The sequence below is a fragment of the Cataglyphis hispanica genome, chromosome 1 (assembly GCF_021464435.1).
Source record: "Cataglyphis hispanica isolate Lineage 1 chromosome 1, ULB_Chis1_1.0, whole genome shotgun sequence".
NCBI lineage: Eukaryota > Metazoa > Arthropoda > Insecta > Hymenoptera > Formicidae > Cataglyphis > Cataglyphis hispanica.
Window position 1 is genome coordinate 41063 of NC_065954.1, and position 72089 is coordinate 113151.

General features: G+C 34.4%; 3 protein-coding genes and 1 pseudogene across 3 annotated transcripts; 2 read left to right on the forward strand and 2 right to left on the reverse strand.

The window, feature by feature from the left end:
• Positions 1 to 22284: 22284 nt before the first annotated feature.
• LOC126852547 (uncharacterized) lies at positions 22285 to 29736 on the forward strand (annotated as a pseudogene).
• Positions 29737 to 31047: 1311 nt separating this feature from the next.
• LOC126854660 (uncharacterized) lies at positions 31048 to 49044 on the forward strand. Its single transcript, XM_050601599.1, has 2 exons — positions 31048 to 31344; positions 48634 to 49044. Exons 1-2 carry the CDS (start codon positions 31048 to 31050, stop codon positions 49042 to 49044), a joined length of 708 nt encoding a protein of 235 aa, XP_050457556.1.
• A 5566-nt stretch (positions 49045 to 54610) lies between these two features.
• On the reverse strand, positions 54611 to 55279 carry LOC126852561 (uncharacterized protein F54H12.2-like). Its single transcript, XM_050597487.1, has one exon. The coding sequence runs from the start codon at positions 55277 to 55279 to the stop codon at positions 54611 to 54613; it is 669 nt and encodes a 222-aa protein (XP_050453444.1).
• Positions 55280 to 56972: 1693 nt separating this feature from the next.
• LOC126852566 (uncharacterized) lies at positions 56973 to 58074 on the reverse strand. The gene is made up of 2 exons (XM_050597501.1): positions 57666 to 58074; positions 56973 to 57490 (listed from the first exon to the last, which is right to left on the reverse strand). The coding sequence occupies exons 1-2, from the start codon at positions 58072 to 58074 to the stop codon at positions 56973 to 56975; spliced, it is 927 nt and encodes a 308-aa protein (XP_050453458.1).
• Between the last annotated feature and the right edge of the window lie 14015 nt (positions 58075 to 72089).

Below are 72089 nucleotides of genomic sequence, written 5' to 3' on the forward strand. Positions count from 1 at the left end.
ACGTGTAGACATCGAACGACTTGTACAATCACCTCCGTTGCGGATTCGAGATTTAATAATCGAAGCGATTAAAATATCTGATTCGGATATTATAAAAATGACAATGTATGATAATCCTTTATACATGAAACTGCAAACTGTATTATATTTATTTGATTTTGAAAAATCTATTGATCATATGTATTACTGGTTGTGTGAAAATACACATATAATTAACAAAAAATTTCAACAATTTGTTAATGTTTTGCAACGTAATAATGTTACTAATATGTGTGATGCTGCAAAAGAGATTCTTGAAAATGATATATTTGACAGCGAATCACTTATTGATTGTGAATTATTAGCATGCGCTGTAAATAACATTCTTTGTGATGCTTGTAATAAATAAGTTATTTTATTATTTATTTACCTAATTTTAATTATTTCTTCCATCCTTTATAACATAACAAAGTCAACAAACTTAAATCTTTTTCTCAACACGTTCTGCTAAAGATGTAAAAAATGATGTATATGAGACATGATATTCTAGTTAGAAGGAGACAAAGATATAGAATTAAAATATATATAATCGAGAGAAGTGTGTAACATTATCCATTCAATTCTCTTACGATGTTCTTGTCAAATCGTGTACGTTTTTTTATAACGATTTTGCGTGCTATGGATGAACATGAAGTTATTGTGATTGATGATGATGACGACGATGAAGTGATGTTCATTGAAGAAAATAATTTGGACAATAACGAAGCAAATGGGAACGATCAATTAATGGACAATAATAATTTTTCGGATGAAGACCGCATACTGTCTAAAGATTCGGACTACGATAGTGACGGTGATGATATCGCAGACATTAAAGAACAAATTATAAACAAAGTGGAAATAAACGGTTTAGGTGGAACTAAAATGTATTGTATATATTTATATTACAGAAGAACATGTTAAATTCTGCACATCATGTTTTTTAAACATTACGGACTTTTTTCCAGCATTCATGTTGTGCGAGAACATCAAAGCACACTCTGCGAATTGATATTGGACGAATATTGCACACAGTGCGGGAGGCCATTGCCGTCAAATATTGCCGTGCAACATGTGCCCCATTTGTACAAATTAAATTAATTGTATTGCGAAGGGTGATACATCACATGAGCCACATATTTTCCTTTATCAGTGTGTATTCGTGACAAAGGAAGATAGCGTGCCTATGTGCCAAATGGTTTCAGCTGATCAAAGGTCTCTCATTGTTGCTAATTTTTGCGTCTAATTCTCATTACAAACGCACCAATCCCACCAAACGTTACTGATTTTGATTCATCATTGTTGATTGTGCTAAGAAGAAATATTTGTCAGACGCTCAAGCTTTAATGATTATTTGCAAAAGTATTATAATGCAATTGCAAACAAATCGACTTCATTGCCATCGACTTTTATGCGATTAGATATATGTGATCTCTCAGCAATGATTATGCGATGGCCAAGTTTGAAAGGAAAATATAAGTGCTTAGTTTCGGCGATTTTATATATAAACGATGCATCAGAAAAGCTAATCAAATTTCAAATTTAGATTTATCGTATTTTATAGAATCGATTCTCGTTCCCCTCAGCAAATATATTGGATTCAATGTAAATGCCTCTGCCATCTGTTGAACGATTGAAGTTTTAAACGATAAAATAAGAGGAGTACAATTAAGAAATGATGAGACTGATGCTAAAACTGATGAAAAAAGAGAATTTGATGCAAGAGAAAATGAAATCGTGAAAGTAGGCTGGATCTTCTGGAATGATCAGTTATATAACGCAGCACTGGACATTGTTGAACAGTCGACTGGGTGCAATGTGATCAATACGTGCTATAATGTAGACTTCCCAAAAATCTGTGAATGTATTTATTTCCATATGTGCCATTATGGACCAGCATTATGGTGTCGATCTTTCGGAGAAGTTCGGCAACTGCTACAACTGCAATAGAATCAGAATTTTCCGGAATTTAAAAAATCATGCGGATACATAGATTGAGTGGCACCCGTTTGAAAACGTTAATATTGACCACGGTCCCGATTGACCACGTTGCGAATATTCATTTTGATATTGACCACGTTGCAATTAAACTCGATCCCGATTGACCACTGTTCCGATTGGCCACTGTCCAGATTGACAGCGATAACGATTGACCATGTTACAATTGAACACGTTAATTTTGACCACCGTTCCGATTGACCACATTGATATTGACCACGATCGTGATTGACCACCGTCCCGATTAACTACGATCCTTATTGACCACGTTGATATTAACCACGGTCCCGATTGTCCACGGTCCTGATTGACCACAATCCCGATTTACACACGACACGCATTGAAATTTGAAATTGAGATTGTCCCGTTTGCGCACATTACGGACCGGACACGGTACAATTTCCAGATCGGACACAGATCCAATCGGACACAAACCCGATCGGACACCGGCTCGATCAGACACCGTCCTGATCGGAAACAGATGCTATACCAAAAGTACGTTCATGGACAGGAAGCACCCAGCGCGCGCGCACACACACACACACATACACACGGGAGGTGCAAGGGGGATCTTCGGCCTCCCTCCCGCACCCACCCCGCCGGTAGGCTGGGTGGACCTCGCTTTACAACTTACAAAGTACATGCTACAGTGTCCGATCGGGCCTGTGACCGATCGGGTTTGTGTTTGATTGGGAAATTTTGTCGTGTCTGATCCGTAATGTGCGTAAACGAAACAATCACAATTTTAACGCATGTCGTGTGTAATGTATCGGGACTGTGGTCAATCAGGACCGTGGTCAATTGTAACGTGGTCAATCGGGACCATGGTCAATTGTAATGTGGTCAATATCAATGTGGTCAATCGGGACCATGGTCAATATCAACGTGGCTATTTGCAACGTGGTCAATTTCAACGTGGTCAATCGGGACCGTGGTCGATATTAACATCGTCAAACAGGACGCTTCTCATAGATTTGTATTACAACATCTATAGCGTATCGATGATAAATTAAAAGAACGCTGCTGGCTATCGGACGCTCTACCAAATGTTGTACATGAAGTATCGGATTAGCATAATATCACCTATGTTTATGAATTCCAAAAAGTTGAACGTAATTCTGAAGCAATAGAGCTGCAAGATATCTTAAATGACGTTCAGCACGCAACTACTAAAAATATAATTAACGATGAAATCTCGATTGATATAAATCTATAAAATATCTGTAGTACTCCAAAGGAGAATACGAAAGATATATCAAACAGTTTTATATTAGAAGAAACCTTAGCGAAATTCTTATCGTCAATAACAGAGGAAAAAATCAAAGACTCTTGATGTACTTTACAGATGTACCTTACTCTTTGGACGATGCTCAAAGCCAAACTACAGACACTACAGATAAGACTAGATAAGCGACAGTAATTATGTTCCCGATTCATTAAAGGAAATTAATAATGTAACTTATGAAAAAATCTGTAACGGACGAAAACATCCCAGCTGACAACAAATGAAATATTTAAGAAGAATGGAAGGGTCTAAATAAGAACATAAAACGTGATAATCGAAGCAATGATCTGGCGAAACAAAAACGTGCCAATTCAACATGTTTAGATCACTATCCTGAGTGGGACTATAGAGATACTTAAAAATTCAAAGCCTAATCAAATCTCAGTTATCTTAAACGGAAATATATCGGGACCAGTGCGTATAAACGATTATTATTAAATGTAACGTAAACCTGTGCTTTCGATTTGATTTTTCAGGTCGTTGACAATGGGCTTTTATCAAATAAAATTTATCAAGAAAATCTACATTCATCTGATTGTCCAATTATAAATCTTGCTCAGAATGTTAGTAATAAAAAAGTTAACAAGAGAAGATTATGTTCAAAGAGCCAAGATATTATTAATGACTGCCATTTTTTAAAATACTATCACTACCTACACTAGTGATATAACACTAGGGACCTACATTAGGAACATAATACGTCTTGTTGCTGAATACAATGCTACTCATCTAGCTCAATTTCTTTTCGAAAAAGAATCAAGTTATACTTATCGAATTGAATGTTCTTGCGGATACGTTAAAGGCAGAAAATCTGAAACAGTAATAGAATTACGAGAGTTCTAATTCTGGTCCTCTGAGGGGATGAGGAGCGTTGGGAAACCGCGCGGGGAATATGGCGCGTGGGGTATGACGTCACGCGGGGAAATATCATCACGTAGGGTAAAGCGGGAACACACTTTTCCATAAGCGCACAACCGATAAGTATAAGGAAATTGATTGGTTCATTTCGTTAGGCATATGTTTGTGGACCAATTAATTTCCTTATACTTATGGTTATGCGCTTATGCAAAAGTGTGTGTTCCCCGCTTAATTCGTGGCGTGACCGGTAGGTGAGGGGTCCGCGGGGAAGAGAGGGATCCGCGGCGCGACCGTAGGCGAGGGGTCCGAGGGAAAGAGAGGATCCTCGACGCAATCGGTTGATGAGGGGTCCGCGAGGAAGAAAGGGATAGCGCGCACGAGGAATTGCGTGCATCTGAGAGAAGGATAGCGCTAATGAGATGAGTGGAAGAGCGATAGTGCGAGGAGTCCGCGTGAGAGAAGGATAGCGCTAGGCGTTCGCGTGAGAGGAGAGAGATAGCGTGAGGCGTTGCATGGACGTGGGAGAGGTATAGCGCGAGATATAGCGTACAGGAAAAGGAAGCGCAGAAATAATTAACACTTCTTATATATAATAATATTTATTTAAAATAAAATATGTGTGTGTATAAAATACATATAAAGTGCGTGTATGTGTGTGTGTGTAAAATATAAAAATTTTTAAATAAAAATAATAAAATATAAAAATAATAAGCCCCATCTAAAACAGATAACAACAGATTTTATTAGTTAAATTTATTTGTTAATATTATAAATATTTTTTAATAAAATTTGGAATAACTATTTACGTTTTATAAAGCACGAACCACAAGCTCTTCCTCTCATTTCCCCAATTTTCATCCTCCTCCCAATTTTCATCCTTCTCCTACCAATTCCCCTCTTCCTCCTCCTCCCAATTTTCTTCTTCTTCATACGACTCCAGGTCGAAAAGATGTCTCAAAAAGAACATATCGTAAAATTGATACGGGTGAACGCATGCACATTCGCGGGCTTCGCGAGTGTTGCCCCACAAATGCGCATGCGACCATCGTATACTGCCTCGCCAACACCGCATGTATTGGCAGTGGATGACATCAATTTGCATAAACTGAAATATATTATTAATTAATAAATATTACACATAATGTCACATACGAAAATACTGGATACTACTTTACCAGATTGTGGCGAAACATTTTGACACACTAAATGTTACGCACAGTCGAACACTTTGTGACGGACACAACGGGATAGACACGGTCGCGGAAAACATTTTTAGAGCAGGAGATGTATCACTTACAAAGAACGCTTATCTTCTACACGCGATAATAAAACGAAAGCTAGCTGTTTCCACAGTCAACTTTCTACAGTTAAAGTATTTTAAATAATATATTATGTTATAAATGTAAAGCACTATGGAACAGCTTTGAACAATTATTGAATGGCTTTAAACAGCTATCGAATGACTAGCGAACCACTTTGAACCACTATCGAACCACTTTGAACGACAATCGAATGACTATCAAACCATCGAAACACTAAATATTTATTGAACAACGTTGAACCACTATTGAACCACTTTGAACGACAATCGAATGACTATCAAACCATCGAAACACTAAATATTTATTGAACAACGTTGAACCACTATTGAACCACATGGAATGACTATCGAACCACTTTGAACGATTATTGAACCACTATCGAACCACTTTAAGGGACTATCGAACGACTATTGAACCACGTTGAACGACTATCGAACCACTTTGAACGAATATTGAATCACTATTAAACCACTTTGAATGACTATCGAACTAATATTGAACGACTATTGAATTACTTTGAATGACTATTGAACTACTTTAAATGGCTATTGAATGATTATCGTACCATTTTAAATGGCTATTGAATGACTAATAATCCACAATCACCTAAACGTAAGAATAATCAAACGATAAATTATTTATACAACATTCAAATAAATATTTAAAGTCTACACCCATAAAATGTAACATCCATATTCTGGTACAGCTGACGCTGTTGTCACGTACTAAAATTTAATGCTCGCATACTGAGATACGAAAGAGGAAAGGGAGAGAATGAAAGAGAGAATATATTTTAACAATAGTTTATTCTAAATAATGTTTATGTGAATCTTTATGATGATTCGTCCACCAATTGAATACTTTAAATACATTTTGTAAAGCGCAATTTTTAAATGTTTTTCAACGCATAGTATTGGTAACATTTAATTTATTTAATGAAACGATATCTTCATAATCAGCATCCAAAGTCTCAATAATAACATCGTTTCTCGCATCATCGCCAAGTATATCGGCCAGCCATTCTCGTTTCTCGCATCCTTTGACATATACAATTGAGGAATCTTCCTCTTCCGTCGCACCCATCACAGCCATCGTAATTAAACGTTTAGCCACACTGTATGGAACGTTTCCATCTTCCCATTGAAGTCCATGATGATGTCCAATTAGCCATGAAGCTTGAGATCTCTCAGATTTCGTGAGCACATGCCATGGTACGGGACTTGCAAAAATGTAGTGTGAGAGAACATGTCCATTTCTTAGTATACTTCCTACTTCTTAGTATACTAGCTACTTCCTTCACGATAAAGTTTCTTCCGATAATAAATCGTTGCAGATCCAAAAACATCGGCGCGACCATGATGAAAATATTACTGTACGATTGCAAGAATGATGTACGATTGCTATCAATCGTCAAGAATCTCAATCTTCATATATATTTTTAACAGTGAAGGGGATATTTGCTGATCTAAGTAATTTTATGGACTACGTTGGTTAATGGGCAATATTCAACAACGCGATCGAGCAGAATGAGACAATAGGCTGTAGTATATGTCTGATATATCTTCCTTGCACTCAAACCCTATTCTCACGTCCACGATGGAATTTTTAACTGATTCGTTTTGTCGCGAGCAATCAATAACCGCGAGAGGACCGTAATGTAGAAATTTTATGGCGGATAATAACACATCATCAACATCGCATTCATAATAAGATTTGCGAAAACGCGAATACATATCGAACAAGAGGGCGAATCTATTTTTATCAAAATACAAATTTAAATCATCGTAAGGATAAAATTCCGAGTTTAGATAGTTGGCCAATTTGCAGTCATCGAATGTGATAATATCTTTTGACACAGCATTTTTTCTGCCAGTCTGCAGCGCAAACATCACGTATCGCGGCTTCTCTAATTGTGATGCGGCTTTTACGATCCACGAATGTTTAGTTGTGTAATGCAGCAAAAGAAATTCGTATAGATCCCATGAGCGAAAACTCATCTTCAAGTATCGGCCGCTTTCCAACGCTCGTAACAAGGACAATTTATTGACTTCGTTCAATATTACATGGGGCATATGCCATTTTGAATAATTCAATCTCAGCTTCCGTTGAAGCAGGTCCAATTATGCAATTGTTATCGTTGCGCGAACGTATCAAAATTAATTCGTGACGCGCATTAATCACAATTTGCTTATAATATTCGCAAAATCCCAATTGTATGTTTAGTGGCACGAAAAAGTTAAAGTTAGCTCCGACAGCATTATGTGACAAATTCCACGCTGCATTTTCCAAAATTTTACCGCTCTTGGTTGTTGGAGAGACATAATTTTTAATCGTGGAAGTTATTCCAATGTTTCTATTGCGGTCAATCTCTACACCATCCAGTTCATATCGAAGTTCATCAAACATAAAGGAGACGCAATTGTTTCCCATTACCACTCTTGCCCCTTCATCCATTTTACGTATGGTTAACTTTCCCTCAACATATAGAAAACTTTCACATGGTAACGTGTAAAAATCTTGATGTTGTATCGGTATCCGTATCTTGTCACTATATTCAAGCGTTGCGTTGGCGTATGATACGTATGAGTTTCAATCTTGACAATGCGATCGTCAAAGATCGGCTCGCTTCCGATATTCAATATGTCAATCATTTTATTATTAAGTATTTCATACAACGAATCTCAATAATTTTAAAGATTCGCGATTCAACGCGCTGAGCTTCTTTTAGCGGATATCAGATTATTGTCACCTGATATCATAGTCACCCGCCTTCTCGCAAAAATATTGTCCCTCGTAAAGATATTGCCCCTCGCCTGCTCCGTGCTTTCAACACGAGCATTTCATTTATCATGCGTTATTATTTCTGTCTTCGCCGTATATGCAATCCTATGGTAATTTCCTCTCCTCGAAAATCGAGTAATCGTCCTTCTTGATCAACAATACGTATCATTAAATCAGTAATGCTCTGATCGATCAGCAGTGCGACGATCGGTAGATAAATGATCTGTAGTTTATATCCTGGTGGCACGCTCGATAAAAATTCATGTATCGTGTGTACGCGTTTGTCGTTGCTGTACGCGCCCGCGGTCACGTTATACTCTATGCAGATAATGTTTACATTGATGATATTAATCGGTATGTCCGATTGGTACTACTGTCTCGGCTGCAGTATAAGGTTAGAGAATCCCAGTAGCGATCCAATGTTGTTGTGTTTGTTAAAGTTTATTCTATAGATACATTTGATTTCGCTCTTTATCGTATTATGATAAGCGCGAAGCATGATTGGATATTCACCATGCACTTCGATATCATCTTTATTTTGCAAAATTTCTGCGTCATTAATAACATTGTTGGAACCAACTATGTGTCGATATTGTAAAATTTCACGTAAGAGATATTCATTTATAGCGTGTAATTCGTACGATCCTTTGGGAATTGTAATTTCTTTGTCAAAGTAAAATTTATTATAAATTTATTATAAGACTTCACGTTCGGTATCGTATAATAAGTTTCAAAGTCCGTTAAACCAAGCTCATAATCATCATCGTTTAAATCTACAGCCGGAAAATAGCTTACAGCAAGAAGCTTACGCTACTCTTGCCAGTCAATGTAAGTGTCAGTGACATGTCGGACGAATACTGAGCCGCGGCGGTGAATTGCCAAGCTTTAAATTCAAATCTATTGTTTGAAGAAATCATAGACACAATTGTCCACAAATACTTTGATTATAATTTTGATAGGACGTATGATTGTATTCTATATTCGCCACATTCTGTTCAAAATATCGCACTAATTCTATGGGCGGTCGAAAATTTCCAAAACTATAGAAATTTATAGCGCGATTCCTCATCTTTGCGTACACTATGAGTACCGGGACCATCGACATCATCCAAATTGACAATACCGCTCTCGTTTCATTGTACACCTTTTATCGATAAATTATTGCGCACGAAAACGCCTCTAAAGAACGGTACGCATACGTCTTGCAAGTTGCTGCAATTGCACATTGGTTGTTACACCGGCAAGCATTTATTTTTGACATTTTTTTCCTTAACCTTGGTTGTTGAGAGCCCTCGTCCACGCTTGTATGGAGCGAGATAAAGTCCATGACCTTCCATAGCGCGATTATGATGTTACATTTCTTCGAGCTGATATTGCACCGCCTTGCTATCATTTACCGCCTTTGCGATTCCCTGCTTCGCCAACCAAAGAACCAAGAACTCCCAAATTATTGGGGTATCTTGCCAATTTTATCATTAGGTAAAATTTTACCATTAGGTAAAATTGGCAAGATACCACCGCGCTTCGCTACAGAAAGTATTCGTTTTTCAGTCGTTTCCTTCATCGATGATTTTTTGTTTTCATTCCCATATCGAATTTTGTCTTTGCTTTCATAGCCGCCCAAACAGCCGTAGCGGCTGCTCTTTTGCCAAGAATCGAATCTCTTGCGGTAATACACGTTCGCGCTTTCTCAGCAAATATATTATCCGCAACGTGTCGTTCGCCGAGATCGTTGCTTCGAGAATAAGCTATATCGTGATCGCGACACGCGGCATCCAATGGATTGAGACCTCGATCGCCTCTATCCAATCGTGTTTCTAAATGAGTTCGCCGTCCGCAAAACTAATAGCCGGGAATATATAATTCGATAGGAAGTGCATTTATCGCACGATTTAATAGGCCGCTACCTCTTACAGTTTTCGCTGGCATTCGCCACAATCTTTTATCAACGGTGCTAGACCGTCGATATGCGTTTGCTGCCACGGTTGATTACAATTGTCGCATGCATCTACGATATCGTCGAATCTCTGCATCAGCCCTTATGTTCGGGAAGCTTATTCCACAATTGTTCCACGTAGCTACCAAAGTCTCGCAATAAAACAATCTTGGGAATAAATTGTAACTGCTCGGCGGTAAGATCAAAAATATCGCTGTTAACCGGCAGATAAAGAAACATTTTCGATACTGAGCGGCTTCGACTCGATGCACCTCTATAAATAGGGCCCCCATGGCTCATTTTACAGAATTGGCACTTTGTGAGAGCAAACATGCGGTTCGTGCGACAAGCGACGATAATCAAAGTGACAAATTTTGACGATAAAACACGACTAATGTCCGCAAGAGAAATACGCAAGCATGGAAACTGCTGCCGATTACTATACGCGGTATCATTTGCGATCCTTCGAACTGCGATAAGACTAACGTCTTGATAAATCTGATAGAAAGTTCACACGGTGTACGTTTCGAGAACGCGTACGTATACTCGAAATCGCTTCAACAATCGAAATATCAATACTTGGAAAATTTGTTATCACCGATTGATGAAATTGGCTATTTTACATTCTCTAATAATAGCGATGTCATTCCGCCGAATGAGACGCTTCCGAATTCCATTTTTATTTTTGATAACGTGGCGTGCGACAAGCAAGATACGATAAGAGAGTACTTTGCAATGAGTCGACACTCGAGCGTTGACTGTTTCTATCTTTGTCAAACGTATGTCAAGATACCCAAGCATCTTATATGCGACAATGCAAATTTATTAATTTTATTTAAACAAGATGGTACAAACTTGAAGCATGTTTACAACGATTACGTAAATACTGACATGTCTTACGATGATTTTCGCACTTTTTGTCACAAATGTTGGCAACACAAGTGTGGATTCGTAATGATTGACAAATACAGCTTACAGACTAATGGACGTTATAGAAAAGGATTTAACGATTTGGCAATACCGTAAAGCGGTTAGTCGCTATTGACACATCGATCGAGTAACGTCTAAAAATTTTCAACATGACAAGTGACGATCGCGAGAAGATTGCGAAAGAGATTGCGAAAACGAGCGAATCAATCCGCAAAAAATATCATTCTTTGAAAACTGGTCAAATAGAGGAAGACGTCGCATTGGAGAGTTTAAACCAATTACCGAATTAACCTCTAAAACAGCTTGTTGAAAATACAATCAATATAGAATTTAATGAAGCTAAAATTGAGCCAATGAGTATGTCCGAAGAAAAATATGAGAAAAAAGAGTCAAAGTACGGAACAAAGCCATCACGATCAAATATATCATTGAGCGATTTGCTAATAACTTGTACTCCGAATCAATTGAAGCGTAAGCGAATGAAACAATTATTGAATGTTGTTACGTCTACTTCAATAAAAGATGTAGTCCAACCAAGTCAAATATTGCACGAAAGACCGTCTCCATCTGCGGATGAAATTTTTGAAATCATACCTGAAACGTTTGTCACATCGGTTCCAACATCTATTACAAATGTCCGAGGGTCAAATTACATTGCGCGATCATTTGTTCCACTTGGGCAAAAATATGTGAGAGCTGTTTTAAGTCAAGATAAAAAAAACCAAAATGGATTATATATACGGTGTTAAATTTTGCAACGAAGGAATGATGATTGGTAATAAATTTTTGATGTGGATAAAGATGACAATATAATTATCAGTGGAATAAAATATGTGGGACCACCAGATCTCTACGAGTTGATTTTTATGAGAATGCCCGACGATGCCGTATACACTGAAGCTGATATGTATAAATACAAAAGTATATTATTGGCGACAAATGCGCATAAACGCGATGGTAATAAATATATGCCTGTATTAGGTAACAAAAGATACAAGTAAATAAATATAAATTTATAATTGCGCCATTAATCTCCGGAAAAAAAGCTGGAAGAGGTATAAACATACCGCGCGCTACGACGCTAAAGGCTAATAAAATCGATTATTAGATTCTAAAATTATAAAATCGTGCATTAGAATGATCCCAACGAATTGGTAGATCGTCTGCGATTGCTGGAAGCTTCACGTCAAGCCGGCAACAATGCTCATGACAATGAAATATTGTCAATTATCGAAGAACTTCGCGAAGCTGGTCTTATTATAAATTAAACAATGTATCGGTGAAACGAGTCAGTCTGTCGTTATAGTTGGTATCGAAATGTCGATTAATAAATTTGGATTATCGGTGGGAACACCGAACAATTCATACTATCAATGGAACGCATTGCTAAGAAATTACGTGCGCGATAACGCTCTGTGTCAGATAACGTCCGGGTTTTACGCAAGGTCGCGCAAGATACGACGCGTAGCGCAACAGGAAGATGATACTGATGCCGCAAACAAACAATACGTGGAAGTGAGTATCAGGTTTTGAAAGATCGCCTGGAAGAATTTGAGAAAAACATAATCATGCTCGAGACGAATGCAGACGCTACGAGTAGGTTAAATGCAGAAAATGCTTCAGTATGCAGTACGTGCAAAGATTACATCTGATTTGACGAAAGATACATAAGTATATAAATAAATAACTATTCGTAATGAAATCAGTATTATTACGAATTATGCCTCGATCAAATATGTCACGGAAGACCTCTGAGAAACAGCTACTCGTGGAAAAATTGCATGCTCTTGAGAGAAAAATTTTCCACGAAGACGTGTAGTATGCAGATACAACGATCTATGGCAGGCCGACATAATCAAGATGCGTCCATATGCACGATTCAACAAAGGCTACAGTTATATACTCACAGTTATCGATGTGTTGAGCAAGTATGCGTGGGCTGTACCGCTTAAGAGTAAGAGTGGAAACGAAATGTCGGAAACGATCGCAAAGATAATTCGAGATGACGGAAGATGTCCAAAAATTTTTCAAACCGACAGAGGAAAAGAATTTTACAATGTAAATGTGCAAAAGTTATGAAGAAACATAATATTAATTATTATTCGACGTATTCTGTTATGAAAGCCTCAGTCGTGAAACGATTCAACCGAACGTTAAAAACAATATGTGGAAAATGTTTGCGCTTAATGTAAATTACAAATGGATCGATGCGTTATCACAGCTCGTTGGAGAGTACGATGCGTGAAAACGTCGCACTATCAATATGAAACCTATCGATGTAACTTCCGCGATCGCCGATAAACTTTTAAATAGGGTATACAATGTAAAGATTGCTGCACCTGCAAGATTTAAAGTAGGCAATTCACTACGCGTGAGTAAATTCAAGACTGTCTTTGACAAAGATTACACACCAAATTGGACCACCGAAATGTTTGAGATTGTCAAAGTACAGAAAACTAATCCCATGACTTATTCTCGAAGATTCGCGCGGAAATCCCGTCGCCGGAGGATTTTGCGAATACGAGTTACATCTCGTTGCTAATCCCGTGCATCTCGTGGAAAAGGTGATATGCAAAAAGCGATGAGGTTTATTTGAAATGGTTGGGATTTGATGCAACACACAACTATTGGATACATAAAAATAATATATTATAAAAATGTTAACAATAATATTATAAATATTGTGCGCGAATTTGATGTGGACGCGCGTGCGAGCGTGCCGCGAAAAGTTGAGCGCGAAGTGAGACGGACGACGGACAGACACATCCGCGAGTATCGAAATGCGATTAATCCTAGAACGATTATAATATGTATACTTGTCATAAGACAGATTACGCGTGTCGCACGACTATAATCGTAATTCGCACGCGGCGGATGAACAACGATAAATCGTTTGTCTCGGAATAACTCCGGTAGTCACACAACGGCACTGAAATATATAAATATTTCTCCACGTAACCGAATTTCTGTAATCACTAGAATAGTGTACACGCGTCGATTGTTCTTAGCGGAGTGCCCCGAGTACGGCCGTCGGTTCGCTTTTATAAAGTCGCCTCTTTCTCGAAGGATTCAGATGGCTCTCGAAATTCGCTCATTTCCGCCGACCGTTTTTATTTTCGCGAACTTGTTTGTTACGATTTTGTCTCTGGATCCTTTGTGAAGGGCAGCGACGTTTATTTTGTATCGTGCCTTTTCGCTCGGTCGCAAATAACATGATTTCGAACAGATATATTTTATACAAATAATATTAGGTAAAAGGGACTTCCGTTTCCGGTGTCAGGTAGTGTGCTTCGAGATGGTTGATGTGTGTATCTTGCTGGCTGCAGAGAGTTAAAGTGAGGAGGAGTAGAGGAGTGTGTTGGTGTGGAAGCGTGAGTGAGAGAGAGCGTGGGGAGGTGAAAGGTGAAAGTGGAGGCAAGGCGTAAGGACGAATATAAAGCGGGGAGCACACACTTTTGCATAAGAGCATAGCCATAAGTATAAGGAAATTGATTGGTTCATTTTGTTAGGCATATGTTTGTGGACCAATCAATTTCTTTATGCTTATGACTATGCGCTTATGCAAAGTGTGTTCCCCGCTTAAAGCGGGGAGTGTGTGCTCTCCGCTTAAGAGTGTAAAGGGAGGTGTGGGGCAGTGACCGTTAGTCCATAGAGTATAGGTAGCGAAGAGCGTAGAGAGCGGGTTAGTGGATGGTGACGGGAATCTTCATAGAGGGCGCGGGAAAACAAGATGGCGCAGTTCGCCATGAGAGAAGGAAAGGAAAGGACCAAGAATGCATCAGAAATCTGGAGGTATCGAAAGGTCGAGCCGATCGCTAGGGATGTCGAAGTCAGATAGAGATCGAAAATCAGATGCAAAACCTCGTCCGGATCATAAAAGATCCATCGAGAATCAAAACAAAGTCGATCATAAAAAGTCCATCAGAAGGATCAGAAAATCGCGGGAACAAATCCGTAAATCCAGAGGTCAAATCGGCACGCTCCGTCATCGAAAAATCCGCAGGTAAATCCGGCATCAGGAACAGATCATCAAAATCCGAGAATCCGAGTCCAGATCGGCATCAAATCAGCGCATCATCAAAGATCAGTCATCACCGGCAATCTCAGTGAAATTCATCATCCAGAGATCCAGCGTCAGCATCGCATCAGAAGAATCTCGGGAACAACTCATCACATCGCATCAAGAGGTTCATCAGGCGCTTTCATCGGCATCGTCAGATCGTTATCGGCGCGTCGGATCAGATTAAATAGCGCGGTCAGATCGTCGCTCGGCACTCGAATCATCCATCGTCGAAGAGTCGGATCAAAGGCGTCTCCGGATCATCGAACTCCACGTCGCGAGAGGCAAATCGATCTCGTTCGTTCGCAAAGGATCAGAAAATCGAAGTCGTGCATCATAAAGTGTCGGCTCACTGTCAGTCGATCACATCAAGGATCACCAAAGAGTAAATGTGGCGTCGTCGGAAAATCAAATGTCGAAATCATCGTCGGAATCAGGTCATCAGAAATCACTCCGAGATCGATCATCATCATCTCCGTCGAAGGATCACGATCAATCGGAAATCTCAAGGTTCCTCGGCATCGCGTCGTCGATCGATCGGCAGCATAGTCGAGACGGGACAATGTAAAGAAGATAAATCATCCGGAAAATCCGGGCGCGAGATCAGTTCAAAATCACCGCGCTGAATGGTCGATCCATAAGTCGTCATATTTCACGGATCCGGAAAATGTCGAAATTTCATCGTCTAGAACAGTAAATATCAGACATACTACGAGGATAAAATCCGAGATCAATCGCTCGAGGATCGTCGAGGATAATGCAGGTCAATCATTATCGTCGGTAAGAGGCGTCGGAGAGGACAAATCATCGGTCGTGAACCGTGCGGTCAAAGATCACGTCCGGGAGCGAATAAAGTCGGCATAAAGGATCCGATGAAGGTAAGTGTCGGTCGTCTATCCATCCGGCGAGATCGTCGGATCTCGAAAGTCAGTCGACAGCAAAGGAGATCCGGGAATCGATCAAATCGAACTCAGCGTCGACAAAATCGGAAATCGAAAAAACAGATTCGAGAAGATCGTCGTCAAAGGCCGGTCGAAAATCACTCGCGTCGCATCGGATCAGAATCGAAGATCGGATCGGAATCGAGATCATCCGATAATCATCGGATGGATAAACAGAATACGTTGCATCAGGATAAAGACGAAAATAGTCAGAAATCTCATTAGGGATGGATGGAATCCCGACGGAGGTGTGGAAGTACAGAAGAGAAAACTTGGAGGATTGGATGTGAAGAATATGTAATAGGGTTTGGAAGGGGGAGGGATGGATAGATGAATGGAATGAGAGGGTGAGTGTGTCGATATTAAAGAAGGGGGAGAAGATGGAAGAGTATAAGGGGGTTTCGCTAACATCGACGCTTTATAAGGTGTATGCTTCAGTGCTGACAAGTAGATTAAGCGATGAGGTGGAGAAAAAGAGATTGGTACCAGAATCAGACGGGATTCAGGAAGGGATTAGGGACAATGGACAACATATTTGCATTAAATTATTTAGTGAACAAACAGTTGGGTAAAAAGAAAGGAAAATTAGTGGCGTTCTTTATAGATATAAAAGCTGCGTTTGATCTGGTAGATAGGAGAAATTGGTGGAACATGAGAGAGAAGGGGGTCGGTGAAAGGCTAAGGAGTCAGGATAGAGAGACTAGAAAGAGTAGATTGAGGAGAGGATTAGTGGACAGGAAGGTCGGATCCGGCTCAGGTCGAGAAAGATCCGGAATCGAGAAAGGCTGAAGGCAATCGGAGGGATTCAGGAGAGTCGGGAGAAATTGAGAGATGAGGAATAAGAAGAAAAGAATCATCGCAGTGGCAAGAGAAAGATGCGGATTGTTGAGGAAAGAGGTATGGGCGTGATGGAGATAGAGGCGAAAAGATCGGAAGGAGTGCTAGACTTCGGTTATTTTGTAAAAATGGACATAGAGATGGATGAAAAGAAAAGATGGGAAAGAATAGAAGGGTCAAGGTACAAGGTAGCGTGTCGGTGGTTTTGGGTACGATATACCGCTTGTCATCGTATGGACTTAGAGCAATTTTGTCTCACGAATAGTGTAAACTTCGTGTAATTTAGATCTTATACAAGACTGCTGACGCGTCATTTCAATCTCTTCGTTCAAACACCGCGTGTAATCGTCGAATGTTATCGTTCTCGCGACGACGTTACTCTTGATGCCTTTTACCTTTTTCGTGTCCTTCTTGCCATCTACTAGCAACGCGTATATTTTTGTCCAAAGCCCGACGAATTCGGTCATGATGGCTCCATTATTTTCATCCTTCATTAAACCCGATACCTTTTCATTCACAAGCGATATACAGTACGCATAACATTGTCCACTGCATAATCGCTCGTATCAAATTTGTCGTATCAAATTTCTTGCGCTTTATATTCTCATATACATCTTCACACTCTATGTGATATACTGTCGATATCGGCGTACATGACTTTACATTTCTCTCGATAAAATGGTATCTTGTAATCGTGGTAAAACTCGTACAAACATGTCTTGGATATATCGAGGATACACATTACGACGTAAATTGGTTTATTGAATTTCACCTCGAGATTGCGCAATTCAACGGCGATCAAATTTTTCGAAAACACGCTTCTACTGTGAAAATTTGGTTTCACGATCATTGCTTCCGCACCATATCTTCCGTCCAGGTAGTTTGTCGCGTGTCGGGCAAAACGGTAAGTCAGTGTGCACCTCGTGAACATTGCGGATACTCGAGATCGTCTTCGAGGATATAGCCTATAGGCGAATCGAGCGCGATCGATGATGTATCAAAATTGAATATGTTGTCAACCCATCGAAATCTGCATAAGGCAAAGGTTGACATATTGCCCATCCGTATAAATTATTTACATCAAAGTACATTAGATGCGATGAAGGTTTCGATAGATCATACGATTGCATGTACTTGTTATTAGCATGCGTGTATCTGTTGGAACATTAACGCAAACCGAAACGTATTCCCCGTTCGATAAATAAAACCATGTCGATATCTGTAAGTAATCGAATGTAATATTTGTATGTTTCAACATGGCGTCCCACATGTATCCGGGAAGAGTATAGTAATACCCGGAGTGAAGCCCATAACATTTAAAAACTTTCGCGGAAATTTTCAAAAATGTCTACTAATAACAAGACATCCGTTTTTAAATACAGATCGCGGTATTCGTCTAGCGTTCGAATGGAGAACCGCCTCCAGACGTTCTCGGCGTGCTCATAATCGCTCTCGGATACTGTGTCACCAAGGAACTGTAAAATAAATCGCGCGATGGTAAACATATCTCTTACAACTTGTCGACGGAGTCAATATATTCGTACAGAAAAACGCCTTTCCGTGTTAATAAATTGAAATCATGATTGGATAATGCTGCAAATTTGGAACGTGAAATTTTGAGTTTGTCTTTATTCAAAAAGATGCCAATTTGTCGAGACTGATTGAAGATAAGAAATATATACAAATCGATAAAACACAATTTAATAAGATTTTTCTCTTCTGCAAGTTTAACATTTTTTGTAAATGATATATATTTTTCCTTTGTTGTTGGAAGTATTTCAGTTTCCCCTTCGAACGCTGTAACTATTTCCTTGAAAGTTGATAGTGAGTCCTAACCGGGTAAATTATGAAAAACTATTGGAATGCAAAAAGAGATCTTATAATTTAAATTGCAATTTGATTTGCAATGTACGGGACCTCTATACTGACCGGACAGATGGCAATGATCGCGTACGCATGTATCGTCATGCACGAATGGTTTTTCGCATATGTGGCAATGCGTCGCACTATTAAATTTTTCCCATTCTTCACGCATTAAATTTACCATGGGGACATTAGTGGTTAAAATAGTCTTTACACGCAATGCTAAATTTTTAAGTTCTTCGACGAACCACGCGATACAATCGGTACTGCGACGAGAATGATACGCGGATAACGAATCGTCGTATCCACAATGTACATAATAAGCGATACTAAATACTTGATGATGCTGGTAATTTTTTCTTCCTCCGTATTCTCCAAAACGAACTCTAAGTCGGCGTACACGACGAAAGGAAATCGCTCTTTCCTGATGTAATTGTTGAACGTGAGCCAATTGTTCCTTTCGCTTGGTAATCTGATAGCACAGTCATTCATCTCTTGACAGTCCACCGTATGTGATTGCAATTTTTCCTCCGATCCAAAGTACTACAAATATCTGTAAAGGAAATAATTAATTTTTCTTTCGTATATATTTAATAAAAAATGTAATATATAAAATATACGTATCGATCGCAAATGTATTTTTGGCCATTATGTTTGCTCAATTGCGAGCTCACGATTCTGAATATATTATTGATCCACGCGAAATGTCCAATGTTATTGTCTTCCACGTACAGCAAATTGATTTGTTTATCTCTCTTTAGGTCATTGAGACGTAGCGGGACAATGTTATTTTTCTTCCTAGTATATACATTTATGGAGTTATCGTTAGCAAGCTCAATTTTTTAATTTGATTCACTGGAAACTCAATGTCCTGGAGATTCAGTACTGTCGTATGATGTGGTTACGACGATTCCCGTTCTGCATTTCTTTCAGCTGGATGTAGAGCGGCGACCATTGACCACGCGAAACACGCACTGTCTTTAGATTGCACGTTTATCACCGCTCTCTTCATCATTATCTCCCGCGGTAATTTTACATCCCGCGCGCATAGGATTATACTTGTTTATATTTCAGTTAAATCGAGTATTCGTGACAATACCCACCCACTGTCGCGTTGAAATTCTTCGAGCGATGCTAGAGTGGGCTCGATAACGCGCCGCTCGTACCACTCGTGCAAATCAGATGTGCGAAATAATTTATAGTTTCTCGTATTGATATTCTTATTTGCGCGCTTATCACCTGTGACAAATTCATCGTTGCACGCTGCATTAATTTTCACACTAAAGTGTTTTTTCATCACTTTTGCACATGTTCGAGCACAATGTCTTTGGCATCCTTGAAAAATTGACGAGGCTCCATGTGATTATGGTTTATAATCGCGCCAGTCAATATGCGTCTCTCGAACGCCGTAGCAATTTCTCGCCAAATCAATCCATTTTGTTACGTTCTGCATCTTACACTCCCATGTACAAAACTTTTGCGTAACGAGTTCTTCAATTCCTCGAGTCGTGCGATTCGGGCAATCAGTGACGGTCAAATCCCGATCGATAATCGTAGACGCTTGATACGACTTTGCTCTTCCAATGATTCGAAATATTTATCGCATCGTTGCTCTTACGCAATGTATTCCTCTATGAAATTCAGCCATGCAGATTGCTCACGTAGATTTTGTTCCACACTGTTTTCCGCCATAGTTTATTAACGGCTGTTGTCTCGGAACATTTGACAAAAATATTGACAGGCTGTGTCTCTTTACCATGACTATATTTTATCTTAATGTCTCTTTCCATAATGTGTATCATATTTCAACTAAATCTGTATTTCGCGATTTGTCACGTACAATTTAAATAGTGTTGATTATTGCATTTTTAACCTTCGACGAGTATTCTTACGATTCGTACATTTTGACAAATATTGGATTTTCTACAGATGATGTTAAATCCCGGGTGCATGCAACTGTCCTATTATATTAGCCTTTTATTAAATAATTTCGCGGTTTCTCACGTACATTTTGAATATCTATGAATGATCATTATAAAGCAGTCGCACATCGGTGCTTGAAAGATGTATATTCACCTAAATCTCACGCATGGGGAGTGATGCCATCCCTGGTGCAAAAATTACTTGTATGTTAACACGATTTAAACTTGATGATTGTTCTTATATTTCACGATTTTGACACGATCATGCAAGATCTAGGGTGACATCATAGCGAAGCAGCCGCACATCGGCGTTTGAAAATTTTATATTACATTGCATTTTTTGTGCATTTAGCTATATCTCACATCTGGCGGGGGTGATGTCATCGCGAATAGCAGCCGAACATCGGCGCTTGATAAATTGAAAAATATCGCGTTGGCAATAATCCCCACCACAGTGCAATTTTGTAACGCTAATACATATTTTAAATATGTTCAATACGTTCTTGTATTGCATCGACCGCTTGTGTGAAAAGTTCATAATGTATCCCGCTGGAGGAAACCGCATGAATTATTATATTCCAATTCAAGACGCTCCACCGTATAAGAAGAAGAAATGTAGCAAGTAAGTTTTGATTAACTTAAAACATTTCATATTTTTCCTTAAATAAACATTTATTAAAAGATTCTTTTTATATCGTTTTATTCGAGTCTCGTCGCGCAGTTCGCATCCTTGGCAGAAGATACGCCCTAACCCCGACATCATACAAATATTTGGAATAAGCGTTGTGGCCGTGTCTTGCGTGCAATTGGTTCTTGGTCATAACCGAGGCAATCAAATAGTATTACCTTTTGAAACGTGGAATGCGTTGATGCAGAAACGTGTAGACATCGAACGACTTGTACAATCACCTCCGTTGCGGATTCGAGATTTAATAATCGAAGCGATTAAAATATCTGATTCGGATATTATAAAAATGACAATGTATGATAATCCTTTATACATGAAACTGCAAACTGTATTATATTTATTTGATTTTGAAAAATCTATTGATCATATGTATTACTGGTTGTGTGAAAATACACATATAATTAACAAAAATTTCAACAATTTGTTAATGTTTTGCAACGTAATAATGTTACTAATATGTGTGATGCTGCAAAAGAGATTCTTGAAAATGATATATTTGACAGCGAATCACTTATTGATTGTGAATTATTAGCATGCGCTGTAAATAACATTCTTTGTGATGCTTGTAATAAATAAGTTATTTTATTATTTATTTACCTAATTTTAATTATTTCTTCCATCCTTTATAACATAACAAAGTCAACAAACTTAAATCTTTTTCTCAACACGTTCTGCTAAAGATGTAAAAAATGATGTATATGAGACATGATATTCTAGTTAGAAGGAGACAAAGATATAGAATTAAAATATATATAATCGAGAGAAGTGTGTAACATTATCCATTCAATTCTCTTACGATGTTCTTGTCAAATCGTGTACGTTTTTTTATAACGATTTTGCGTGCTATGGATGAACATGAAGTTATTGTGATTGATGATGATGACGACGATGAAGTGATGTTCATTGAAGAAAATAATTTGGACAATAACGAAGCAAATGGGAACGATCAATTAATGGACAATAATAATTTTTCGGATGAAGACCGCATACTGTCTAAAGATTCGGACTACGATAGTGACGGTGATGATATCGCAGACATTAAAGAACAAATTATAAACAAAGTGGAAATAAACGGTTTAGGTGGAACTAAAATGTATTGTATATATTTATATTACAGAAGAACATGTTAAATTCTGCACATCATGTTTTTAAATATTACGGACTTTTTCCAGCATTCATGTTGTGCGAGAACATCAAAGCACACTCTGCGAATTGATATTGGACGAATATTGCACACAGTGCGGGAGGCCATTGCCGTCAAATATTGCCGTGCAACATGTGCCCCATTTGTACAAATTAAATTAATTGTATGTATTTTTCCAATTTTATAACACAATATTATTATTATTTAACTAATAAAATCTGTTGTTATCTGTTTCAAATAACGCGTATTATTTATATTATTATTATTATTATTATTATTATTATTGTTATTATATTTTTGTATTATAATTTTTATATTTTATACACACACACACTTTATATATATTTTACATACACACACACACACACAAATATTTGATTTTAAATAAATATTATTATATATAAACAGCTCGTTCTCACTTCTCTCTCTCCATGCTCGCTATCTCACTATCTCTCTTTCCATCCAGTGCACTATCCTCACGCTATCACCTATCCTTCCACGTCCATGCAACTATCTCCCTTATACCCACCGTCGAACGTCATATCTCGCGTGCATGCCTCGTGCTATCTTTCTCTCTTTTCCACGTTAATGTAGATGCTATCCTTTTCCTAAACGCCTCGTGCTATCCCTCTCCCACGTCCATGCAACGCCTCACGCTATCTCCCTCATATCCACCGTCGTACGAACGTATCTTGGGTGCATGCTTCGCGCTATCTCTCTCTCTCTCTCTCACGCGAACGCCTAGCGCTATCCTTCTCTTACGCGGATCCCTCGCGCTATCCCTCTCCCACACATCTCTTTAGCGCTATCCTCTCACATGCATGCAGTCTCTCGTGCGCTCTCCCTCTCTTCCTGGCGGACCCCTCACCAACCGGTCGCGCCACGGATCCTTCTCTTTTCCGCGGACCTCTCGCCTATCGATCGCGCCGCGGATCGCTCTCTTCCCCGCGGATCCTTCTTTTCCCTATGGACCCCTTACCTACCGGTTGCGCTGCGAATTACCCTGCGTGATATCTTCCTCCGCGTGGCGTCATATTCCCGGTGACATCATATCCCGCGTCATATCCGCCTCCCTGCGTGACGTCATACCCTCCGTGCCACCCCCGCGCGGTTTCCCCACACCTCTTACCCCCTTCCCGCCACCCCTCAAAGGACCAGAGTTAGAACTCTCATAGCTCTACTACTATAAACATAAACGTTGACATGATTGTTTGCGGTTGCGATTCTTTGCGTTGGTCTATATTTATTACAAAAGCAATCCATGCTTAACAGCTAAAAGGACTTGCTTTAATTGCAAAAAGAAAATTGCTAACTTATGGGCAAAATATGGGCCGCACCTCATAATCGACACTTCTGTTATGACTGATACTGGTTACCCGAACAGAGATAACATCATTGCCCACAAATTAAGTTCGCTTACAAAAATTGTGAAAGTCGATAGAAAAACATACATCTTAATCGGTGTGATCGATTATAATATGGAAAAGAAGCACTAATTCGTGTACGCATTAACAGGTGAATTTTTGATATAAATATGATTACTTAATTAAATAACATCAAACTGTAAATTCAAAAACGATTATATGTCCACATCTAATTGCATACGTGATATGCGATAAGACAAACCAATAAACGTTTATACATAACATAAAGTCATTAAAAAAATAATTAACAAAAGTAAATTTTAAAATCAAAAAATAAAAAATAAAAATAATAAAAAAATTTTTTAAATAAAAAATCAGTTAAAAATATAATAAAATAAAAAAAGTCAGTTCTCCACACGTTCATGTCGTTGGCTTTGGGTAATGCAGAGATTGAGAATACATAAAAATATCTTGCCAATATATTACAATCGTATAATAGAGAGATAACAATTATAAAATTATTTAAAATTGCTAGAACTTAGAATTGTTCTGAAATACATAGAGGAGTATTAGAACTATAACGTAAGACTTGACACGAGTTCAGAACTTGCACTAGTATAATAGCATATCATCATTATGGGCCGGTTGTTCCAAATTGTTGGTAAATTTATCCATTAGACACATTAAGTAAATTTCAATAACTGTTGTTCCATTTATTGATAAAGTTCACCTATGAGTAAAATTGTTGTTAGCAAAAGGTAATTTTACTTAATAGTCTAACTAGTAAAGTCTCTGTTTAACAAGTAAAGTAAACATTGGTTATGTTTTACGTATATTATTGAGAATATTGTGACATTTTAAGTTCTGTTTTACTTATAGACATGGTTTTAAATGTATATGCGGAATTTTTTCAACATGAGGACGAAGAAGATTATGATATATTAGTTGTGATTCGCAAACCACTGTCCGACCACGGCTAAATCTTTTAAATACGTATGATGAAAATGAATTTGTTGCTCGATGTAGATTGTGTAAAGAAACAATTCTTAGAATAGTTGACCTTAAGCCCACCGCACACAGTGCTTGTTTCCTTGTTTCCAATGTGTTCTAATTGGCTCTTCTTACGAGCCAGCAGAGAAATCTGCTAGAAAAATAGCACGGATTCAATCACCAAATTCCAGCAGGCTAGCCAGCGCGGCCATCAGTGACGTCACTTTTTATCATCGCTCCCAGCACAGCTGCCAGTTCCAAGCAAACGATCCAGCAAGGAAACAAGCACCGTGTGCGACAGGTTTTATACATGATAAAATAAAAACAAAAACAATGAGGTAAGTATAATTAATAAAACAAAGTAATAGAATATTTATTATTATAATTTTATTATAATACAATTAATGTGTAATTAATTATAATGTAATAAACTTATATATCTTCTTTATTTTTTAAAAACAATGCTACAACATCATTTTATCAGTTATTATTAACGTTGCATTTTTATGCAACTGGAACTTTTCAAATTACTATAACTGTTTCTGCAGGAATTCAAAAATCTACCACATGCAGAATTATAAAAAAGTAACAATAGCTCTGGCTTCTGAATGTCATCGTTATATACGTTTTCCAGAAAACATAGAAAAAAACATGTCAAAAGTTTTACAATATTGCAAAATTTCCACGTGTCATTGGTGCAATAGATTGTAATCATGTTAAAATTCAATCATTAAGTCAATCATATAATCTAAATACATGTTGTTTAAATTTACCTCTAAAAAAATATATTAATATTAATCTTTTTTTACTTCTATTAGTATTTTAATTTTAATTATTAATATTTTATTTCTAAAGAAATTATTGAACATGTTTTTATAATTTGTTTAGGCGGAGAAGAGGTAGAAGTTTTTCGAAACACAAAAAGTTTCTTCAGCATTAATGTGCAAGCAGTATGTAACAATAAACTACAATTTCAAAACATAGCTTGATGGCCTGATTCAACTCACGATGCTACCATTTTAGAGTATAATAATCGCTGGAGCGATTACGATAACTACGGCCCTTTATTTAAAAGATTGTTTCGTCCTAAAGGTACCGAGTGGCAACTAATAAATGATTTAAAAGTACAAAAGTGCAGTTGGCCTCGAAATGCTAAAAACGCATATATATTCTTTGCAAAAAAAAATATAAATTTTTACAAAAAGCAATGAGATCACAGTAAAAAAACTCACAAAGGTGAAAAAAAGTATGCCAAGTACATAAAAAATATTCCTTGTACACAACAGAAAGTTGAAAAGATACTTATCTCTGAAAAATAACTAATAAAAAATTTTTCTCTAAAAAATAAAAAACTAAATGAAATTAATAATTAACTGGCCAAGTATTTACAAGTAATTCAGTTTGTAAAGATTTGTAATTTGAAATAGTAGATGTTATAAAATCAATTTTTATAGAAGTGTTTTAGACAGATTTTCTTCTTAAAATTAAAACACATTTAATTTTTATTAACAGAATGATTTCCAAAATAAATTCAATTTTGAATAGTATATCACAAATTACATTACTTTAGAGTTTATTAAAGATGTTATATACTACAATATCAAATCATATTGTTAATGTTAAGTGCAATTAGAATTCTTTTGATTTACAAAGTATATCTTACAGGATGTATAATTTCAAAAAAAATTTTTTGTAAACTCTAAGTCAGGACGCGCGTATAAAACAAATTTACAAAGCAAAATATAAAAACGTGGCGTGCCCGTCGTAAACATGGAACTAGATTTGTGTTGTCTATATAATATTGCATGTGATATGAAAATTATTTGCATATTATATCATATATTCATTTATATAATTATATATATTTTATAAAATGTATTTTGCAAATCAAAGAAATCCTAATATAATTATATATATTTTATTAGATATATTTTGCAAATCAAAGGAATCCTTATTGCACTAATAATGATAAATGATGCAAGTAATTTTTACATAATATGAAATATTGTACAACACGAATTAATTGTATATGTTTATGACCCGAGCACGCCAAGTTTTTATATTTTGCTTTGTAAATTTGTTTTATACGCGCGTCCCGACTTAGAGTTTACGAAAAATTTTCTTTCAAATTATACATCCTGTAAGATATACTTTGTAAATCAAAAGAATTCTAATTGCACTTAACATTAACAATATGATTTGATATTATAATATATAATACTTTTAATAAACTCTAAAGTAATGTAATTTGTGATATACTATTCAAAATAGAACTTATTTCGGAAATCATTCTATTAATAAAAATTAAATGTATTTTAATTTTAAGGAGAAAATCTGTCTAAAACACTTCTATAAAAATTTATTTTATGATATCTACTATTTCAAATTACAAATATTTACAAAACTGAATTACTTGTAAATACTTGGCCAGTTAATTATTGATTTCATTTAGTTTATTTATTTTTTAGAGAAAAATTTTTTTATTAGTTATTTTTCAGAGATAAGTATTTTTTCAACTTTCTGTTGTATACAAGGAATATTTTTTATGTACTTGGCATACTTTTTTTTACCTTTGTGAGGTTTTTTTATTGTGATCTCATTGCTTTTTGTAAAAATTTATGTTTTTTCTGCAAAGAATATATATGCGTTTTTAGCATTTCGTGGCCAACTGCACTTTTGTACTTTTAAATCATTCATTAATTTCCACTCGATACCTTTAGCACGTATTATTCTTGCATAATGTCCATCAGTTACACTTTTATCTTGATGAAAAATTCCACTAATGACTTTATATATATTCGCACCAATACTTATCTTTTCCATAGGTACAGCTTTAATTTTTAAATCTGTTACTTTAATAATTTTTGGATCATTAATTTTAAATAACAATAACTGTAAGATGATAATACTTCCTGTTATTATTATATCAGTTTTTTCAAGTACTGAGACAGCATCACAATTGATACATATTTTTTGAACATTATTCCAATGTTGAAAAATTATATTGTATTAATTCTTGTAAAGTATATGATTTTTTTAAATTTATAAATGAACATATATTAATAAATTAAAATTTTAGTAGACCAGTTAATTATTATTATATCTTTTTTGACGTTTTTATATAAAACTTTATAAAATTTTGTATAAAATATAAATTTTTAATATAATAATACTTTTATTATATAACATAATATTATATAACATAACAACAATTTTCATATAACGTGGAATATTGTATGGACAAGTCTGGATCCATATACACTACTAAAAAAAATAGGGAACATTTTTTATATTTTAAAAATTGGATTATTTTCAAACCTAAATTATACATTACTAAAAAAAATAGGAAACATTTTTCATACCAAAAATTGGACTATTTTCAAACAAAGTTGAAACTCAACGAAAAATCATTGTACACAAAATTAAAAAAACCATTTCAAATCTTGCAGTTTTAACTTTAACGCACTATCAGTAATTTTTAATATCTTTTTATCTTGTTTGTTTTGTACTTTAAAAAAGAACACATTGTTTTGTAATTTAAAATTACACATTTTTGACACTCTGCAGCTCGGTAAAAAAACTCTTGAAAAATTCAACTTAAGTTTCATACTACAATATTTTGTCTACAAAACATTTTTTTTTAATTTTTCTACGATTCTTTTTGACCGAGTTACATGAGTTTGAAATGTCTGTATTTTTTAAAAATGAAAAAATGATAAAAATTTTTAAAAAATCACCAATAGCTTTAAAGTTAAAATTTCAAGCTTTATAAAATGCTTTCTTAATTTTTTGTCTACGATGATTTTTGGCGGAGTATCGACATTATTTCTAACAAATACAGTTTAGTTTCAAAATCGTGTAACTTATTAAAAAAAAGAAAAATTTTTAAAAAAGCATTTTGTAGGCAAAATAGAAGTGTTGTAGTTTATGGAACATGAGATAAACTTTTTAAAAGAAATTTTTTTATCGAATTGCGGAGTATCAAAAATACGTAATTTTAAGAAACGAAACAATGTATTTTTTTTTAAAGTACAGCACAAGGAAGATAAAAAAATTTTTTAAAACCATCTGTAACGCGTTAAAATTGAAACCAAGCTTTAAAATGCATTTTAATTTTGTGTACGATGATTTTTCGTCGAGTTTCAACGATTTGAAAAGAGCTGAATTTTTAGGGTATAAAAAGTGTTCCTTATTTTTTTTAGTAGTATATTTTAATGCAATCTGGGCACGTCAAATTTTTATACTTTGCTTCGGTATAAGTGTTTTATGCAACTTAGAGTTTACGAAAAATTGTCTTTCAAATTATACATCTTGTAAGACATACTTTGCAAATTAGAAAAATTCTAAACACAAACATATTATCGCTCGTCTACGTCTGCATCGTGGCATAAGATTCTTGTCTTATCATATCTCTCTGTCTGTATCTCGATGCGGCGTAGTGGTATATAAAAGAGTGTACACAAAAGAATAATCAAACTTAAATAGTGTGAATGCCCCTTGATGGACAAAATCACTTTGCGTCTGTGCGAGCATACGTACGTGAGTCTGAAACTTATCCGGAAAAAAAAAGTCTCACGTTTGCTATATACGAATATCATTTCTCAGGATTGACAGCACCAATCTTATTCAAACTGGTTGCAATCGAAAGTTTGCATTCACATTATATTATAAAAAATCAGTTAGATTTTTTATTACGGCTCTAGTTCCTGAGATATTTTAATCGAAATTATTATAGACATAAAACTCCGGACAAGCTACTTGGTAGCGACGCGGTCCTTGTACATAGGCAAAACTCTTGATAAGCCAGACAGATTTCTTTTATAATTGGCGTTTTTTTTTATGAACTTAGCGTCGCGACGCTACCGCGTCGCTTGATATAATTTTGGTGACAATATTGTAAAATAAGGATAAGAATAGGATGAAAATAAGGAATTAAAAGAGATTAAATATATAATTAAAATATATATTTAAAAAAAACTTATTTTATTTCTATTTTATTATATGTGTGTTTCAATATATGCGTGTGCGTGTTCGTGAGCGTGTGCGTGTCGTGTGTATGTGCGTGTGCGTGTCGTGTGTATGTGCGTGTGTGTGTGTGTGTGCGTGCTTTGGTATATTTAAATCTTTTTTTGTTAATAACTTTTTAATAAACAACGAGCGACGATTAAATTAGAAGAAAAAGTTATTCAGAATTATGTCCTTGACAACATATATTAAGGTCATTGAAATCGGAGAGATCGACGCTATTATGCAATATATAGGATTTTTGTATTAACGCTGTTACTGTATTTATACTCCATTTCCTCGAAAACTATTATTCGTACGGTGAAAATGTATAGAACCTAAAATGTTTATCTCTGTGAGATCTAAAACTTTTGTTTAAAACATTTATCATGATTTTTCGTATTTATTGAGATAAACGTAAAAACTATAATATTTATGGGTTTTTTTATGGTTTTTACCATGAAAATCAAATAGTCGCCAATTTTCATTATAATATTCCTAGTCGGCGCGTTAAAATACGTAAGAAGATTGAATTTCAAAAAAATCGGAAGTGAGTATTTTTCGGAAGTGAGGAACTTTATTCCAGTTGTTTTTTGAATCACTTATGTGTTCAACATTATTTATGGCTGATTGGCACAATTTATAATAATTACTGAATCCTAAATGTCAGTGAAAAGCAATAACTTGGCTCGCATTGAGTATCACTGAACATTGAGCAAAAAGTAGTGATATGTAAGATATATAAAGAACTACAATTATCTTACTCTCCCTTTATCATATATGCTACCATAAAATTACAGAAATCACAAAGTAACTAAATAAAAAAATCGCAGCACTATAGATATCTACTGCAATTATTCAAGCATTTGTATGCACTAAGCATACTATATATTTTAACTTTATTTCCGATCGTGGCATAGGCATCATTATCATAAGGAATCAAATACTTGTTCACAAATAATTAATGTATTATTGATTGTACTATTATTGATTGTACTATTCCGTTTTAACCTCCCGATTTTGTTCTTACGGTATTTTTTCGATGTGCAATGTCACGCTTTATAGTTATTCAGGACATTTTATGTAATGAGCATTGATGTTTTAATATGGCAATCATTCATCTAAAGTTTGAACGAATATTTTATATTCTCCGAATATTTGGAACCTTTACAAATACATGGCCGGCACGTCCGGATATTGAAAGAAATGAAGTCCTTCTTCGCGATCTTTATTATTATTTTGCGATTTTTATATTAATGACAGTGTGGATACCAATGATAATAAAGACATACATATGTCGAAATGATATCGGAATATTAATGAAGAACTTGTCTCATATAGCAGCCTTAACAGAAGCTATTTTCAATTCAATTTTATGTAGAATTAAAAGAAAACAACTGCAGGTAAATGTTTATACATATATTAGCTACATATGTACATACGCATGTATGTGTGTGTGTGTGTGTTTGTGTCTGTACATGCGTGCGTGTGTAAGCGTGTGTATACCGGGCGTGTGTGCACCGGGCGTGTGTGCACCGGGCGTGTGCGGGTGCGTACATGTGTGTGTATTCTTCACTCAAATATATTATTTATTTTTAAAAAATATTACTAGATATTTAAACTAGATATTAATTATAGTAAAACTGTATAAAAGATAACACATCTCCGATTTTATCACCACTTAAATATATTGTAGAGGAGGTTCTTTTGAGTAATTCCTTGTAAGAACTTTATGCGGGATTGCTTTGGTTTAGAAGATATAACAAGTTAAAGTTTCACAATTTTAATGCTTTTTCTAATAAAATGAGGAAAAATTAAGTTTCTTTACGTTGTATTTGTGTAGAGCAGATGTAGAAAAAGTGTTTACATTTATGGAAAGGTACACATTCACACTTTATCCTCTTATTTCTGATTTAAAATTAAAATTTGGTCAAAATTTCTTTCCTTTATGGAGGGAGAGAGAGGCACCATTTCCGGAAGATATAATCTAATCCAAACTTATTTTTGATTTAAAATTAAAATTTATGCTTCTACACTTCAAAATACATAAAATATGTAAGTTTTAAAAAATTTTGTCCTTTGAAGATTTACCATAAAAATAGATTTGTGTTGAGTTAGATCAGATTCTTTTTGGGAGGATATAGGGGGAGGGGCTTCGCTCCTTCCTCGCCCATACGTGAGTATAATAAACAATTTTTTTCAATGAAAAAATAACAAAATATACAATATATACTTGAATATTAAATCTCAATTTGTTATATCTCCTAAACTAGTGGCGTCCGTCACAAATTTCTTGCAGAGAATTACTCAGAAGAATCTCCCCTACAACATATTTTAGTGGTGATAAAATTGAAGGTCTGTTACCTTTAATATAGTTTTACTTTAATTATAAAAGATAAAATTATCACAGAATTTATTAAACACATAGAAAATAATTTATGAAAAATCCAAAAAAAGAAACATCTTGAAGTTTCATTAAATTAAAATCATTCGCTATTTATTATTGAAGCTCTTCTACATCATAATTATTCGAATAACAATATTGATAGAGATATTTTACAAGCACAAATAATTTTATTAAAGATAATAATGAGATTTTTTTTATACGTGCTGATAAGATTAACATCATGGTTGCATTTAATAAATCGGCTTACATTAATAAAATGGAAGAAATATTTAACAATAAAAACATATATGGGATATTATTTATGAAGTGATCTATTCAAATTTTCAAAGTTTTCCGATTATGCTGAAATTTAAATCCAATTCTTTTGGGCAATGATTTTACTTTTGATAGGACTACAATTTGTGTAAATTTCAGCATGATCGGAAAACTTTGAAAAGATCACTTCATAGGACTACAAGCTTGATAGGACTACAAGCCGCGAGGCTGTCTTTAACTCCTTATCGTAATGCTTTATTAGTATATATGAGTCCTCTCACCTCTCATAAAACAGAGTGCTTTTTTAGTCTGAGTCACCTCGCCTCTCAGAAAACTGGATACTTTTTATGTAAATCAAGATTATTTTTTAAATCTTTATCATTGTCACTCAATTACTGGAATATAATTATTTTTCTTGAATATTTTGCTGAGTATGTCCATTGGTTTGAAAATTTTTGATAAGTACCTAGCATGAGATAAATAATAAACGATTGCAGCAATATGGGAGGAACAACCAACAGACCGTTTTCCATTAGCACATTCACATGGGTAATGTGTCAAACCAGAAACGCCAACACTATTAGACTTATATCTTAAGAAGCATTTATATATGCTATATATGCTGTTCGAGAAATATGACGAGATGGAACTTTCAATTTGAGTACATTTGACTGATCTTTGACGTACTCAATTTTTAGTTTACCATCTTTGTCAACCATTTCTGCCAAATATAATACTTGATCAAGTTGATATGAACCGGTGAATAAGATTTTTAAATCTCTTTCTGTCATTTCTGGGAAATCTAAAATGTCATCTGATGTAACACTTTTGAAAGGTAGCTTTCGACGAAGCCAACCATTTTCTTCTATCTCAGCTGCCAAAATATTCTGCACATCTTTTTTTCCTATGCATTCTCTGTAAAATGTCATCAAAAGTATCTACATCAGAATGAAACCTTTTTCCAAAGGTATTGTTGAGGAACGACGAAATTCTGAAGTAAGATCTAATTTTCGGTATCAACTTGTTGTCAATTTTATAATCCAAAAGCTGATATTTTTGTTTAAGCACACCGTGAACGGATTCAACTGACCAGCAAATTTTAGTGACAAAACGTGACTCATTGGATTCTTCCGTGGACAGTTGTTTCCTTTTTCCTTTCAGAGCAGGCATCAAAACTCTAAAATTTTCATGTTCTAAAATATCTTCTAAAATATCTATCTTTTACATCACGGAAACCGCAATCAAGGACAGAAATATCACTTTCTTTTAGAAATTTACGCAAACTATTTGGATCTTTAATGACACTTTTTAAAATCTCGGCATTATTTTGATTAGCAAAATATGGTCTAAGCATGTCAACAATATAGCCGTCAGTTAAGCACAGAGTAAAAGGTTTGCACAGATGAACTTTTTTCTGCCCAAAAAAAGATTTTTTCTGATATTCATTGCTTTTTTGTTGACGAACGTACGTGCCATCACAGATGAAAAATAAATTGTCATTAACATTGAATAATTTTTTTGACATTTTAGTTGTATGATTCTGAATACGATTATCTCTATTGAGAGAATTTATGCCGAAGCGAAGTGACAAAACGTCATCTTCAAAAGATTTTATTATACTGTTAGAATATTCTGAAACATCGTGTTCATTCTTCAATTGTAAGATAGAAGTTATCATTTTATTAGAGTTCCCTGTCTTTAACTTAAGTAGGAAGACAATGAACACTTAGATTACTGAACGGGATTTACTGTTTCGCAGTGAAATCAACATATCTTTTATGGTATTAAGATTTTCCCAATTTAATCCCGTAAAAACTTCTTACTGTTCTTCCGAAATACTATATTCGCCTATTTTGTCTAATAATGTCGAATCACATTTTATAGACAGAGTTTCCATCGCTTTAGACAATTCTAATGCTGTTAGATTTGATGTTGTTACGTCGAGACTCTCGGAACAATGAGTCACAAGGAAAGGCGCAACAATTGTTAAATAATTTTAAAATAGAATATTACGTCCAGACTCTCGGAAGGATGAGTCACAAGGAAGGACGCAAAAACTATTTTAAATATTCCAAAATCAAACGCCTTACGGGCGTAAGAATCAGGTCGAGTGAATTCGAAGGTCTGAAAATCAGGTAAACGACGGTACACGTCGCTGTTACGCTCTTTTCCGACGGTCATTCGGTGGTACCTTTTTAGTCAAGGAATTGGTCCTATCCCTATTACTCGGGATAGGACCAAATGCGATCTTTTATCGGGAACGAGAGAGGGGTCAAGAAATATTTAGATTAGTTAGACAAAAATATACATTTATTCATTAAATAAGTATGTAACGATTTACCTTTCCCGACGCCACGGATCGGCTCGTCGGTTCCAGAATTCGGGAGAAGAAAGAGACTCGGGCTCGCAAATTACACACTCGATTTGGCCAATAAATAACAATGATTTATTTGCATGAATATATGCTACAACAGAATCGGCCAATAAACAGAATGCGAATGCAATTGGAGGAGAGGGGATCGACCCCTAACAAAAGGAACGAAATTGGCTAGTATGCAACAACAGCACCGGAGTTGTCTAATCTGGTCCGGATATGAGATAACGCAAGATCGTGCCAGGACGTGACGTCTGGTGCGCATTGCTCAGCGGCCCATCCTGAAAAGGACTAAGAGCCAGCCGGCGTGCCTTGCGATTTATCCTGAGAAGGACTAGACGCTGGAGAGGTGCTGTTCCTGGCGTCACGAGCGGGCACGAGCCAGACTTACTGATTAGGCGCGGTATATACAAAAATAATAATAATAATAAGTACGGACGCGACGCGTACAATGGATTGAGCCTAAAGGCTCTCGGTCGCGGATCACCGGGACATTGTCGCACGGTCGAAGTCGACGGTATCGCGTGGTAGCGACGAAGAGAGCACTCTTCGTCACGAATAGCGCCGGTCGTCGAGAGCACTCGACAGGGTACGAGAGCACTCGTCCCCCGGGCCGGAGGTGATTGATGTAAGGGAGAGCACTCCCTCGCACCAACAGGACTGGACGCCGAGAGTACTCGGCCGGAGACGAGAGCACTCGTCTCCTAGATCAGGTTAGAAGGAACGGTATAAGGATCGGTCAGCTGGAGTCTCAGAGAGCGCTTTGAGTCTTCCAGCGTCCCGAGGCTCGGGACCAGGGGATGGTACCGCTAGCCGTATCAAGCCGGTTTGTATACTCGGCCGACTTTCCTTACTTAGGAAATTTCGCACCGTCCTAGTGGGGAATCGCATCGCCCAGCGGCGGCTCATACGGTAGGCTCGCTGCCCCGCAGCGGCGCGGATATGTAAAATTTATGGGGCGCCAAGCGCCGGCCTTTTTTACAGACGGGTGGACGGTCCGCGAGGCTTTAGTAACGACACAGGTCGTTACAAGTAGGAAAGTTGATATATGGTTTTTATAATTTAACATTAATAATATAAAAAGAAACTAATCCTTGAGTATATGAAAATATGTGTGAGGTGTATATGTATATGTTCATTTATTCGTGGGTGTTACATTATTGCAGAGAACGTCGGTCAGAGTGAGTGAGGGAATAAATTCTATCGTTAATATTTAATTTTGACCGGTTATTAAACAATAATTTTGTTAATAGGTAAATAAAATTAAATAAACATGTGTGAAGAGTGATAAATGATTATGGAAATGTAAGAATGAGAGGATAGAGTCATTGTATTAGGAAATAATAAAAGGATTGAGAGGATGGTATCCATAGATAGGATGAAGGATATTCAAGGTTAGGGAGTTTGTTGCAGAATTCTTGGATCGTTTTATAAAATTCAACCGATTTTGCGGGTTCCGGAGTAGAAGGAGGAGAATCGTTTATGAGAATCACTGTCGAGATAGATGATAGTGATCGAGGAGGGAAAGGTGCGGAGGATTCAGAAGAGTAGGAAGGAGAGAGAGAGAGAGAGAGAGAGAGAGAGAGAGAGAGAGAGAGAGAGAGAGAGAGAGAGACTCAAGTGAACGTATAAGTAAATATGCGAGAAGCTTGAAATGATACGTAGTGAGCGAGCGATTAGAAAGAGACAAAGTGTATGATGAAAAAAGAAAGATAAAGAAACTGCAGTAATGTTAGTGTATACATACTCTGCAACATGTATTTTGCTCTACACACATGAAAGAGACGAAGATAGTACGAATATGTCTGCCTTTGTCATATAAGATTGCAGCTCTGTCTATCGCGACATCACGCAACTAATCTACTGCTCTGTTTTACTCTTGAGCCTTGATCTCGCACACACACATATGCACGAAAATTTTAGATTGCATTATCTTTTTTACAAAGCTTCTAAACTCATTTCTCTAAGTTCACTGATACTTTTTGATGAAATGCCAAGTCGGATTGTTATTGATTAGGCACGTGCAGATTACAAATTTTATGTATTAAATAAATGTTGACGGCAGAAGCCGATAACTATAACTGTAATTTTGTAATTTTTTTTCACTTTTTATATGAAATCATATTTACCCGAGTACGTTATTATATATACTTTAATTATGGAAAAGGATTTATCGATATTTATAATAAACAAAAAGATTATGCACTTTAACTTAATATTCGCGTTTTGATCGGTAAAACAGACCTTAAGGATCCCCTTAAGATTGATAGATAAGATTTGCAAGATTTTTTAGTCACATAGATGCCAATCTATGGTGTCAACCTGGATTTGATACGTGCGGGGGCAGCTTTTACTATGCTTATCCCCCTAGGCCCTTTGATTTTTTATTATTTGATCTGTCGCGTCTAACTTCAAACGTCGATAAGTTCCAGAAAACTACTCCGATTTTAAAAAATAGGTAGTAGTTTTGAAAGGTCTTTTTACGCTTTTTATTCTTATAAAATCATTTTTCTTAAAGTTAAAATTTATTTAAGATTTTTGAAAAAAAATAATTGTTTTTTCTCAAACTTGGATATCTTCATTTTTCTTTGGAAAAATCTTATAAAAAAGTAGAAATCTTCCCCTTTAAAACGACTGCAGGATCTAAATGCAGGGCAGGTTTTTAATTTCCAAGGCATAGGCTGTTTTGGGACTGAGCGTGTCATCATAGTGCGGTTCGGATGCTGTTGCAAGTGCAAACTGATGATCTGATTAGTCCTATTGCTTGTGGCCAGGCGTGCTAACCTCTCTCATATATTATAATATAATATATATATATATATATATATATATATATAATATATAATGTATATATATATATATATAATATATATAATGTATTATATATATATATATATATATATATAATATATAATATATAATATATATATATATATATATATATATATATATATATTATATTATATTATATTATAATATATGAGAGAGGTTATCACGCAATAACATCGATGAAATTATATTTCTCTCTTTATTTGTCTTTAGCAGTATTTTGTATATTTATTTTTTTATATATTATAATATATATTATATATATATATATAATATAAATATATATATATATATATATATATATATATATATATATATATATAATATATATATATATATATATATATATATATATATATATTATAATATATAAAAAAATAAATATACAAAATACTGCTAAAGACAAATAAAGAGAGAAATATAATTTCATCGATGTTATTGCCGTTTAATCTGAAAACTCTAAAATACAAATTTTATAACTGTAACCAGTTTTCAGATATAGTTTCTTAAGCATTCTACGACAATGATTGTCATTGTTTTAGTTATGTATCTTGTTCATAAAAATATAATTTATTACACAATATTTTACTCAAACAAAAATATCAGAGTAGAAGAGAGAAAGAGAGAAAAATGAGGACCATGAGATGTATTTCGTCTGCATCACGCATCATATATGTTGTTAAACTAATGTAATTGAATAAAGCGTATTGCGTATTGTTTTTACAAACAAGACATATAACTAAAACAGTGACAATAATTAAAAATCACAATATAAACGGGGCGTTATATTTTGATATAAATTTATGTTTTTTTTTATTTATTTGTTTATATAGGAACTTAGTATGTGCATGTCGTACAATGCTTGAAAAACTATATCTAGAAAACTTACAGTTATAAAATAATTTTACCCATATTAACTGGTCACCAACGCCATATGAAGTCGCACCTCAAATAATTTAGTGCTAATTATGTGCTAATTTGTTGCCGTAATCCGAATTTTGATGCTCGAACTGTTTAGCAGGAATCCAAATTTAAAGTGGGGAGGGAGGAGAGGCCAGCTTGACATTAAGGTAGCCCCGTCCTCCATAGTAAAAAAAATATAAAATAAAAAAATTAATATACCAGAATTTGTTGCTATTTTGTTACTTTCAAATAACGTGAAAATATTTTGAAAAAAATATATTATTTAATTATTATCATTATACATTCAATCTTGCAGCGACGTGTCATCTACTTTGGCGAACTAAAAGTACCTAAAAAAATTTGTTGCTCGCATATTTTTAGCACACTGAGAAAAAAAATGTTAAATCAACAAAATTTTTTTTTATCTAACTATATGCGGCGGTCACGGGCTGTCAAGCAAACATTTGTTAATCTGCAAAAATAATATGTCTCAATAGATGCAATAATAAATTTATACCAAAAGAAATATTTAGTTGACATAACAGAATTAAATTATATATATATATATATATATATATATATATATATATATATTTAAATGTACGATTTTATTTATTTAATTAAGTACTAGTTATTTTACATGAATTATATACATAATTACGCAAAACAGATATTAATTTTATTCAAATAAAACAATTTTTTAGTCAATCATATTTAATGTCATATAAAATAATTACTGTATTGACTGTCACGAATATCAAATTAAAGGAATTGAAGATTTAGTTTCTTTAAATATTTATTATCTTATTTCAATTATGTATTGAATTTAATAAACAACATATATTTTCAAATTAATTAAATATAAAATTAGATTATAAATATAGATTAAATAAATATTTTCATTGTATTATTATATATATTTTTTTAGTTGTCGCGAATGTTTAGTTGAATGATTTGTGAATTTTTGACGTTAATCAGATATTTAATTGAAATACATTATTATCTGATCTATATAAATTTATATATTTTTGAGGAAAATAACTATTTCTTCTTTCTAATTAAATAAATATATATTTTTATTTAATACGTATTTATTATTAATTACATGTTATATATTTATATAATAATTGTCATTTATATATAACAGTTCGTGTAATTTAATAATAATACTATTAATAAAATTTTAATCCTACTAATAATCTTATAACTTAATTAAATAATCTTATAATCTAGTCAAATAATTTCTAATGAATAATCTTATATTCTAATTAATTAATCTATATTAAATAATCAATAATATAGTAATTATAATAATAAAAAAATTATATATATATAATGTATAATGTATAATAATATGTATAATGTCCCAAAATTCAAGGATGATAAGATTACAGCATAAAAAATTGTAAAAATTAAATAATAAAATATTTGCGATTTTTTATTTCAAACAGTAGTGTTGAGATATTAAGAAAAAAACTTGAGAAAAATACTTAAAACTGGTCAATCACAGGCTATGTTTTAGACGATCGCCTGTTTGTAAATAATATATGCTTCATTAATACTAATGCATACACAGCTCATAAACAGGCGACCTTTTAAACATAACATGTGATTGCCCAATTTTAAATTCTTATAATTTAAAAATTATTACTTGAATAAAAAATAGCTTGCATTTTTATTTTAATTTTTCACAAACTTCCATATTTCCAATCTTGTTGTTCTCGAATTTCGGGATGTATATATACATATATACATAAAATAAAATTCTTTACAATATGTTTAAAACTAAAAAAAATTATATTTTAATATAATTTAAATAATTTTTATAATTCGAATAAAAACATAAACATTACATAGGAATTTTCATCTGCCATAACATGTATATTATTAGGCACCAAAGAAATTAATTTTGCATGAGCAATGCAACCCCATACTTCTGTTTGTATGACTTCAAATGCAAAAATCTTAATGTTTCTACATTTTGATAAATATAATAAACATATTGATCATTATTTATTATAATATATCGAATATGACCAAAGAAATGAAATATACCATCTGTGTCTATTTCTACAATCATACCAGGTTTATATACGATTCCATTAATATTTAACCACAATACAGAAAAATAATTTTCATTGATATCTTTAGATAGTACATTTTTAAAATTATTATAATTATCTAACTGTGTTAATGTATTCTTTAGAACAACGCCAACAGAAAAATGATTTTCGAAGCCCTTATTTTGAATAAATCGATATGTTAATTCTAATTGATGTTTTAATGTTAAAGTATACGAAGGATTTTGCCGCGATGTTACTATCTTAGCGTTTTGTTTCAATTCTTTGTGTTTAGCTTCGAAACGCATGCAAGATAGATATTTCAAAGGACCCATTTTCATTATTATTAGTGGATAATGTATCAAATAATGATGTATAGGCTTTAATTTTTCTTTAAAAAGATCTAAATATAATTTATAGTGTTTCGAAATTAATGTCTCGAGCAGTTTGCACGTTTCTCTTGTTGATATTGGTGTTTCTATTATACATATAATTTCTCTTAAAATAATATATAGTTCCCAGAATTTGTTTCTGACAGGTATCAAATCACCAATAATTAAACCTAGAAATTTAACTAAAGTAGACATTTCTGATGCCGAAGTCAAAAGATATTCATTTTTTAATGATGCTTTAGTTACAATAGATGGAATGTTTTCGTTATTGCTAATAGGATAATCAAAATACTGTATTCTATCATTCAAAGTATCTAAAGAAAATAACTTTTCCGTGTGCACAAAGTTAAGTAAAATTTTAGCAATTTCATATCGACAGATGCCTTCAAAAATGTCATGCATAACATCAAAACATATATTTTCAATGACATGAAAACTGGAAATTTTATTAAAAATACATTCTTCTTGGATACCATGAGCATTTGTAATACAATCAGCAGCATAATTTAAACGATTTCTTAATATTTCAGATTCTTCTGATACCTGGTTTTGTAGAATGGTTTTATCAGCCAAACAGGCTCTGGCATATGATGAATTAAAACTTTTTGAAAAACCAAAAATTGTATGGAGTCCTAAATTATCTCCTATAATTTTAATTAAAGCAAAATATACTTTTTGTTGTTTACTATTTATATTTATAATTAAACCATTTGTTTCTAAATTTTTGATTTGACTATTGATTCACTAAATTAAAAAATATAATTCTGTTTCCAAACTGTAAATGATCTTTCGTATCATTTACATGCATTTGAAGTAAAAAAATATTTTCTAGAATACTTGAATATTCGATTGGAATACTAGGAATAGTACAATATATGGCACCAATTTTATCCCACTATGGGATCCAAGAGGATTATTAATTTCGAAATCATCGAAATATAATAAAAGAGGCAAAACTAATTTTTCTGCAAACTGTTTTTCAATTTCTTTCCATACTTCACCATGAACAATGGAAGTTAATACGTTGCTATATTTATTTTCGCACATATGTGTCATTATCGTCTGAAAGACATTTGGCAACTGTAAAAATTTTGTTAAAAGAAAATTTATGGGAACAATTTGTAAAACTAGATTAACTAAACCTATGCTTTTATGCATTTGAATACGTTTTGGATGTAATATTAAGGCAATATCAATAGATTTGGCATAATAAGATACCCACGTCGTATAAAATACTGTAATGTTTGATGTACGGTTTTGAATTCAGCAAAAGCATTTTGTAGAATTATGCACATATCTTTTAAATTTGATGATGCATTCTGTTTATTTTCCTGACATTCATATTTATGCTTAATGATTCCTATAGTTAATTTGTAAAGATCACCTACATATTCTATTATTTTATGTGCAAGTTTTATGTGCAATTTTATGTGCAATTTATTTGATCGTGATAAAGCAATATTAGAATATAATTTAGAAACAAACAAATAAAGCAGTCCTTTTCATAACTATATCATCAAATTGTTCTAATGTTATTAATGGATCATTAATTAATTGTTCACAAGTTTCCGTTGTTAAAAATTCATCAAAATCAGTATATATTTTAAATTGATCTGATTTAACGACATTAGATTTAATAATGTCGTGGCATAAAATATTATCATAACATAAATAAAGTTCTGGTGTAATAGAAAAATTATTATTTTGATTATGCTTTTAGATAGAAAAATGAAAATTTGATAATTTAATGTTTATATACACACAAGTACAGAGAAAAACACACATATAGATATACATATAATTTTTTTGTAAATTTATATTATTTTTAAAATTTACCATCTTTTACATTTTTTATTTCAATTACAGAACGTAACTCATTTATTACTTTATCATCTTTAAGAGGACAAACTTCTTGAATCTTAGAAAAAAAACTGAAACCAATTATTTATACAATCCTCTGATGTTAAATTAAGAAATCTAAAATCTTCATCAATCAAAGTATATGCTGTAGGATGTTTTAAAACCGGCCATTCAGAGAAAATTTCAGCTATGTTTTTATTTTGAGATGTTTGAATTTGATTCCGTCTATATGCTAAAGTCGCTTTCCAATGATTTTTAATTAATTGCCATGGTGACAAATTATTCTGAAGCCACAATATGCTTTTACGAATTGTAGAGTCATCTGCACAAATAAATGAAGCATATTTATATATTTGATTATCTTAAAATAATTTTAAAAACATAATTTTTTTGTAAAACAATCAATTATATGTGTATGTAAGTATATATGTGCGCGCGCTTGCATGTCAGAGAGAAAGAGAGAATATGGTAAACTTAATATAATATAACATAATACAAATGTAAATATGTGTGCGCGCTTGCATGTCAGAGAGAAAGAGAGAATATGGTAAACTTAATATAATATAATATAATAATGTAAATATGAGTCATTGGAATAATTTAATATACAAAAAAAATATTTCAGATACCTTCTAATTCACTATTATATGTCGTTGAAGTTGATGTGGAACTACATTCTGTTAAACTATATCCTGTTAGTTTTCTATAGTCCCATATTTTATTCCTGTATTTGTCAATGAGTTTACCACGAGATGTTATTGATTTATTATTTCTGGAAAATTTTTTAGCTATAGGTGGAACATAGTATGTGCTACATGTTGGAAACAATTCTTCAATTTCCTTAGATAAAGAATCAAAATCTTCATTTTTCAGTGGCCTAAAAAATTTAAGATTTTCACATATATAAATACATTTTTAAAGCATTTATTATAATGTATTAGTTCTACAAAAAAATGTACCCATGAATTTTATTTAATATTTCACATAAGATAAAATCTACAATAGTACTTCGGCATTTTCTGCTTAATGTTTTACGCCTTTCATATGATTTTAAAATTGCACGACTTTGTGCAGTCAACTTTAAAATATTTTTAACGGATGGTCGCTGTAATTTTCTGAATACTGATGATGCAATGAAACTATTTTTTTTATCAATTAAATTTTCATTATTGTCTCTTTCATTATTAATCTCTTCATCAGATGAAGTATATATAATATTATGCGTAGTATTTAAATCAGTACTCTCATTTTCTTTCTATAATATTTCATATCAAATATATGCTCAATATAATATATATATATATATATATATATATATATGTCATATATATATATATATATATATATATATATATATATATATGCTCATATCAATATATATATATATATATATATATATATATATATATCTACATATATGCTCATATCATATATATATATATATATATATATATATATATATATATATATATGCTCAAATATATATATAATTAATTTTTTATTAATTTATATATTATTAAGTATCGATTAAATATTGATTAAAGAATCTACAATTAAATATATACCTACATTTGTCACATCTTCAACTTTATTTTATTAAAATGTTCTTGCCATTTTTTATTAAATTTAATTCTAAGTCCAATTTGCGGAATTAATTCTTTTATTAAATCTGATGTTAAATTTGCTATAGAATCTTTATCTTTTGCAATTTTCTGTAAGTAAATGTATGTATAGATTCAATTTTTTATAACAATGAATTTGTAGAAATTGTTTATAAAAGTAAAAACTTTGAATCTTTTTTAATATATTGATCGTAAATTTTTAAATCGTAATTTTTAAACAAGATATTACCTTCAAAATGTTTGATAAGAATGTCTAAATCCCAAGATTTTAATAGTTCCTTCGAAAAATTATCCATTACGGCACAATTTAATATACAGAAAAACGAAACATCCAAAAAATACCACTTGTAATAACACTTGAGGAACACATTGCGAACAATGAATTATGGACGAGAAATCTTTATCGCCGCAGACCTATACGATGCGATCTTATATCATATAAACTAATTAAAAAAATTTGCATGTATTTAATATTAAAATAATCTGTGGACAATATATTATTGAAATATACGATATCGAATTTGTTGTTCTAAAATATTAAAAAACGACACTATGTCTCCGCGAACATTATATGTGGCCTTCTTCTTCTTCCTTCTTATTTATAACTTGATGATCTGGAATATAATCGGATAATTTTGATCAATAACTGGTAGAGAGTAACAAATGTAAGAGTAACAAATATAAAAATTCCCTTTAAAAAAAGAAAGAAACTAAAAAAAAGCCCAAACAAAAGACATTCGCATAACATGTCAGAACACATCCGTTCCTATTCGGCGACAAAGTGTCGTGTTTCAATACTTTAAAACGAGCAATAATTTTAGTTCCTTATATATTTTAATAATATATTATCTACAGATTATTTTAATACCAAAAAATATGTGAGCAACAAATTTTTTTAATTCGTTTATAAGGTATATATAAGATTGTGTCGTACAATGTCCGCGGCGAAAAAGTGTCGTGTTTTTAATATTTTAAAACGAGCAACAAATTCAATCTCTTATATATTTCAGTAGTATATTGTCCAGATTATTTTAACACCATAAACATGCAAGCAACAAATTCTTTTAGTTATTTTATGTTATAATAGTATGCATCGTATGGGGTCCACAGCAATAAAGTATCGTGTTTCAATATTTTAAAACGAACGACAAATTTATCTCTTATATATTTTGATAGTATATTGTTCAGATTATTTTTATACCAAATACATGCGAGCAACAAATTTTTTCATTAGTTCATATGATATAAGATCACGTCGTAGACGTGTCCGCAGCGAGCACAGTGTCGTTTAGATAATAATAGTTTAGAACAAGCAAATTCAATATCGCATATATATTTCAATAGTATATATTGTTTACAGATTATTTTAATATCAAATTGGCTCTTGTTTAGTAAAGCCGGAAGAATTTTCTTTTCCGATTAACGTGACAAATACAACCGAAGAATATATCAAATTACTAACCCCATGTGTGTAGCTTTCGAAGAGATAAAAATACAGCGATTCAAGTATGCAATATTCAAGCACAAAAGAAAGCTACAACGCTTTCCCGCAGCGATAAAATAAAAAATTTACTTTATACAACATTTAAACGAAAAGGAAATAAAAACACTGTTAGAAATCTGAGGAATTTTGCGATTTTATTGAAGGAATTGTCCTTCCTTGTACTTCTAATATCACGCCTAAAATTACGGTTAAGTCAAATAGCGCACCCGCGAATATATAACCGTACCGCTTACCAGAAAAATATAAAGAAGTAATTCAGGAAATAAATGGTATGTTAAAAGACAAAATAATAAGACCAAGCATCAGTCAATGGAACGCTCCATTGCTAGTGGTCCCTAAGAAAGCCGACGCATCCGGTAAACAAAAATTACGAATAATCGTAGATTTCCGGAAGTTGAAGAATTTAACTTTACCGGCGATTCCTTCCCATTATTTAATATAACGGACATATTAGATCAATTGAGAAACGCTAAGTATTTTACCACTTTGGCTCTAGCAGCAGGTTATCATTAAATAACCGTGACCGAACAGGATAAATGCAAGACAGAATTTTCTATATCCTATGGACACTGAATTCAATAGAATGCCATTCGGATTAAAGAACGCACCAGAGATTAATGAAGTGCTGACTGGACTACAAGGATTAAAATGCTTAGTATGTTCGGATGACAGAATCATATGTCATATGTCGAATATACGGAGCAAGCATAAAAAACATAATATATGACTTATCGAAGTATTGAATAGATTACGAAAACACTATCTAAAGCTCCAATTTGATAAGTGCGAATTCCTCCGGAAGGAAGTAATATATTTAGGGCACATAGTAATCGAGAACGGGATCATGCCTAACTCTTTCAAACTGAAAGCAGTACGAGAATTTTCAACGCCGACCAAAGTCAAAAAATATAACCTTTTATTGGTCTAGCGGGATACTATCGAAAATTTATAGAAAACTTTTTAAAAATTTCCAACAAACCCTTCTGTTTGAGATCACGCTCAAACAGATTCATTAAAAAATTTATTTTATTTTTAAGAAAGTTTTGCGACATGGGCTTAAAATAATTATATTTCATTCGGTTAACATTTAGTATTATTTATTTCTTATATCTCTTCAAAGTCGAAAAATAGTCAAAATGCGACAAATATTATTATCTCTTAACATTTTTCTGCGAGCAAGAGGGCGAATGAGTGAATAAGCGAGTGAGCGAGCGAGCAAGCGAGGAAGAGTGAGTAAGAGAGAGAGAGAGAGAGAGAGAGAGAGAGAGAGAGAGAGAGAGTGTGTGTGTATGTGTTTGTGCGCACGCGCGTGTGTGTGTGTGTGTAAACGTGTATATATGTATATAATACGCGTACACATTCTCATACCATACACACACTCATCGCGTATAGCAAACAGCTGATCGAATGCTGTAGCGGAATGATTTAGAACAATCGTTCGTCTTTAAAGAATCGGATTCTTGAATGATTTCTAAGATGATTTTTCCTTTACAAAAATTTTGTTTGAAGCTTAGTTTTTAAATTATAAAAGAAAATAGTGAGCGAATTACGGGACGGGTACGCTGTAGCGCTTAATCAGCTGTAGCAAGCGCCTAGCGTAAGCGCCTGTATCGGAGGATGAGTTGAGTCGCCTCTCCCTACCATATGTACCTATAATTCGTTCACTATTTCTTTTTATAATTTAAAAACTAAGCTTCAGATCAAATTTTCCTAAAGCAAAAATTCGCTTTAAGATTCATTCAAGAATACGATCCTTTAAGGACACTATACTTGTTTTGACCCTATATATACAGGGTGTCCGATAATTCGCGGACTTCCTTTTAAGGGAAAGTAGAGGGTGTTATTCTGAATAGAAAAGTCCTGTACCATTTTGTGATTTTCTCAATATTTAAGAAAATATTAATTTTAAAAGATCAGCCAACGAAGTGCCGCGAAAAGCTCGTGGCGCGAAATGCCTCCACTGTCAATTGATACTCGGTCCGCGGCGAAGCAATGGGAGGAGCAGTTTGCGAGCATGCTTCGCTATGGCAACCAAAAGAAATACACACATAATGCGCGCTCCGTTTTATGTATGTGATCTTTTCATTATGTGTGTATTTTTTTCAGTTGCCATAGCGAAGCATGCTCGCAAACTGCTCCTCCCATTGCTTCGCCGCGGACCGAGTATCAATTGACAGTGGAAGGCATTTTCGCGCCATGAGCTTTTCGCGGCACTTCGTTGGCTGATCTTTAAAATTAATATTTTCTTAAATATTGAGAAAATCACAAAATGGTACAGGACTTTTCTATTCAGAATAACACCCTCTACCTTCCCTTAAAAGGAAGTCCGCGAATTATCGGACACCTTCTATATATATATATATATATATATATATATATATATATATATATATATATATATATATATATATATATATATATATATATGTATGTATTTCAAATTTTATTTTAATTCTAATTGTAATTCTCGAGTTATGAATATTTAGAGTCTGTTGATGAACATCGAAAAATTTGTGGAAGTCTCCGAGGATTGTGAAAAAGTTATTCTACAGAAATATGCAGATCGTTATGCAATGTTTATCTCAGCTGTTGCGATATCCTTTATCGTAGCAGGAGTCACTGTCGTTTGCGCTCCGTTATTTTTACCTCTAGATTTTCCCACGGATGTATGGTATCCGTTTTCGACAGAACCACTATTAAGAAAATTTATTCTTTATATTATGCAAATATTTATAATTGCACAAACTGTCTTCTGCCTTGGTGTAGATATCATGATTGCTGTTATTTTATTCTATTCTACAGCTAAACTGGAGATATTGGCTTTCGAAGTGGAGCAAGCTACTAATGAGATTCATATCGTTTCATGCATCAAAAAACATCAAGAAATAATAAAGTGAGTAATAAAATTAATATATTTTTTTAAATCTTTTGCATATACAATTATCGTATTAATTAGAATGATCTAATTATACATACATAACCATACTATATGTATATATACCATCTGCCTCTATCAGACCGCGAACTACTTCCACATTTATAGACCGATTTTCTCGAAATTGATACCAAATTTTGCTAGTTTTTCGAGGATGGCTATTATGTGGTTTTTTTAGTTTTACACCTCCACTCATCCACTCACGCACCCACACAACTACTTCCACATTTATGAACCGATTTTCTCAAAATAGGTACAAGAATTTTGCTAATTTTTCGAGGATGGCTACTATGTAGTTTTTTTCTTAGTTTTACACTTCCACCCAATTACCCACACAATTACTTTCACATTTATGGACCAATTTTCTCGAAATTGGTACCAAAATTTTGCCAATTTTTCGGGAATGGTTACTATGTGGTATGTTTTTAGTTTTACACTATCACCCACCCATGCACGACAGATACTGTCACGTAAAGTGTAACAAAATTCTAATTGACCAGCAATGTCGTATTCAAATGTGGTAGCTTTAAATATGATGCTCATTTTAGGTTAATGTAATGATTAATTTAGAGCAGCTGCAAGGTTATGGCGAAAACGATATTCAGATCGCACTCCTTATTCGTACAAAGTATTTTCTCGTTTAGCTTATCGAATTAGCAAGAAAGGTATTATTCAAACGAGTCACAATAAAGGCAAACAAATTCGACGCCAAGTTAGGGACGAAAGAACGCCGGAAATTCTTGCACACGTTCAATTGCATTCCCATAATTCATTAAGGCATACAGAAAGAGATTCTGATATTAGTCGTAACACTATTTGGAGGATTTTTCATAAAAACAAGCTACATTCGTACAGAATGTCTCTTCACCAAGCTTTGACATATGCCGAATTTAGAAATAAACTCGAATTTTACAATTGGATACGTCAACAACCACCGAACTTTCATCAGAAAATTTTTTTTTCTGATTAAAGTACATTTACGAGCTCTGTAAATACTTGGAACTGTCGTTATTGGGCATAAGAAAATCCTCATTGGTTACGAGAAATTGACCATCAACATGTCTGGAAAGTCAACGTTTGATGCGGAATTATTGAAAAATATGTGGGAAAAAAAATATTGGGCCGTTTTTCTTTGAAGAGAACTTAAACGGTGTTCAGTATGCTAATCTCAATGAAAATGATCTTCTATCTTTACTTGAAAATATTCTTTTACAATTGCGCCTAAACATGTTTTTCCAGCAAGATGGATGCCCAGCGCATACATCTAGAATTGCCCGTAAACGATTAAACAACATGTTTCCAGATAAATAGATAGGCAAATATGGCCCACATAATTGGCCATCACGATCATCGGACCTAACCGTTCTCGATTACTATTTGTGGGGAAGAATAAAAGATCTGGTATACCGCGAACGTCCTACAACAAGAGATAATATGATTTGTAGAATACGTGACGCTATTCGTTCTCTAGATGCTGATAAAATTTTTTAATTTGCTACAAATAATGAGCTACAATTTTGAGAAGAGAGTACTTAATTGAATTGAAGCAAACGGTGGACATTTCGAACATCGAATCACATTCCTAATTACATCTAGCCATACATTCATACACACACACACACACACACACACACACACACACACACACACACACACACACACCCATACCCATACCCACACCCACACCCACACCCACACCCACACCCACACCCACACCCACACCCACACACACACACACACACACACACACACACAGGATCTGATATCTGCCACGTCCTCATTGTAGATCCTGAGTTATGCGGAGAGCAGATAGTGTAAAAATATTTTTTCGCCAAAACTCATTTTAAAGGTCATTTGAAGGACATAAGATGCCATTTTTCAAAAAAATGTTTCAAACAAAAGTTTCATGTTTTTTCGCATAGAATCCGAATCCGTAATACAAAATACCATAATCACAATAAAAAAGGTAAAAAAAAGTACGCCAAGTACATAAAAAATATTCCTTGTACACAGCAGAAAGATGAAAAAATACTTATCTCTGAAAAATAACTAATAAAAAAATTTTTCTCTAAAAAATAAAAAAACTAAATGAAATTAATAATTAACTGGCCAATTGTTTACAAGTAATTCAGTTTATAAAGATTTGTAATTTGAAATAGTAGATATCATAAAATCAATTTTTATAGAAGTGTTTTAGACAGATTTTCTCCTTAAAATTAAAACATATTTAATTTTCATTAACAGAATGATGAAATAAGTTCAATTTTGAATATCACAAATTACATTACTTTAGAGTTTATTAAAGGTGTTATATACTATAATATCAAATCATATTGTTAATGTTAAGTGTAATTAGAATTCTTTTGAGTTACAAATTATATCTTACAGGATGTATAATTTGGAAAGAAAATTTTTCGTAAACTCTAAGTCGGGACGCGCGTATAAAACAAACTTATAAAGCAAAATATAAAAACTTGGCGTGCCTGTCGTAAACATGGAACTAGATTTGTGTTGTCTATACAATTGCATGTGATATGAAAATTATTTGCATATTATATCATATTTATTTATATAATTATATATATTTTATAAAATATATTTTTTAAATCAAAAGAATTCCAATATAATTATATATATTTTATAAGATATATTTTGCAAATCAATGAAATTCTAATATAGTTATATATATTTTATTATATATATTTTGCAAATCAAAGAAATCCTAATATAATTATATATATTTTATTAGATATATTTTACAAATCAAGAATCCTTATTGTACTAATAATTATATATGATGCAAGTTTTTCGAGATCTTGTTATTCGCGATCGAAATTTTAAGGTAAATTTTAAGAGATGTCCAGATGATAACTAGCTCCAGCAAAGATTGTAGGAAAGTGTCTCTAAATCCTAAGGCTTCTCTTTTTATATTTTTTTCCGAAGGCGTATTCTGATTTTTGGAAGGGATTCTTCAAAATTTTAACAAATTAGAATTGTATGAAGCATAAGTGGGGAACCAACAATTTTAGTGAATTAGAAAAGTAGACGTATGGCGGGGATGCCAGGGTGGTGATAATAGAGGCGTCTTGAAAAATACAGGTAACGTGGTAGGGGAATATGACGTCATATCGGCGAAAAAAGAAAGCATGAAAAAATCAAACAATTTAAGTAAAAATCTCACATTTATTTTTATAATTATTTTACATATAATTAAAATATTACACTACTGTATTTTTTATAACATTACAATTTGAATTACATTATTAAACGTAACAGCGCATAGCATACAATGTTTCATTTGTTTCTTTTTTTGCAAAGAAAAATTTTACGAAATAACCGTACAATTAAACGATCGTTATGTTCGCAATCTTCGGTAAAAAGACTAAGAAATCGATTAAGATCATAACCATTGCACATATAATATAAAAATACGCAACTATAGTGTCCGCATGTTTGCGAAAAAATTCCTTGCAATTGTCGAGTATTCCAGTGATGAATAATGGAGTTTCGGCGGAGTCGAAGGAGAAATCCAGAGTGCAAGGGGGGTATTCCGTAGCTGTCAAAGTAGGTGGCTGTGCCATGCTCATCGAGGAAGAAGGCGACCCAATGTTCTCCAGGTCGATTGTGCTCGTCTGTATTAGCGACGATAGCTGTCGACCGTGTCCACACCCTCGGGACTCTGTCGGCAGGATAAACTCCCGCGTGTCTGGCATTGATGTGTCGTAATGCTTGTAAAATTTCGCGAGAGTTCATTTTTTGATTCGACGGCAAGCGTATGAGTGGTATTATATATTCGATAACTTCAGTATTTACCTCTTTCGGTTTCTCGTTTTGATCATCTTGTATCGCCGAGTCTTCAATGCCTGCTTGCACGGAGATCGTAGTCGTTTCGATTTTGTTCTTGTCCATCATCGACGATAATTCAAATTTTTTTTCTTCTTCTTCTTCTTCCTTTTTTTCTTCTTTAATCGGGCTCACAAAATTTTCTTTTTTCTCTATTTCGCTATTTGACAGCGTTTTAATATTTTCATTTATGATATAAGAAATATCATCTGCATTACTGATTTCCTCGTTTTTGTCATAGGATATTTCACATTTATCCGGAGCGTGACAAGTTGGAGTACTATTGTTCCTAATGCCGTCGACGAAATTATTTTGCTCGAGTATCCAACATTTTAATTTGTTTGCGTTGCGTAATACGCAATGAAAGATTCCGAATTTTCGAAATCCGTGATAACCAGAATATCGTCCGCGTCCTTCTCTCGACGTTAGATTTTTAAATGCAGGGGAAATATCTTCCAAATTATATATATCTCTGGAGAGTAAATTTCTCAAATAGCTTGCTTTTTCACATCCTCTGACATAAATATATCGGGCATGTCTTGTTATTTCGCGTAGATGCGTTGTAAAATATTTCGGATTAGCTTCGCCGTCGAACCATTCAATACCATGATAATTTCGCGTGAGCCAATTATTTTGTCGTCTTACATTTTCCGGTAATTCGCAAAACGAATGCGGGGGCATCATAATCCAATGCCCGACAATTGGCGCGTCAACGACGACAACGGCAACTTCTTTAGGGATAAATTTCTCGCGAGCATCACGGAAACCCTGTATGTCGACGATTATATCCATAATGCGAAAACCTGTGTGCTCCGGATAGCTAGTTTTAAACTCTTCGCGAAGCGTCGATACTCGTGTCTTGAATGAAACTGAAATCTTTTTTACCGTACTGCATGTTTTTTGATACGTAGCACGTTGATGTTTGCGATTTTGATCGCTTGTGGTGGAGGGGGAAAATTAGAAGAAAATTTTTCGAGTATTACATTATAGAGAACGACGGAAATCTAACCGGCAAAATCGACAATGACTTGCCGGGATGAGTCAATTTCTATGACATTATCAAACTCTGCGTAAATAATAATAAGTTAACGGTCTCGGTGAGTGCCTTCTCAAATCGCACTTCTAATCGTAAACTACCATGTTTCACAAGATTCCAATGTCCTGCATAATTAGCCGATAAGTCGGGCGTAAGATCAAAAGCGAATAGCGTATAGCCCTTTGAATAATCATCTCTGCTTATAGAATTTCCTTCATTCAAAAAATGAATACCTGTTCCTGTGAAGAGCGTTTGATAAGCCTCGACGTAAAGCGATTCTTCTGTCGAGAAAGCGGGTTGTAACGGTCTACTGGGAATTTGCATGCCGTCGACGTACAGCGAGAAGAAATTTATTCCGTAATTTTTGAAATTAAACGGATTTAATTTTCTATCGCTGTTAAATGCTTTATTATTGACAAAACCGACTATTATTCTTTTCGGAAGTTGACCAAGTATTACATTATCTAACGATTCGCCCACAACACCGCTATGGATCGTGAATGTTTTAACCTCGACCCTCGTGAGCGGATATTTGGCCGTAACTTTACTCAGCATTCTTGCATGTGCGAGCAATAATCCGGTGCTTATCTTCGCTCTTCTCACTAGCAGACTCGCATCCAGTATATGAATTTTCGACGACGCACCGTTACTATCCATGACAGAACGAATCTTTCGAACGAACGAGCCTCAAACGTACTTCTACACCGTTAATTAAAAATTTGTCCTGATTGAAAACATCACAATGGAGATGGCCTATAAGATCTAGAGCTCGTCCTCCTCGTATGTAATGAGCGCGTCTCACGAGAGAGGAATTTGTCGTTTTTGATTCCACCGGCTCGTCCATTCGTCCGGGAGTATCCGCGTCCCATAGACATGAGGTTAGATGGGAAGTTTTTGCCGGTGAAGAATAATTTAACAACGCCTCGATGTAGGCGCGGTACGCGTAAGCGTTGTTTGGCGGCGATACGAGTTTTTGATTGAAATACACATCGATCTGATTGAAGATGGAATGCAGTAAATGATTTACGGGGCCTACATTGTCCGTCGTCGCGCTGCCGCCTACGCCCGTAACGTATCCTGTGGAATCGCTTGACGTTTCTACGCGTACGCGAAGACTCAGCATGGTGTGCGTGAGATCTAAATATTCTTCTCCGTGACCGGGAATGACGAATTCTATCGGCGAGTCGTCCGAGAGCGAAGTCACGGGTTTGTAATGAATCCATTGTGAACTCTCGATACTAGTTTGCGTGGGTGGTAAGAAGAAGAGGTCGAGTTCACTCTTTAAACACTCGCTCGAATGCGTATGAAGAAAAGACATGTCTTTTAATTAGCGTAAATTTTACTTTCTCGTCGCTATAATTTCCGCTTTCAAAGATTAAACGTGCGTTTAAGAAAATATGTCGGATACGGTGCGCTTTTTACCGATTTTACGGCGTTTCGTGGATGTCTTAAGCCTTTTCACTGCTTTTTTCCTTCCCCTCCTCTTATTGCCCGCCGACCGCGTATTGGTTTTTTTCATTCCGCGAGTCTTGATCTTCGACGAATTTTTCTTATACGTCCTGCGACGTTTACGCGATCCCGCAGATTTAGCGATGCACGTATTGAGCCCGACGAAAGGAAACTGAGCTACATGCATTTTCGCATCCGTCTTATATCCCGATCCTTTCATTAGACTGCTTATTTTTTCTTTAGCTTTTCTCTTAAGATTGTCGCGCGATTCTTCGAATCGATGTTTGGCCGCTACCTTAAACGGCATATTATTTTCAACATCGTCGATTATATTAACGCCGGCGCGTAAAGCTTCTTTCCCCACAGCCCGTACGCCTCTACTTAAATAGGGTAGTACGCGTCTGAATAATCCTCCGAGAAAACTGCCGATACCATGACCGCGTTGATAGGACGAACCAACGAAAACTCGCGGAATTCCGCCACCCCAACTACCACCATTTTGTAATTCGTCGTGATACATCGAATAATAATCCATTAACGTTCGAAATTTTTTTCTTCCGTTGTCGTGGTTATAAATTTTTTTTTGTAATATCTACTCGATACGTCTAAAGTGCAATGTCACCGTTAACGTTCCAAATTCGAATGGTATACTCTGCCCCAGCTGATCTCTTATATCTATTTCTATTGTACGAAAGCACGTTTGACGCAGAGCTATGTATTGCACGGGTGAGAAATGCTTTATCTGCGTGGATGCAAACGCGTAATCGTTTCGAGCATCGTGCGTGACTATTCGCAGAAGAGGAGATTGTACATCGCCCGTAATGTAAGGTTCACAAATATCGCAATAGACAAAGAGTTTGTCGGGAGTAGCGCGCAACAAACTAGCCGGTTCGTCAGCTATTATCATGCGACTGTGTGGGAGTACAAAAAATATCAAATTATAAACTTCATCGTAAACCCATTCGGGTAAAACGTCAGATAGAACAGAACTACTTTCTAGTTTAATGAGTTCATTCGTATTTTTGTGTACATCGATGCCGATTTCATTGTAAAACCATGTTGGAAATGTTAGCGGAATAGGATCGCTATCAAGCTGAATCAGATCTCTATGCTTAACACGCGTGTCAAAACCGAGTATTAGTTGAAGTTTGTCGGAGAAATTTGCATAATGAGTTATAGCGCATTTCTCTTCTTCACAGGAAAGTTTCATAACAATTTTACCACCAATGACAGTCTCAAATCGTCAAACGATATGCGAAGCCACGGATTCGGCTGTATAATTCACAGCCTCTATAATATCTCGCACGGTCGAGTAAATACCCGAAGGTACTTGCGCTTTCATAGCGTTAATTGTCTTATCGCGCTCTGTAATATCGATGAATCTCATTAATCCTTCTCCGGCTCGTATATGTAAAAAACTACACGGAAATTGAATCTCCGTGAGCGCTACTTCCCACCGTCCGTGCAAATCTACACGCTGAGGTAATTCGGTGGTGAAACAGGTGGTTTTATTTTCCGGAAAGTAGCGCATTCTGCTATTGCTCGGAAGAACCATATAAAATTCATCCTCCCTCATTTTTATCCAAAATCTTTAAGCTCTCAGCGGGTATCCAAGAATCGAATTTTGAAGGATATCCTTGCCAGCTAACTAATAATTGTTTTTTATTTCCACGACCCTTGCTTTTTATCACACGCTCGACGATAAATTCTTCTCCCTGCAAGTCTTTAATAACCGGCGCTAATTCTTGTTCGTAAAAAAACCCGTCTATAACTTCACCCGCTAAATCGCTTAGTTCGTATACGCGCGGTTTTCTCCATTCGAGAACACGGTGAATTCGAAATATTTCTTCGCTCCACTTTGCCTCGTATCCTTTCTCAAAGGCTGCTTTTGCTCTACTGACCCGTACAAAATCACGCGCGCTATATTTAGCCTTTTGTCTACAACCGCGATTCTTTTTCTGCTCGATGTCATTCCAACGACGAATCATATTTTCACGCGCTACACGTGCATTTTCTCGCGTAACGACTGCAGGCTGCATTTTGATGGTGGACGAGTGTGATTGTAAGCGCGAACGATATCCTGCAAAACATTTATGTAACGCCTCGTATTTTTATGTGTAAAATAACGCCACATCCGTTCCTTGAGCGTTCTATAAAATCGTTCCATTATAGCTGCTTTGATATCGGGATTACGCGAAAACGAATATCTTTTTCTTTTAAGAAATTTTGTACATGACGAGCGATAAATTCTTTACCTTTGTCGGTTTGCAGGTATACGGGTAAACGGTCATTGTTTCTCGAGAATATGCGTTGAAAGGCTTTTACTACACAGCTACCTGTCTTATCACGTAAAGGTTCTACCCAAACAAATTTACTAAGGGCGTCGATAACCGTCAATAAATATGAATAGCCGTCATTGTAGCTTTTAAGATTACGTAGATCGATCAAATCAGCCTCCCATAAGTCATCGATGTTTGTCACATTATAATGTAAACGCGGAAATTTTCGGCGCACTGGACGATGCAGCGTGTACGCATCTTGCAATTTAAGCCAGTCGATGACTTCGTTACGCGTGAAATTCGGTTTAGCAGCTCGCGACAAATTGGCCGTCGCTGAATATCCAGCATAATGCGAGGGATCGTAATAGAATTTTTCGAGTTCCATCATTCGCGTTTGCTCCAGTCGAGTAAATCTTTTCTCTTCTTTGTCGGCGACAGCTCTACGTAATCTGTTAATGTTTTGTCACCGTCGTCCTCGTCGGCCGATATAAACGTAGTATCACCTTCGATTTCGCTAGATTCACCTTACGCCTACACGACTTTGAGCGCGCGGATGAAGTTTTCGGAGTGGAAGTTCCACGCGGTAACGTGCTTTTAATACGAGATCGTGCGGCTGTATGTAATAAATCGCGATTTCCAATGAGATTGGAAGATGTGCCTATGTCATGTAATAAACGAGCAAACTGAATTCTTCCGGTTGCTTTTACTGTTTTCCTTTCGCGTATCGCATCATTTATAAGTTCGGTGATATTCGAATCCATTATGACGATACCATCTATAGTTACAAGTCCTCGCCTATCCCAGCTAACCTTTGATGGAGGAATATCGATCAAATATTTTAATAGGGCGCGCACTTTATCGCGATAAGTTTTCGGTACGCTGCTGATTATTTCTTTAATCATTTCAGCCAATTGTACGCGTTTTTTCCGAAACTACTGCTATTACTACTACTATCGCCGCTATCATCATGCCCGCTATTGATTAAATTTGACGTTTCCATAAGATCATTATCGGTGTCATCTAAATTCGTTTCTTTGTTCTGCTCGTCGTTATCGTCCTCTTCGTTAGCCTGTGTATTATCGCGTAAACGTTTTTTTGCCTCGCGAACAAAGTGAAGATAACGTTGAAGTACTTCTTTATACAATTTCCATTTTTTGTCCTCATCTATAGGAGTTGCGAGATTCAAAATACGCCACATCTCAGCGTCAAGTCGCGACAAAGGTGTTCCCGGTGTCCGTACCGTATTATTATTAACATTTTCCGTATTTGATATTTCCATATTTTTCTTCATCGGATTGTCAGTTGGTATAACGGATGACACTTCCGGTTGCATACGCTGCATTCTCTCGAGATTTTCCGTAGAAATCAAAACCATTTTTTAGCTCTCTCCATTATTCAAAGTTCTATTGATAATATGTATCTTTTTTATTTTTTCCCGGAAAAGACGCGATATAGACAGGAATTTTTCTCTTTAGTCACCGATAATCCTCGATAATACAGCTGTAAGTATAGGGCCGATAAGATATGGTAAAAACCCACCTCGTTGTATCAACAATTTTCTTTTAGCCTTCCAATTACCCTCTTTTGCCGCTACACGTCGTAAAATCGTTTTATGTTTGCCTAAATGCTTCTTATCGCTACAACGAAGCGGCACGTTGCCTTTGAGTGTATTGAAAATGCATTCTTGAATACACTTTACGAGATTAATATCGGCCGTACGTAAGAATGCTGTTCTTTGATTTTTTTTCAAATGACACAAAGTTTTCAAAAGACATAAGTTTCTCTCACCGATAGAGCGTCTAGCATTCTTTATTGCTTTATCCGATGTCGAAGACGTCGAATTTTTATTACTCGCTTCTTTTTTCACCATTCACTCACGCTGCAATTACACGACTGACAAGCTGCGAACGCGAATATTGTCCTTTATACACACCCTCCACTTCTATTATTCGATCTACGCGGAATGTAAGCGTAATGCAGAGTATCGTTGGGAAAGATACACGTGCGAAAACGATATTCGTCTGGAGTCGATTGTTTCAAATCGAGCAATAAATACCCGTGAGGTCTCGATGTAGCGTCGTAGTACGCTTCTTCCATAAATTTTGGATCATCGGGATATACTTGACGCGTTAGATGACGAATTTGTGCGCGATCGCGTGGATTTTTAAAAACTACTATGTAATTCGCGTTCAGAGATATGTCGCGTTGTCCGCGTCCTTGATGAAAGAGATTTTGCGAGATGAGTATAACACTGAGATTCTTATGATGACTTCCTTTGGTAAATAGATCTACGATAGCGTCGCACGACGATGATTCTCTCATAAGATCGTCAATTATTATTAATTTTGGCGAGAGCGGATCGTTGGAATAATCTTCCGGACGCGGTAATCCTTCGCGAAATTCAATTATATTTTTCTTCGATTTTATCAAAACATTATTAACGTAATCCGTCTTTCGTGCTCTTTCCTCCTCCTCCTCCTCCTCCTCTTCTTTTGACGCACTTGCGGCGTACTGTAAACGCTAATACGCGTCTTGCCATTCTGCGTAATAAAATAAAATTCTCTCGAATCTAACATCGGACATGACGGATAAATATTGAAGAAACGTTTTTACGAAAATTGTTTTTCCACATTGCGTAGGACCGCAGACGATCGACGTCCACGGATGTTTCCACCGTACGTCCATTTTGCGAAATGAACGATTTGGCATTTGCGCGCGCTTTCATAAATATAAAAAAGTAGCCGATGATACTTAATGTTACGTAAAAAATATGTACATTCAAATATTGCTTTAATATTGCTCGTGTATGCGAGGAATAATAAGCTTATCCGCGCTCCGGGGGCCCCACCGCGGCGGCCGCATGCTCGCGCTAGCGTTTCCGGTCGGCGAACGAGCGAAAAGTACCGCGGCCAATTAGCTGATAAGCAGCCGCGGAATCGACGCGAGTAAGCGTATTCGCGGAGAGCTCGCGTCGAGAGCGAGCGTTTTTTGAGCACCGCTGCTTACGAGCTTTTACGCGGTGCTCTATGCATGCTTATGCTAAAAATAAGATGTTCGTCTAACGCGCGGCTATCGTGCAATATTACTATGCGATAAAAATTTTTATGTTAATAGTAAAGAAGCGAGGAAGAGGGGAGGGGTGATTGATAGGAAAGAAGTGGGATAAAAGAAAATATATTTAAGTTTTTTAAGGTTAAAACATTCTATTTATTGAAAATAAAATTTTTCTTTTTTATAAAACTAACAATTGCGCTTTAGTAAAATTATACGTACAATTTCATTAAAACCTAGCGAAAGCAATTCTTCGAATACAATATTAAAATATACGTCTAAAAATGGTAAATTATTTATTTGTGTTCGTACATCGCGCTCGATTTCTTCAAAATTACCTCTAACTGTAAGTTTTATAATTTCACAATCTATGTAAGACGAGGGAAGTTTTAATTCTATTTCGTTAATCAGGTATTTGGAGCACGCGTTGACGGTGTCGGTAATGGGAATTAACCGTGCCAAATGAGCGTCCACACATCTTGCGATATCTTCCAGGCCGACAAAAGTAGTTTTCTGCATCACAATGGCGACGCTGTACGTTTTTTGCTTCTTCAACGGGGGCTGCTCCTCCGTCTCGTTATTATTCGCCGGTTGTCCCGCATTTTCCTTATAACTCACTATCACTGCCCTTGTTCCGTAAGCGGTTGTGAAGCCGATGGAAATATTGTTGATAATAATCGGACTTGGTTTGGATTTTTGATTCTCGCACAAATACTGCTTCATCTGCTCCATGCTGATTTGAAATTGCTGCCAGGTGTCGATGTCGAGACATATTCCATCTGCATAATTACCTGTTAATTTTACAATCGGTACAAAGCAATTTTCGCTCGTCGCCTGCAATCACACGTAAATCTTCTTAGTATACGATGCATTAAGCCCGTACGTCGTCGATAATAAGAAATATCGCTGATCGTTTCTTTTATCGAAGACGGTCTTGAGGCCCGATTTGTTAATATCACAAACGTGAGTAAATTTAACAAAATCGGTTAGATTTTTCCGTTCACTGGATACTTTTTTCGTGGCGGCCATTTTTATCACTTTTTACCGAGAACTAGTTAAACACTGGTCACAACAACGACGAATACTTGTACCGAAGCCGAAATGAAGATTTCGAACAAACTCAAATGAATAAAGTTCCGCGTTTTCTCGCCTTACTTATATACTGAAATATAAGGAAAAGAGGGGGAAAAATATGCAGCTAAATAATTGAAAAAACAACGAATTCCCATATTTTCCATCCATTAAGAGTTAGCATCTTTTTGTAAATGTTATAAATATTATATTTAAATGTAAGAAAATTGTACAAAACATTTCTGTAGCGTAAATAAAAATGTTAAATTTAATGTAAATGTTAAAATATTAATTTTAAATATTACCTGAAAACGTTCAATTTTTTCCTTTTCTCTCCTTCCTTCTTTCCTTCCTAGACTCTGCGGCGCCATAGCTCTTTCAATCTCCGATAGCGTATCGCCTCCGATGACGACATCGCGTCTACCTGCGTTGCATGACTCGACCGGCGCGGACAATCATGTCCGATCATGAACGCTTCGTATTTCGTTTGTATACCTTGATATCAGATAATTCCGCACTAGACGATTTTTCTTTTTTCAGCAAGAAGGAGAGACGCAGGCGACGCGCTCGCTGCAGTTCGAAGTTTTTCCGTAAGGACGCTCGAAGGCGAGAGATGCCGTATGTCATGCGATATTTTTCGATTTTCCACAGGGCTGGGGAGAAGGAGGAGGAGGAGGAGGAGAGGAATGCAATGGGACATCTCTGCTGTCTTCGGAAGTCGATATTTTACCGGCTGCTGACACCTCGGACATCTTGTCGACTTTCTCTCTCTCTCACTCTATTTTCTCTCTCGTTTTTCCAGCTCGTCGGAACCAATCAAACAGCCGGCCACTATAGGACAAACCAATCGGAGCGCTCGGTCCTCGGGCCGGAGAGACCTACTCTTCGCTTAAATGCCACATCTAACTCTCACTCTTGTAAGATTTCAGTTAGCCCACCGCACTAGGACCCCGACCAGAAAAGCAGAGGACCCAGGTTCCAGCCCGAGTATTTCCAGCCCAGGAAAAAATAAAAAATAAAAAAAACTGCCTCGTGCACGTCCACGACTCCCCCCACTCTTAAAAAAATTTTAAAATTAAAAAATCGCCTCGTGGACGTCTACGAGTCCCCACTCTTTTTTTCTCAGGTACCTACCCAGGGGGACAGGGGGGATGGGATCACAGCGGGGGGCTGGCGCCAAGGGGGAAAAGGGGGGACATTCCTGTCTCACCATAGTGACACCTATACTACTTTTACATAATATGAAATATTGTACAACACGAATTAATTGTATATGTTTATGACCCGAGCACGCCAAATTTTTATATTTTGCTTTGTAAGTTTGTTTTATACGCGCGCCCCGACTTAGAGTTTACGAAAAATTTTCTTTCAAATTATACATCCTGTAATATATACTTTGTAACTCAAAAGAATTCTAATTGCACTTAACATTAACAATATGATTTGATATTATAGTATAATTTTAAACTCTAAAGTAATGTAATTTGTGATGTGCTATTCAAAATTGAACTTATTTCATCATTCTGTTAATAAAAATTAAATGTGTTTTAATTTTAAGGAGAAAATCTGTCTAAAATACTTCTATAAAAATTGATTTTATGATATCTACTATTTCAAATTACAAATCTTTATAAACTGAATTACTTGTAAACACTTGGCTAGTTAATTATTGATTTTATTTAGTTTTTTTATTTTTAGAGAAAAATTTTTTTATTAGTTATTTTTCAGAGATAAGTATCTTTTCAACTTCTTGTTGTGTTCAAGAAATATTTTTTATACTTGGCTTACTTTTTTTTACCTTTGTGAGGTTTTTTTATTGTGATATACATTCTTATATATTCTTATTATATAGGGTGTCCTAGACCACCCGTACACCCCTTTTCTTTCAAAAACTAAGCATTTTAGAGAAAAACGTTTTGAACAAAAATTGGTTTTGAGGATAACATAAGATGATGTCATTGGTTTTACCTTGTATCGCATCGTTAAGGTCAAGTCAAAGATATCTTTAATTTCTTATATGGGAACCCCCATTTTTTTTATTGCATATTCTTGTAACTTATTTCGAGGGCGTTTCAAAACACTATAATAAAGTATTTTTTCATTAAAAATTTTTTGAGTTATTTTGTATCTTATTCTGACATATTATAAAATATAAAATATCTCGAAAATTATTTAGTGTAAAAAACAGTAAATTCAAATAATTTCTCTCATTTTTTGGCTAATCAATCGAGGAGATTTTATAACATTTGGAGAATTTACCATCACATGAATGACATAACCTCAGTATCTCATAGCGAAGAAATATATATTTAACATGTGATAATCATTTTTCGATAAAATATTTGCGATCTATCTTTCAATACTGAACCATCGGATATTTTAATAAAAAATTTTTTTCACGTTGAAGAATACCCAAAAAGGGTCAAAACGTACGTTACTAAACGAAAATTGTCATGAATTCAATATAATTATTTACAATAATGTATGCGCTTTAATTCCCGCGCTGACTCTTGAAGCTATTTAATTATATTAATGATTATTATATCAATTATTTATTAATATATTATTATATTTATTACAATTTTATTTTTTATCTGCTTATGCAATCTACAATAGAATTATTCAATTCTGTCATTTCATCGAAATATCTCTTCAGTTACGCATGATTAAAATGACGTTTCCACTTTACCCACGTGCTATTAGTATAAAGACAAAATAATGAATTTGTAATTCGTAATTTATAAATATTGTATGACAACAATTAATTATATTTTTTCCAAAAGAAAAGAAGAGTGACATACTTATTTAAATCAAAAGACACGGTAGAGTCTTGCGTTAAGTATAGCGAGGCATACCGTGTATCTATACGCGAGTCGATCAGTTGCAAGTACCGCATAATTACGCATAATTCTCAATAACGGCTGGACCGATCGAATTTTTAATAGGCTTAATGAATAGCTAGATCTTAATTATAGGAAAATATCTTTATTTTTGTTCTACATGATCTACGATCAGAGATATTACGATGGAAAGTTCAAAATATGAAAATTTTGTTTAAGAAACAGCGTCATCATCAACGATATATACAGGGTGACCCCGAACGTTCCAGCCAGACTTAGAGATCTTATAAGAAATTTAATTCTGAACAAAAAATTTCCTACAAACATGGGTCGAAAAATGCTTTCTTAAGAAGTTATCGCTCAAAAACCTCTGAAATCATGATTATTTAACACATTTTTTCAAATATCATGGAAAATGTATGTCTTTAAACAAAAAGTACCGAAACAAAAGTTGTAGGAAATTAAATTATTTTTCAAATGAGATTAAATTAATTGTACGTTCCATAGATTTTGATATAACCAATTTCAAACGTACAAAAAGTGCTTTTGTTACTTTATTGTTAGATGCGCATACGTAATACGGTACGTTAATTACAATTTTGAGAACAGTTAATTTTTTCACATCTTTATTCATTTTCTACTATTATGTGCTATTTTAGTTTAAAAAAATTTATTTTATTTTCATAAAAAAAAAGATTTTTATTTTTTATTTTTATCGTTTTTTCAAGAAATTTATTAAGTTTTATTTTCTTTTTATTTCATTTTCTTTTCACCTTTTGCTCTTCCTTTTAAGTTTTATTTTCTTTTTATTTCATTTTGTTTTTATCTTTTGCTTTTCTTTTATCAGAGATTTTTGATAACTTCTTAAAGAAGCATTTTTCGATTCATATAAGAAATTTTTTGTTCAGAATTAAATTTCCTATAAGATCTCAAAATCTGGCTGGAACGTTCGGGACCACCTTGTATAATATAATATAAAATAAAATCAAGTCCTTTTACTACTTTCGACGAAAGATTGCGCTAGTATTGTTCTGAGTTATATTAGCAACGCAATTCTTCTTAGCATATCTACAGTTAGCGATTGATTGATTTAAAAATTACCGTGGTAACCACATCTTAACTAAAGGCCTACATTTGTGCAAGTCTGAATTGAATTTGGCCATAGTGCGTGTTTCTTTTTATTGGTCGAAACAAAGTTTAGAAAAAACATGGCAGAACCAATAGAAATTGTTAGGGAAAACATAATAATTTAAAAAGAAGTAAAATAAGAAAATTACAAACAATTTATATTTATTTAAATAAGAAAATTACGAACAGCTTGTACTTTTTTATAAATTTATATATTTATTTAAATAAGAAAATAACGAATAACTTGTACTTTTTTATAAATTTTTAAATTAAAGAATAAAAAAAAATTATCTTAAATAACAATAATATAACTATATTTAATATAATATTCTAAGATAATAATATACGATATTATAAAAAATATAAACTGTATAATAAAAATTAAAACTTTTTAATTTTTTAATATTGTTTAATTATAGAATGACTGTTTTGCTATTGTATATTGGTTTGGTTATTCGGCTTTTGGTACAGGCAATTTTTATTCTATATGAAATAAATTGTCTTAACTTTCAAACCTGATTGGTGACAATTGTTAATAAGAAATATTTTTTTATACAACACAATTATAATTACTTTGCATTACACTCGTTCATGTATACACTGCTGTCATGTTTTTCCAAAATTAATTAAGTGACCAGATTCTATCATTAAGGATTTTAGTATACGATATGAACGAGTGTAGTGCAATGTAGTTATAATTGCATTGTATAAAAATGTTTCTTATGCAAGTCTTATTAACAATTGTTGTCAATCAACATTGAAAATTATTAGATGATTTATTTCACATAGAATAAAATGTACCAAAAGCCAACTAATCAAATTAATATAAAATAGCAAAACAATGCAATGGCCATGCAATGTAAATTAAATTAAATAATCTTAAAAAGTTAAAAGTTATAATATTGTTATTAATATTGTTATTATTAAGAACATTATTCTTAGAACATTATATTAAATATAGTTATATTATTATTATATTTAAGTTAATTTTTTTATTCTTTAATTTAAAAATTTTTTAAAAAGTATGAGCTGTCCGTAATTTTTTTATTTAATTAATATGTTATATAATTAATAATAGTAAAACTACATAAATAACAAGGATTAATCATCAAAAATTTAGAAGTATAGATTGTGAATAATGTATATTTCTGATACACTAATTTGTAATAAGTTATCCGTTATTCTTAGATTAAGAGTAGATAAAAAATTTGAAGGATCTAGATATCTATAATAAGCAAGAAGAACTGTTGTATTTTGATGAAAAAAAATGATATCTCTAAAAAAATTACCTTTTTAAAAAAAAGGATAGGTCCTTCAACTTGCTAATGCCTCGCGCTATCCTTCTCATACTCGCGCGCTATCTTTCTCCTACGACCACGCAAACGCTTCGCGCTATTCTTCTCCCACATGTATGAGATCATTATCGTTACTTCTCTCTCGCGTGCATACGCCTCGCGCTATCTCTCTTGCGTCTCGCGGTCTTCCTCTACCCCGCGGACCCCTCGCCAACTGGTCGCGCTGCGGTATCCCTCTCCCCCGCGTACCCTCGCCCTATGATCACGCCGCGGTCTCCCCACATGACATCATACTTCCCGCGCGATTTCCCTTCGCCCCAGCCCCCCTCAGAAGACCAGGAAGACCTTAGAACCGGCCTTATATTACTACTTATATCTAATAACTCAACAACTTTTTTATTGATCGTCAACATCAGCATTTCTCGCAATAAGTATCGCACATTTAGCTTCCTTATCAAACATTTTTCTTCGTATTAAATCACCATATATATCTTCCACGATATCAATACGGAAATAGAACCATAGCGTTTTATAATTGCCAACGTAACGCAATCCAGAATCAGACTTCCTTTGCTACTACCGGACATCCGTAATAAAAAAAAAGTTAGATGGAGCACCGGGATTTGCACCAGGAACAGCAGGCAAAATAGGATCCATAAAGGCTATAATTAGGAATAACAGTGCCCTGTGCATTCTGCAAGAGTGCAACACAAAGATTACACAACCCAACAAAGAACAATCAATAGTCAAATACAACACCGCATGCACTACATAAAAACAATGAATGGAGAGCCAGAGGCATACCGGCCTCACAGACTGGCATCAGACAAATTAAAAATAGCAAAGGCTGAATTTGAACTTTTAAGATAAAATGGGATAATTCGCCCTTTATAAAATCTATGGGCATCACCGTTACATATGGAGCCGAAAGGAAACAGTGCATGGAGATCATGTGGAGACTACAGGAGATTGAATACTCGCACTATACCGAATCGTTACCCAATACCGCACATTGAGGATTTTTCACAAACACTCCACGGGAAGAAAATATTCTCTACACTCGACTTAGTACATACAACCAAATTCTGATACACGAACAAGATATTCCCAAAACATCTATCACGACACATTCGGACTATATGAATTCCTATACATGCCTTTTGGACTACGCAACGCTGCATAAATGTTCCAGAGATTCATAAACGAAGTAATAAACGGACTCGATTACTGCTATATAGACGATATCTTAGTAGCATCCTGCTCAGAATAAGAACACAGGAAGCACTTAAAACAACTATTCCAGCGTCTAAACGCATACGGTATTATAAACCCAATATAATCTAGCGAAATGTGTATTCGAAACAAAAAAATTAAAATTCCTCGGATACCTGATAACAACAGACGGAACGCACTACCAGAGAAAATAGAAGTCATCAAGAATTTTTGCAAACCAACCACTATAAACCAGATGCGACAGTTCCTAAGCACTATAAATTTTTACAGACGTTTCATACTTGGAGTAGCACAGGATCAAGTCATACTAAACAACGTTTTGAAAAGACCGGAAATGAAGAACAATATTCCAATCGAATGGACAACAACATTAGAGGAGACCTTTGAAAAGTACAAAAATAGTCTGACATAAGCAGTACTATTGGCACATCCAGATCCGGAGGCAGAACTGACCATAACAACAGACTCTTCAGACACGGCACTTGGAACGGTGCCGTGTACATATACAACAAAGAGTCGAGCAGGAATGGCAACCCCTAGCATTTATGAGCAAAAAATTAAACTCAGCACAGAAAAAATACAGCCCGTACGACCGTGAACTACTAGCAATATATATAATCATCAGACACTTCCGACACATGCTGGAAGGAAGAGAGTTCGCGATATACACAGATCATAAACCGCGAATCTATGCCTTCGAGCAGGATTTGTTGTGCAGTTCGCTCCGTCAAACACGTCAACTTGATTACATAAGCCAATTTACGATCGATATACAGCATCTGTCAGGGAAGGAGAATGTTATTGTAGCCGACATACTATCCCAGATAGAAAAAATACAAATAACTATAAATTACGAGGACCTTGCAAAATCACAAAAGAAAGATGTAGAATTGCAATCTTCGCTCAACAAAACCGGAAGTTGGAGAAGATTTCAATACTAAGAACACAACTGTACTGTGATGCAAAAATGCCGATAGCGCGCCCATTCCGATTTGCGTTGAACCTTGCTTTGCGTAGCAATTGTGAGTAAAGTGATTCAGAAGTGTATTAGCAGTAACATAAAAACAACTCTAAAAATAACTCTAAAACAAAAGAAATTCTTAGCGAAAATATATATATGTATATATCCTCAAACTACTGTGTATTTTACTTTTCTGGTTTTCCATATCTCTTTTATAGCATGAACAATCCGTGTTAAATGCCGAGTGAATTCAAGTTCTTAATTTTAAAGACTTTAATTTTTTCCTCGCAATTTACATATTTTTTTATTTCATTTCTACACCTTTTAGTATCATGCTTTCCCGTACATATACCGCAAATTTTTTCTTTGATACAATCTTTCGCAAAGTAACCGCAACATTTATAACATCTTAAAATTTCTATATAATCCTATATTTTACATATTTTTTCTCCTACTTACAGTTTTTCTTCTTCCAGCATATGTTGCCTCTCATCATTTACCTCAGCTATAATCGTCGTTCGTTGAGATCCTTCCTTTCTTGACTTGCAAAATTTTTTCACGCTATTTTTTCTTAACCCATTTTGTTCTTCAATTTCTTTCAAAATTCTTGTTCATTTTCGTTATTTTTTTTATCAATTAAATATCTTAATTTTTAATTTTCTCTTCCTTGGAGCTTGAATTACGTATTTTTTACTCAGATCTTTCATATTTTTTTTTTTAATTTATCTACTTGAATTTTATTTTTGCATCGTATTGCAATTGCTTCTCTTACTACTGTTCTCATTTTTGTTACCCAATTTAAAGACATCAATTTTATTTTTAATAATTTTCTTTTTTGGTAACATCACTAGAGCCAGCATTTTCATCCTCAGGATTTATAATTACTGTTTACCGTTCCTTTGATACAGCCTCACTGTAAATCTTTCTTTTCCCTGGATCCGGTTAAATACTACTTTGTCGTTGATAAAACATCAAATATTCTTTGTATTTCATTTCTTACTACTTTACTTATAAGTAATTCGAGCTCGATTTTCTTTCAGGTTTGTATTTCATATCTTACTTTAATCACTTTTTCATTAATAGCTTTGATTATGACATTTTTAATTAGGTTGTTTTTCTTTTATATCATCGTTTATTTCTCTTATCAACTGATATATGGCATCAATTTTATCATCTATATTACTTTCTGATGATTAGTCGCTTTCAGTATTTGATTGTAATTCTCTAGCACTATCTCTATCTATTCTTACTGTATATACTTTCGATTTCCCTTTATGGTCAAAGAACTACCTCATTCATTATATACTTAAATTATACATTTTATTATCTTGTGACAGCAAGGATGAAAGAGCTTTACACATCTCTACTTTTTCGTCTTAATCTCTTTTTTGCCTACATTGCCTATTATATATTTGGTACTTTTATACATCAATCATGCTCATTGATATTTGATAAGAATGAACACTATTTTACTGGCACTCATTAGTTAAGATCACGCCACTTAGTTCCTTCAAATACGGTGACTCACATGGATCGCCCACACAATGGCGCCCATCAGCACTTCAATTCACTTAGATCTTTCGTATCAATTTATAATTGAAAATACTGCTAGTCACAGTAGATAATACTCTCCCTAATTCTCCCTTGACCAACGCACACATGAATTTTATTTAAAGATTAAGTTCTTTCTGTTAAATTTTCACTTTTCTGTGGAACACAGTTTGACAAAATTTCTCCATCCAGAGAGAGAGAGAGAGAGAGAGAGAGAGAGAGAGAGAGAGAGAGAGAGAGAGAGAGAGAGAGAGAGAGAGAGAGAGAGAGAGAGAGAGAGAGAGAGAGTGAGAGAGGGAGAGAGAGAGAGAGAGAGGGAGAAAGAGAGAGAGAGAGAAATGATAGAGAAGTCTGAAAATCGTCGCCGCCATTTTTCTAGATTGTATATTAGCGTCGCGTACATCCATTTTACAGCGCCGGGAACTATATGGCCACATCCACTTTCCGGAGCCATGATAAAACAGCCGATTGGTTCATGCTCATGCAACATCTACATTTCAATACTGTCGATTTTGGTTCATGTCCATTTTTCGATATTGTCGATACTTGTAGAGCACTGATCGCTAGACAAAGAGAGATGATTGCGTCGTTGTCGTTTCTCTTTCATCGTGTATAGTGTGAAAGCACAAACACTGATATGTTGAGCACATGGATGCGATTGTTGGAAGATAATGTCAGACAAAGGAAGACAATTGTCTACTGTCTTTGTTCTTCTAGCGTATTGTTTTACGACCGAGATATGGCTTGAAAATGTTTTCTGTAACAAGATTAAGGGGCACCCATTTTTTGAGATTTTATACTTGCGTATATACACATATGCATATATATGTTTAAATTATAGTTAAAATTATATATGCAATTAAATATTATATATTAAATATAATTGATAATAATACAAAGATATTAATAAGTAACAGGATGAACAAAAAAATATATGTAAGGTACGGGTGCCTGTTATTTAGATTTGATGATTTGTTACTTTATTACTATCGATACTTCGTGTATTATCAGCGGGATAGAGAAATAACATTGTTTTGTTTGTTTTAATGAAATAATTTTATATAATATATTTTAGAATGATATTTTGGCGATAAAGTAGAAAAAAAAATTAATTATTTAATGAACTGAATTATATTTGATATAAAACGATTTATTCTGTTTTACTCTTATGCCTCAATCTTGCACACACACATTGTATGATTACATTCAATGTAAAAATCTATTTTAGATTTCCAAACTTAATTTTAATAGGTTATTAATATTATTATAT

What these genes read in the sequence shown, in the direction of transcription:
- LOC126852566 (XM_050597501.1), bottom strand. Translation starts at nt 58,074, where the DNA reads ATGGAACTCGAAAAATTCTATTACGATCCCTCGCATTATGCTGGATAT. An exon ending in ATACCTGCAAACCGACAAAG is followed by an intron (nt 57,491 to 57,665) that starts GTAAAGAATTTA and finishes AATGTTTTGCAG; the next exon opens with GATATCGTTCGCGCTTACAA.
- LOC126854660 (XM_050601599.1), top strand. Translation starts at nt 31,048, where the DNA reads ATGGCAATCATTCATCTAAAGTTTGAACGAATATTTTATATTCTCCGA. An exon ending in TTAAAAGAAAACAACTGCAG is followed by an intron (nt 31,345 to 48,633) that starts GTAAATGTTTAT and finishes ATGAATATTTAG; the next exon opens with AGTCTGTTGATGAACATCGA.
- LOC126852561 (XM_050597487.1), bottom strand. Translation starts at nt 55,279, where the DNA reads ATGTCTTTTCTTCATACGCATTCGAGCGAGTGTTTAAAGAGTGAACTC.